The following is a 60,948-nucleotide window of genomic DNA, read 5'->3' as shown; positions in this document are numbered from 1 at the left end:
AACAGCCTGTATAATAAACTGGTAAACATAACTAAAGTGTTCCCGGAGTTCTGTGAGCTGCTCTAGCAAATTAATTGAACCCAAGGAGGGGGTTGTGGAAACCATAATTCGTAGCTGGCCAGAGGCACAGGTTGTGATTGGCATCTAAAGTGGGAGGGCATCTAAAGTCTTGCGATACTGACCTGTGGGGTCTGAGGCTATCTCCAGGTAGGCAGTGTCAGAATTGAATTAGAAGCCACCCAGCTGATGTCCACTGCAGAACAGTTTGCTTGGTTGTCAGTGAGGCAAGACCTCATGCAGCAGTAACACAGACACCTATTCTGTGACCCGGTAAATCCACTCTCAGGTATGAGAGTGGATGAGAAATGAAACCACACATTTACACAAAGATTCATGCAAGCAGCTTTATACATGGCAGACTGAAACAGTAAGCAACCCAAATGCCCATCATCAGGATAATGAATAAACACACTGTGGTATATCCACGCAATAGAATATTTCTCATCAGGACAAATGGACTAATGAGACAGACATGTAGGGCCATGGACAAATCTCAAAAAGCTGTAATGAAGAAAAGGAACCAGACTACAAACATCCCCTACCATATGGTTCCATTTATATGGAACTCAAGAATACACAAATATAGTCTGTGGTGACAGAACTCAAAAGAATGCAGAAACTTTCTGGGGTGACAGAAGTACCTATATCTTGATCCAGGTGGTCACATAGGTCTACACATGTGAACAGCCCACTTAAGCTTTGTGCATTTTACTGTATGTGATTTGTATATAAAGTATTATGAAAATTTAAAAATGAATATGGGTGGCCCCCTTTCAGGTTACAACGGTCCCTTTCAGTGAATGCTTACCTGTCCCAGGCCTGGCTCCCCAGGTCTGCCCTCTGGTTTCTGGGTGTGTAGGAGGATTGACTGTTTCTTCCTGGATGCTGGACCACCCAAGGTGGGGACACCTGTCACCTAGTCCCAGCTGGCCCTGATGGCCTGCTCTGTGAGGCCTGCAGCAGGTGAACATGGGGCATTCTTTCTCTCCACTATACAGGACCCATGGTTCCCTTATTGATTCAGCTGTTTCTTAGTCCTCACTGGCAAAGAATGGTATCATGTATTGTCTTAACTGGCATTTCTTGAATTAGTAGTGATAGTAGTGAAAATATGGTTACTGGACATCTTTATCTATTTATTCAGAGCCTGACTTTTTTTTTTTTTTTTTTTTTTGAGACAAGGTCTCACTCTGTTGCTCAGGCTGGAGTGCAGTGGTACATTCAGGGCTCACTGCAGCCTCAACCTCCCCAGCTCACTCAAGCAATCCTCCCACCTCAGCCTCCCAAGTAGCTGAAACTGCAGGTGCACACCACCACATCTGGGTAATTTTTTCTATTTTTGTAGAGATAGGGTGCCACTGTGCTTCCCCGGGCTGGTCTCAAACTCCTGGACTCAAGCAATCCTCCTGCCTTGACCTCCCAAAGTGCTGGGATTATAGGTGACAGCCACCATGCCTGGCCAGAGCCTGACATTTTCTAGGGCCTGGTTCCACATAATGGTTAACAGCGAAAAAGAAAGGAAAGATGTATTTTTGCCAAGCAAGCATTTCTAAAGGATATATATATATTTTGCAACAAGATTCTGTTCTTCTTTCTTCTGTGCCTTTCCCAGGAGGGAGTATCTTTTTGAGGGGTAATTTTTTGTGACAACAACGACAGTAACAATAAAAAATGAAACCATCTGCTCATCCAGACTCAGTAAAATTGGCTTGAATCCCTCAAATTTGACAACCCACAGCACTCCAAAGCTTTCCTCACAATCCTGTGCATTCTCTGGCGCAGAGGGTTCCATGGCCCCCTCTGCAGGTGTTCACCCCCTCCTTCCACGTTCACTCTACCCTGCCCACACCCACAACACACAAGCACCAAATATTTGTGAGTTTAGCAGACTGAAGATGGGCTGAGGTGGTGAGGAGATAGGAGGGCCTAGCAGGCTCACCTGGTTCAAGCCTATCTTCATCCTGCAGGCTCTTCTCTCTTCCCTCTCCCTCTTTTTTTTTTTTTTTTTTTTTGAGACAGGGTCTTGCTCTGTGTCCCAGGCTGGAGTGAGTGCAATGGTGCTATCTCGGCTCACTGCAACCTCCGCCTCCCGGGTTCAAGTGATTCTTCTACCTCAGCCTCCTGAGTAGCTGGGATTACAGGTGTGCACCACCACACCCAGCTAATTTTTGTATTGTTAGTAGAGACAGGGTTTCGCCAGGTTGGCCAAGCTGGTCTCGAACTCCTGACCTCAGGTGATCTGCCTGACTTGGCCTCCCAAAGTGCTGGAATTACAGGCATGAGCTACCACGCCCAGCCCTCTCTCCCTCCTTGCTTCTCATTTTTCTCCCTCTTGAGAGCCTAACAAATTCCTTTCCCGTGTCATGCCAGGAAGTTTTGCCATAATCTTTTAAGACCCTGGCCTTAGAATCTCAAATACCTTATCAATGTATTTTTTCCAAAGATAGTTCCCATTCTAAGAACAACTAAATGCCAGCTACTTAGATGCAGGTTTAAAAATGTGACTCCACCATCATCATAATAGAATTGCAGTGTTTTTCTGCTTCTGAACAGGTTTCAGGCTACTTCTCTCAACCTTCCAAGCTGGTGAACAGCACCGTGCTACTCTGACAGTGCAAACAGCGCTCTGAGGCCTTGGAGCCAAGAAGGGTAAACTGAGTTCAGACCATGGAAAAACTTCAGTGCCAGGGGAAGGATTTGGATTTGATTATTCTACTCAGGGATCCATCAAAGCTTCCAGAGCAGGTCTATGACTTCTGGAATGGAAGGAGAGTGACTGGAGAGGGCTAGGCAGAGGATGATGAGGGCCCACCTTAAAGCCAAGACAGGTCTGGGAGACTCTAAGGAACATCCACAAACTTTAATAATGGGGAAGGAGTGACAGAGGAGAGATGAGTTGTCTCCAGGCTGGAGCCTGAGTATCTGAAGATGAAGTCAACTTTCCTTCCTGGTCTGGAATAGTCTGTAATTTTCTAGGCACCATACTTAACACCGGCCATTACTGCTGAGATAGGACTGGCCAAGGCTGAGGAAAGATCTGAAAAAAATCATTAAGTGTAGCTTTTACTGGACACACACACAAGGCACCCTATAACAGTGGCGCTATTAAGGTAAGTGTCTCAGCCAAGTTCCCCTGAAGGTTTTTCAGCCTCCCACCCTATTGGGCTTTTTGTATTTCCAAATAGAATCCTTCTAGGCAGATGCATGTATAGAGCTCTTTGTATCACATAACAACAATGGCCAGTATTTATTGAACACTTTGCCAAGCACTGTCCAAGAGCTTTTCATCCTATAATTTATATACACGCTTGTGGGTGTGTATACACATACACACACACATAACCTTTTATATTCCTCACAACCCCATGAGGTAGGTATTTTTTTACACATAAGAAATTGAGGCAGAGAAGTTAAGTAACTTGCCCAAGGTCACGCAGCTAAGAAATGATGGAGCCAGTATCACAACTAAAGCGCTGATGGGTTTATTTTCTGGAAAAAAAAAACTAGGAGACAGCAAAATAGGTCTGTGGCCCCAGCTTAACTGCTGACCAATACAAACTTGAGCAGGCTTTTAAATGTATACTCTTTGGTGAGGACATTTTTGGGAGCAATAGATACGCTCATGTCTCGATTAAGATGGTGGTTTCATGGGTATATACATATATCGAAACTGATCAAGCAGTACACTTTAAATAGGTGCAATTCATTGTGTGTCAGCTGTTTTTATAAATTAAAAAAACTGATAGCAATTATACGATGGAATTAAAATATTTGTAACATTTCTACAGTAACTCTCAATTATCTTATGAGACTCCATTACAACATTGAAGCATGATATATAAAATCCATGGTTCATTTCTGAATCTAAGGATTGCTTTGAGGATTTTGCTATGCCTCAGAGGAGCAAAATGTCTCCAAATTGAAACTGAGAGCTACAATGACTCAAGAAACGTTTTATAATCTGGCATTACTGAAAACAGAACACAAAGTATGCAAAGATGTTATCTGTAACAACATAGAAATATTGCTGAAATAAAGTTACAAAAATAAAATTTATGAAATAAATATACAACAAAAGTTTTCAAGTACACCCCCCACCTTTGCTGCCCTAAGGATAAAATCCCACTCTGCCCTGAAGGCCATGCCCCCTCTCCATCACTGTTTCAGAAACACTGGTTCCTTTCTGGTTCTTCACACCTTGGGGCCTTCACACGTGCTGTTGCCTGTGCCTAGAACTCTCTAACACGAGTCCTGCATGCCTGGCTCCTTCTCAACCTCCAGGATTCATGTGAAGGTCATCTCCTCCTTCTGACCACCCAGAATTCAAAAGGACACTTTTCCTTTGCTCCTACAGTTAGAGCTTTATTTCTAGATTTGTTCTTGTCCTCTGTGTGGGGGAGACAGGATCTGTTCCCCGCTGTGCTCCAAAGCCTCTTGCAACACTGGACACAAAAGGCACTTTACAAATGTGTTGGAAGGATGGAGGGATGTCTTCTCTCTGGACTCTGGGACCTCAAAAGGTGGGTGCCCTGATGAGAAAACCTCAGAATTTTGTCTCTAAAGCCCAAATATGTGGCAGGATGACCACTCCCTCACTTTCTTAGTTTTTTTCTCCCCAAACAGAGGCAGCCCCAACCTCTGGTGGCAGCAGTTCTGGGTAAAGGCCAAGTTCCAGGAAGAAGTGACTTCTCAGAGACCAGGCCCTAACTCATAGGAATGTAGCCAGGGGCTCAGGTTTTATCTGTTCAAGCGAGGTGGCAATGGTTAACTATTTCAGTGTGAGTTCTTAGAAAATTCTATGGGTTGGAATGCTAGCAAAATCAGCCCGTGCTAGGGGTCACCCAAAGTGGTTGGAGTCAGGTGTTCAGGCACAGCTAGTCTCTGAGCTCCTCGAGGACAGGCATAACCTTAATCTAGTGGCTGTATTGTTGGTTCCCAGCACAGAGCCAGACACATAGCTGGTGTGCACAAATCCTGTTGTGATGAAATAAATAAGTTTCATTGTGAGAACACGTGCTTTCTGCACATGGTAAGCCCTTTACACATTGTCTCCATTCATCTGAACAAGAATTCTGTGAAGCAGATGTTCTTATCCCCATTTTGCAAAGGAGGAAATGGATGTTCAGAGAAAGGTAATTTGCCCGGGGTCACACAGCCAGTGAGAGGCAAGGCCTCTCCAAGTGGAAATCCCTCCCAATATTAAAACAATGGCCTGAAATGACAACTGCTGTTTCGGGGGCCAATAAATTAATGTCCTCCCCTTGAAGTACTGGTCCCCCCATTCCCAGCCTCTCTGCCACCCGGGCACTGTCTCCTCTACCCCTCACTGCTCTGGCCTTGCATGATTTTGGTCCTCTCCGCTTTCTGGGTTCTCCTCTTGCTTCTCCGATGGCTGTTGCTCCTTCCACTTCCTAAAGGTAAGTGCTCCCCAACACTTTTCCTTGGAGCTCTCTTTCTCCTTCTACGCCCTCTCTCTGGGCTTGCCTCTACAAACCTGCATGCCCAGCTTGGGCCTCTCCCAGGAGGTCCAGATCCACCCAGCCCCCAAGGTCTGCTGCTAGTTACTCCTCTCAGAACGCAGGTCCTGCTCTGAAACTTTCAATGGCTCCCCAGGGCCCAGCAGAGCAGTAAACTCCTCCTCAAGGCATTCAAGGCTCTAGCACACCTGTCCCTGCTTCCCTCCCAATTCAGAGCCTTCATCCATCTGCGCTCTCTGCCTTTATCCTGCTGTCCGTCCAGCATGGCTGCCCTCTCTTTCCCTGCTGCTAAAGGGAGCTCTAACTTCCTGGTCTACGGCACATGTCCCTCGTCCATCAAGTCCTTCCTGACCCCCCTCCCCAGGTAGGTGTGGCTTCTCCCTCTCAGGAGAAGGGACTCCTTGAAGACCCCATCCCAGCATTCCCTGGGTAAAACCTACTTCCGTGCTTGCTTTGACTCTCCTACACTGGGTCAGAAAGGAAGCCCCACACAACATCAGGGGACAATGGCTGTTCTGTATAATGTGGCTTCTTTGTCTAAGAGTCTCCCCAACTGCAGAATGAGATGGTGGAACTGGATCAGCATCTCCCAAATTTCTGTCATTCAAGTATCACCACTTTTGCTTTATTCTCGTACTACAGGTACTATCATACACTTACTATTTATCTACTCTTTTTTAAAAGAATATAAAAAGGAAACCTTACATTGCTTACTGTGAGTGGAAAGCCAGTGTCACTTTTAATAAAAGTTGCAGTAATGAAAAGGTCATCATGAAAATAAACACATAACTCACAAAATAAGAAATGTCTGTTGTAATGCCTCCAATCCTCCCAAGCATAATTCTGGGAAATAATCTACTAGATTGTCAGAGGCTTTGTCTAAGATAAACAAAGCTGAACACTAGTTAAAATTGTAAGGACAGAATTTAATCAGTCGTAACTATTGCAATAGGGAAAACAATCTAGTATGAACTGAGCTCAATATCGATTTGTACGAAAAGTAATTGGACATTTTGAAAAGAAGATGAGGGAATAGGGAGAAGGACAAGCAGCAGTTTAACAGAATCAGGGAAGTGAAAAATGACAAAGGGTTGGTCAGTGTAAGTGACATTAGGCCAGCTGTGTCTGCTAGCTGCCAATTAGCAAAGTTAGGATGCCGTCCTCCCAAAGAGACTGGGAGACAGACGCTCTATCCTCAGGTGTTGGATGAAACAAAAAAACAGTAAATATTTTGGCAGCCTTGAGTTTTCTCAGGCAGGCACTTTAAGAGAGGGTAGTGGGGCCAGGGTCACCTTAGGTAGGGGCCCCCAACTCCTAGGCTGCAGACAGGTACTGGTCTGTGGCCTGTCAGGAACCAAGCAGTGGCATTAGATTCTCATAGGAGCTTGAAATCTGCTGTGAACTGTACTTGTGGGGATCTAGGTTGCATGCTCCTTATAAGAATCTAATGTCTGATGATCTAAGGTGGAACAGTTTCATCCTCCATTTTTTTTCTTTTTTGAGATAGAGTCTTTCTCTGTTGCCCAGGCTGGCATGCAGTAGCACAGTCTCAGCTCACTGCAACCTCTGCCTCCCAGGTTTAAGCGATTCTCCTATTTCAGCTTCCTGAGTAGCTGGGATTACAGGCCCGTGCCACCACACCTGGCTAATTTTTGTATTTTTAGTAGAGGCGGAGTTTCACCATGTTGGCCAGGCTGGTCTCGAACTCTTGAGCTCAAGTGATCCGCCCACTTCGACCTCCCAAAATGCTGGGATTACAGGCCTGAGCCACCACACCTGGCCAAAAATATCTGATTTTACTAGACAATCCTATTGTTATTTATTTTTTATTTTTTGAGACAGAGTCTTGCTCTGTCACCTACGCTGGGGTGCAGTGGTGTGATCTCAGCTCACTGCAGCCTCCGCCTCCCGGGTTCAAGCGATTCTTGTGCCTCAGCCTCCTGAGTAGCTGGAATTACAGGCGAGCACCACCATGCCCGGCTAATTTTTGTATTTTTAGTAGAGATGGAGTTTCACCAAGTTGGCCAGGCTGGTCTTAACTCCTGGCCTCAAGTGATCTGCCCACCTCGGCCTCCCAAAGTGCTGGAATTACAGGTGTGAGCCACCACGCCAGGCCTTCATCATAGAATTATTGCCCACCCCCACCACCCTGTCCGTGACAAAATTGTCTTCCAGGAAACTGGTCTCTGGTGCCAAAAAGCCTGGGAACTGGTGATCTTAAGGATGTGACATTGAGTTATTGGAAACTGTGTTGCTGTCTGTTCAGTCTTTATAGGCCAAGACTGAAGCCTAGTTGAGAAGAGGGCTCACAGGAGCCTGGCTAAGTTCCATCAAGAAGAGAATCACTATTGGCTTCTTTACCTTAGCCCCTGCCCCCCCCCCCCCGCCAAAAAAAGCATCAATATTCTGACTATATACCAGGTGTTTCACGAAGTTATGAAGTAGTTATAATTAATATCCTCATTAAAAGGTTAAGAAAACTGAGGCTCAGAAAGGTTAAGTTGTCTGCCCAAGGTTCCACAGCCAGAAGTAGCAGTGCTGGGATTTGAACCTAGGTCTAAGTCTCACTGGTTCCAGAATTCACTGTCGTCCAAAGTGCACAGCTCCATTCTATGTTTCCAGGCTCTATCTTTAAGCCATCCCTCTCCTGCACATGCCCATTTTACGAATGCCACTGGTCCCAAATACTGAATCTGGACAAGTATGTGACCCTGGGCAGTGGATCTCGGCTCTGGCTGCACCACCTGGGGAGCTTTAAAAATACTGATGCCTGGGCCTCACCCCTAGAAGCTCTAAAGTAACAGGTGTGGAGTGCAACCCAGAGGGATTTTTAGAAGATTCCAGGTGATCTCTGTCAGGAGCCAGGTTTGAGACCCACTGTGCTAGGAGCCTTCACAGTTATCATCCCATTTGATCCTTACAAGAGCCCTCTGAGAAAGGCAGGCAAGTGGCAGTCCCCATGTCCTGCTAACGAAGAAAAGTGTTGAGAGGCTAAGGCTCAGATAGTAAGATCTGGACAGAAAGCAAAATTTCTGACCTCTAGCTCTCAGTTCTCTGCCTAAAGGTTCTGCTCTACAAGGCATAATTAAAAAAAAAAAAAAAAAAAGCAACATCTCCAACAAGAGCAGCTTAATTGCTCTTGTACAGTAAAAGTCATTTCTCACCCCCATTGAACACATGGAGGAGAGGTAGTGCCTGCTTCAGCCATAGTACCCAAAACAAGGCCAGGGCATCCCAGGGAGGTGAGCAGTGACTCCCTTCCTGACAAAGTGTTCCCCTGGCAGAAGCCAAGGGAGGGCTAGGGGACAGGGGCCTGCAATTCTGTGATAGCGTTGGGGCCTGCTTTCCACGCCCACTTTTCTGCAACGGTGTGTGATCTGGACTCCCTGAGCACCCGTCAGGAGCTGGTGGCAGCCTAGGGAAGTCGGGACCTATTCCTGCAGCCTTCCAGGCAAGCACCTAACCGTGTCAGGGTCCAGGCCACGGGACCCCCTGTGCATAACACTGGGCCCAACAGCCTCGTCCGGCCCTGATGTTTGCTCACTGATGATGTGCAGAGGGGAGGGGGCAGTTTCCCACCTCTGGGAGAAGAGAGAGCACTGTCTGCCCTTGGCAGACTTGGGGGGCGTCACTGCCTATATGTGGGGGACGTCACTGCTCACCCTTGAGGGACTTAAGGGTTCCCAGTGGTGGGCATTCGAGAGGATATTGTCCACATCTGGGGCCAGCAAAGGACCCCTGTACCTCAACTGGAAGGCCAGGGGTTCACCTCAGCCTTGCGGTCATGAGGCAGCAGAGGGCCCCTACCTACTCCAACCCCCTAAAAAAATGCAACAATCCCAGGCACACCTTAGGTCGCAGCCTGGCTGTGACCCAACAAACGGCGGCCACACCCCCAGGGAGAGGCCGGGTAGGGACCGCAGGGCGCAGCTCTCCCAGTCCCACGCTTCGGCACAGGGCTCCGGCCGACACAGCCCTCCAGGCCGCCTACTCTCCAGCCAGCCGGCTCCACGGACCCACGGAAGGGAAAAGGGGCGGCGTCGGGGCAGCGGGACAGTCGTCGGAGGGCGCCCTCCAGGCCCAAGCCGCCTTCTCCGGCCCCCGCCATGGCCCGGGGCGGCAGTCAGAGCTGGAGCTCTGGGGAGTCAGACGGGCAGCCAGAGGAGCAGGCGCCCGAGAAGCCCGGGTGAGCGGCTGGGCCGCGCCGGACGGGCGTCGGGGGTCTGGGCCGCGAACCCGCCGCGGCGCCGCCGGAACCTCCGCGAAGGTTCTAGGCCTTTGTGGCGTCACCGTCTGCTTGCGGAAGCTTCCGCCGGCGCCGAATAAAACCCGCCGCGGAGGAGCCGGTGGCTCTAGTGCGGTGGAGCCGGGCGTGGAAGTCGGTCCGGCGCGGGGGGCGGGCGGGAGCTACAAGCAGCGGCGGCGGTGGCGGCGGCGGCGACGACCGTGACCGTGACGCGCGGGCGGGCGGCGCGGGCCAGGGTCCTGGCAGGGGCGTCCGGGGCGCTCTGACCGGCCTCGCCCGCCCGCCCGCAGGGACAAGATGGTGAAGGAGACCCAGTACTATGACATCCTGGGCGTGAAGCCCAGCGCGTCCCCGGAGGAGATCAAGAAGGCCTATCGGAAGCTGGCGCTCAAGTACCACCCGGACAAGAACCCGGATGAGGGCGAGAAGGTGCGGGGAGGCGCGGGGCGCGGGCCGCGGGCCGCGGGCCACGGACCGGGCTCCCGAGGGGCCGAGGGTTATTAAGCCAGGAGCACTGAAGGCGACGGGAAACCTGAGCCGCGTTTGTTGGGGAGGCCGTCTCCCGGCGCCTCGGGGCCAGGCCGGGCAGAGGTGGCGCGAGACCCTGGGCGCCGTGCGGCGCGGTCGGTGGAGGGCGCTTCGCCCGCGGAGGAGGCATGTGGTGCGGGAGTTGGACCCCTCGCGAGTCCCTGCTGAGCCCATTCATTCCTCCATTCGCTCCACAAGTGTTTGGGTAGCCCCTGCCGTGCGCGCCGGACTCGGGCGTCGGGGAGGTGCCAGGTATGAACTCAGTTCTCATAGGGTGTGTTGGTTCCCTGTGGGAGAGGCGGCCTGGAAATCGGGAAACTGAGGTACACACAAACAGTTGTGTACTTGCTGGGAACGACTGGCTCATGTTCTCTGTTGATGCATAAACCCTAGGAATGAGTGTCTTTAATCTGAGCTGGTACCTTGGACAAACGCCGTGCCTCTCTTGAGAATGACTAGCTGGCTTTGTTCTGTGCACCTACTTCCTACCTGATAGAAACGTCAGATAGTGAATAATCCCATTTTCTTTATTAAACAGGGACATGGACATCTGCAACCTGACATCAGCTTGTACTCATATTCTGGGTTTTCGGTGACAGGTGACACACAGTTGATCATAAGTACCAATCATAGACTGAAAATGCTCTGCATTTTAGAGACAGAACTTAAAAGCTTTTCCATCCTGTTTACAGAAAGTTTGCTTTTTATCTCTAAAGAGGCTCATGACCCACCTGAACAGGTGAATTGAAGGGTGAGGCATTGCAAGGAAAGGCTGCTAGCCCTCCCGTTTCTCCTTTAACTTCTTGCCATTTTCTTATAAAACTTTGGTTGTCCCGCATGGGTCTTGAGAGGTGGGGCCGTTATAGTAGCTGATAGCAGTGTCACCTGGGCCACGTTTGAAACCACACTGATCACCCATGTAGCATTTAAGACCTGTGGAAACGACGCTGGAATCAAAATTTACCTGTCTGCATTAGTTGTTCCAAGCTGGAGAAAGCTACTTCAGGACGGTTGGCTGAATGGCAACAGTGATGGAATATTTATATTTAGCCACATGTGCTGAATGTGGCTGTCACAAGTTTAAAATGCTTTCCTGTAAGACCATTTGTCTGTTACTCACTTGCGTTCTTTCTCATCTATATTTAGATGGCTTACTGTAGCTTTTAAAGGCACTGGCGTTTTACATGGTGCTGGTGATTCATCCACCTGCTCCCTGCATTCATTGTAGTCTGCTTCTGACAGTCTCCTTTAAGGAGAGCTTCTAGGCTTCTAATTTCACATTTCAGCAGGCTGGCTAAAGACATGTGGGAAAGCCTGACCCTGGTTTCAGGTCAAATCTCAGCACTCACAAGAGTAAGTTCATGCCTCTGTGTATACAGTTAGAGCTGAATATGCTTTTGTTCTGAAGCTTTTATTTTTAAAAAATTAGACTTGACCTGTACTACATATGTGTAGGTTTCACCCTGTCTATACCTGTCTGGGCAGGTTGTTTGGTTTGTTTTAAACTAATATTTATTCATAGCCAGGCACTGAGTTAGTGTCACATAAATGAGGCCCTTGGCAGTGAGGTCTGGCAGGCCCATCAGCCTGGAGGGAGGGGTTCTGTGATGTGCCCATTGCCAGGAACACTTTCCTTCCTCTACCTTCATGGAAGGGGATAAAACTCTTTAGTTCTCAGCTAAAACATCTTCCAGGAGGCTGCCTCTGCCTCGTAGACCGAACCACAGGCCCAACATGCGTCCTACTTTAATGGTGATTACTTGTTTGATTAACTGTATTCCTTTAATGGTGATTACTTGTTTGATAACTGTATTCCCTGCCATAATGTAAGCAGGGCAGTGACTGTGCCCCCATGGCCACTTATGGGGTGAGTATCTAGCTGTGCAGGGTAGGTGCTAAAATGTTTGTTAGCTGGCTGAGTAAATGTACTTTAAAAAATTGTATGTAGGAGGAGAGGGCCCTATAAAGGCACAAATTGGAAGGGAAATTGCAGTGAAAGGGATATTGGGAGGAGAGTGGCAATTTAGATCGGAAATCAAAGAGGATGAGGAGACTGGGGACACAATTTATAGAAACTGCTGTAAAGTTCCCCCGAGAGAGATCATTCATTCATTCATTCAACAAATGCCTCCTCTTCTGGTCCCTACTGTGTGCTGGGTGCACTGTGCAGGCCTTTTGTGAGTGTGTATGTGAGTGTGTGTAGTTCTTTTCCACTTTATCACAGGTAGAACCTTTAAATTTTTTTTTCCTCCTAAGTTTGTCACTGTATTATTAATGTCTCTTCAAAAATAGACTATGCCAGTTCTTTACCCCTTGCCGGGAAAACTGAGAAGGCCGTTGGGATGTTGGTCTTTGTTTTTTGCCCTGTTGTCCCCTGTTGCTAAGCATTGGGGCACCTTGTGTTTGTCGGGCACTCTGTATGGAGTCTGTACTTATTTGTGGCTGTTTTTTTTTTTTTTTTTTTTTTTTTTTTTGCAAGATGCATGGGTGGTAGGTAGTGGGTCACCAAGATAGTCCCTTTCAGGGGCAATGATGTGGGGTATATTCTTGGCTATTACCCTCTTGAGATGAGTTTGGTCTTTTGGTCAGTTTCATTGTACCTTTTAGTTTGAATAATAGATTTTCAAGTTCAAAAATCAAAACAGCAAACCATGCAGAAAATTTTAGAACACAGAGGGAAACCTACCAAGTACACATTATCCTGACCACTCTGTGCTTCTTTCCAAGCTTTCCCCAGGATGATCATACATGGCCATCCTGATACGTAGACATTTTGTTTTCTTGTTTCCACTTAATATTTTATTGTAAGTACTTTTCCCAAGTTGTTACATAGTCTTCAAAGCCATTTTCCCCTCAGCTGTATAGTAATCCTGTTAAGGTCCTGTGGCAAATGATCATGGTCTGAAAGGCAAGCTGGTCATGGCACTCGTCTCCCACTGGGAGAAGGGGCTCCAGGCCGGGAGCTGAATTAGACTTTGGAGGGCTGGGACCCTGGAGGATGGACTCCCTACTGGTAGTTGGAACCGCCATCCCATGTGAGATCTGGCCTCTGACTGAATGTCCCAAGCAGCTGGGTACTCCTTTTCCATTCTTAGATCATTCTATTAAGTCTAAATGTCATGTGAGTATCCAGGGTATTTGGTGAGTGTTTCCAGTGGACATTCCCATGAAGCTTATTTACCTAGTCCTGACCTGCAGATAGACGCAGAAACTCTCTAGGGGCAGCCTGGCCTAGTTGCTTTCTGATCCGTACCAGGCACCCAATCCTTACACTGTACCTCAGGTTTTCTGCTGAGGAAAGGGGTAGTAGTGAATGGTACTTACTTCTTCGCAGAAATGATATGAGAATTAACATATCAAAAGATCTAGCTGCCTTATATATGCTGCTGATGTCTTTTTAAGACTTTTCTAAATTGTACAATTTTTTAGGTATTATTTATTAGCTATTATTATTATTGGTTACTTATTAGATTTCAATCAGGGATCTGTAGAACAAGGGAATTAATGCCTCAAATTCCCTTGTTCTCTCTCTCAAATTCCTTATTTCATGGCACTTTTATTCCCTGAATATTTTGTGGAGCCAGCTGCATTATAGGATCTGTATATCTATATATCCATATATGTGTCTCCGACTAAACTGTAGCCTCTGGAGGGCCAAGACCCTACCTCATTTATTTATTTCTGAGTTCCCAGAATTGAGCCATTCATCTAACAGATATTTACCAAGTGCCTTCTACATGCCAGGCAGGGTTCCAGGCTCAATTAGACAGCAGTGGACAAAACCCCCCATCTTCATGGAGCTTATGTTGCAATGGGGGCTACAGCATAAGCAGTAGATGATGCAGCTTGTTAGAGGGTGGTTCATGCTATGGAGAAATAGGCAGCAGGCGTGGGGGCTGGGAGGGTCTGAGGTGGGTTTGCAGTGTTAAAGCTGGATCACCGGGAGGCATCCCTGAGAAGGTGGTCTGTGAGCTAAGGCTGGAAAGAGGTGAGTGGGGAGGCCGCACCAGGCCGAGGTGCCTCTGAGGCCCAGGCTGCAGAGTTGAGGAACAGCAGGGAGCCTGGTGAAGCTGGCACAGATTTGGGGTGGGGATGCACAGGAGGAGAGGAAAGTAGAGGTGCCAAGTTGGGCTTATAGATGAAAGTTAGGACTGGCTTTTACTCCCAGTGATGTGGGCCGCCTTGTAGAGGTTTGAGCAGAGGATCAACCCGATTAGTGGGCTCAAATGGAGAACACACTGAAAGCTGGAGCGAGGAGGGAACATGGAAGACCAGGGAGGAGGCCACTGCAGTGGTCCAGGCCTGAGATGGTGCCTTCGGCCAGAGTGGATGTGGTGTGGTAAGAAGGAACACATCTTGCATGTTTTAGCATTCTGATTTTATTTTTAAAATGTCCATATACCTGCAGAAAACAGGAGTGGTACAATGAACACCTATGTATTCTTCACCTAGCTTTACCAGTTGTAAATAAGTTGTCAACATTTGTTTTGTCTATTATTATTATTATTACTGTTGGCTAAAGATTTTGGGAGGAAGCTACCTATAGCATAACCTTTCAGCCTTAAGTGCTGCATGTTTCTCTTAGGCACAGGGACATCCTTGTACATAACCATAGTGCAGTTATCAAATTCGAGAAGTTTAACATTGAGAACAAAGATTCACATTTTTCCCATTGTTCCAATAATGTCCTTTGTAACCATTTTTTTTTTTTTCCCAGTGCAGGATCTGATCCAGGATCACACATTGTATTCAGTTTTCTCTTTTAACTTTAGAGTATCTCTCAATTTGGGTTTTCTGATTCTTTTCGTACAATTGGGTTCCAGTGGTAACTTTTTGGCAGGAATGCTACACATGGGATATTGTGTCTGTCTTATGGTACTGGAGATGCAAATGTGAAGGTAGCGTCAGTGGGATTTGTTGACAGGTGAGATTGGCATTGCCAATAACTGTGATATGGGGAAGACTATGGGTGGGGCAGGGCTTTTGGGGGAGGATCAGGAGTATAGAGTTTGTATACAATGTCTGGCACGTGGTTAGGTGCTCACAGATGCCTGTAGTTGAATTTCATGCTAGTAAACTAGTGAAATGATAACCATGAGGAGGTGAGCCAGTGGTAACGCCCAGAGTCCTGGCTTTATCTGGTTAGAGATTCACCCCTGGCACTGTCTCATGGTATCCTAGCTGGTCTCGACTTCCTGTCTGGTGCAGCCAGATGAGTGAGAAACTTTCCCTCTCTACTGTCTTCTCTCCCTTATTCTTGTTGTGTCCCTACCACCAGTCCCTTAATATGTTTGTCCTGTGTTTCCCACTTTACCAAAGGAGTAAGTAGACAGGCAAGTCAGATTCCAGGTACAGAATGTATAGACTGGCTAGTTCAAGGGTTTGGGGACAGAATACCTCTATTACTTTGTATGTTTATATGGCGGGTTTGCTTAACAAAACAACTGAAACATCTCTAAAAATCTCTCTCTTTCTTTTAAAGTTTAAACTCATATCCCAGGCATATGAAGTGCTTTCAGATCCAAAGAAAAGGGATATTTATGACCAAGGCGGAGAGCAGGCAATTAAAGAAGGAGGCTCAGGCAGCCCCAGCTTCTCTTCACCCATGGACATCTTTGACATGTTCTTTGGTGGTGGTGGACGGATGGCTAGAGAGAGAAGAGGTAAATGCTTTTAAAGAAACATAAATAAGTTGTATGGTTTCCACAATTGTACGTGTTGTTGGAATCAGGATAGATCATGCTTTAAAAGGATATGATTGGGCCAGGTGCGGTGGTTCATGTCTGTAATCTCAGCACTTTGGGAGGCCAAGGTAGGAGAATTGTTTTAGGCCAGGATTTCGAGACCAACCGGGGCAACATAGTGAGACACCCCCATCTCAAAAAAATAAAAATAAAAAAATTAGCCAGGCATGGTGACTCATGCCTGTAGTCTCAGCTGCTTCTTGAGAGGCTGAGGCTGGAGGATGACTTGAGCCCAGGAAGTCGAGGCTGCAGTCAGCTCTCCAGCCTGCGCGACGCGGTGAGACCTTGTCTCAAAAAAAAAAAAAAAACAAAAACAAACAAGGTACAATTGCCATGTTTTGAGATCATTAACTTTAAAGAGTTTATCACTTGTCTAGTGCCTCAGGCTACCTGGAAACTCTTGGTACATTTAGTAATTATCTGACACCCTCCAATACCATATGAAGGAGCGAATGGAGTGGTGGATAGAAAAGAGGAAGGTCAGGTTCCTCGTGCCTTCTTTTCATCTGTTGGGGTCAGGCACCAGAGTATGCTGAGGGATGTAAATGACGCCTCATGTGGTTGTCAGTGATCCTTTACCAAGAGTGTTCCTCTCTCCTCTTGCCCACCCTCCCTTTGTGGCCCTCCATATTCCCTGACCTGGGCCTGGGCTGCAGGCTGTCTAATTCTAGGTGGGTACTCTTGCCATGTTCAGTATGGCCTCATTTCCCAGCCTGCTCAGGGGATTTTCTAGGCAACAAAATTTATCTCTTTATGTTTTGAAATCTTTGTAAATGACCTGCCTTTCTTTTCAGAATGCATTATGAGTTGTAGCAACTTCATCCCCAGGAGGTGAATCAGGAACTTAGCCCTTAGCTCAATGGCCCCAGGCCACTGTTTTGATTTTCGGGATTTGCTCTTCCTAATTTTTCTGCATCTCACCTTCTGCCAGGCTACGGGCTGTCACCACTGTTGTTAGTAGTTGCTAATGTTAGTGGTTGCTAATAGACTAGTTCCCGTTCCCCCTGTTTAGTTTACTGTTGTCAGGCTGCTTTGGATCTTGAAACCAGAAACATAACCAAGTGTATTACAATTATGGATAAAGTCAGAAGAAATGAGCTCTGCCTTGGGGTTTAAGAAGTGTGGTTTTGGTCAATAAGAGGCCCCTAGATAAATGAGGCAGCACTTGTTATCACATTGTAATTGACTTTGAGCTTTAAAAAGCTTGGGTGTCAATACTGTGAACATAGAGTGCTGAAAATCACAAAGTGTTTACTAGGAAAAAATCCTTCCCCTGTCCTTTCAGCATATTGCCTGCTCCTATAATTGATGGTGTGGACGTGATAAAACGCTGGGTACTTTGGGAGGCCGAGGTGGGTGGATCACGAGGTCAGGAGATCGAGACCATCCTGGCTAACACGGTGAAACCCCGTCTCTACTAAAAAATACAAAAAATTAGCCGGGCGCGGTGGCGGGCGCCTGTAGTCCCAGCTACTCGGGAGGCTGAGGCAGGAGAATGGCCTGAACCTGGGAGGCGGAGCTTGCAGTGAGCCGAGATCCCACCGCTGCACTCCAGCCTGGGCAACAGGGCGAGACTCCATCTCAAGAAAAACAAAAAACAAAACAAACAAACAAACACACACACACACAAAAAAAACCTTGGGTATTCTCTTGTCCAGCTCCCTCACTGTCTTGAGATGAAAAACTTCATGCCCTTAATTAAGTCATCTCTCAAAGTTGGCAGCCGGTAAACCAGGACAGCTCGTCTCAGTGACTGCAGGAGCTCCACAGGCAACAGGGAGGGTCTTGATGCTGTCAGTCTTGACAGGCTGGCAGGCGCTGGAGCACACCCTCACCCTGAGGACCAAACACCCACCGTCCTGAGTGCAGAAGCAAGATTTTGGCAGAGGAAAGAATTCCCATTTGGCCACCGGTTACAGAAGGGCTCAGAAAGTAAAATGCCCAAGGAAGAGTTTCAGTGAAAAATCCAGAGACTTTGGCTGTCAAACATTTATGTATAGGAAGGATTCCTTTCATGGGGAAACTTAACCAATTTTGTGGGTTAATACTGCCTTCGGTTTCTCAATTAGTGCTTTCCCTGTCCTCAGATTTGTTCTCAGAAAATAAAGGCGGAAAGTCTTTTTGTTGGCCTCTATAAATGATTGAACAATTAGCTCATAGCTAGAGAGGGTATTAGCTCTTGTTATTGGCTGAGGGCCAGAAGGATGGGCTGGGGTAATAGAAGCATTGCTTCCTGCAGGGAAGGGAGTGCATGACCCAGCCACAGTCTTGAGTCTCTGAAGACTTCATACAACTAAGGGTCATATGGGTGGTATTTAATACAGTGGTATATTTCATTCAACACCACTAATTTTTTTTCTCCCTTGCTAAGGCAAGAATGTTGTACACCAGTTATCTGTAACTCTTGAAGATTTATATAATGGAGTCACGAAGAAATTGGCCCTCCAGAAAAATGTAATTTGTGAGAAATGTGAAGGTAAAAATTAATTTTTGACTGAACCTCACAGTTCTGACCAATGCTTGTTTTATAGTTCAGGGAAAATAAGTTACCTTTTTTCAAATGCAAGGGTCAAGCAGAGATTACAAACAGGTGGCCCGAGGGCCACATCTCTTTGCCTGAATGAATGTTTTCTTTGGGCTGCACCTCTATTTGACATGTTGACAATTATTTTTTTATTTTTTTATTTTTATTTTTATTATACTCTAAGTTTTAGGGTATATGTGCACAACGTGCAGGTTTGTTACATATGTATACAGGCAATTATCTTAAAAAATTAAAAATCAGACACTTGACCTCATCTAGGGGTTGGCAGACCTTTTCTTTGAAGAGCCAGATTTTAGGCTTTCCGGGCCATGGAATCTTGTAACTAGTTCACTCTGCCATCGTAGTACATAAATGAATGGACATGCCTATGTTCCAGTAAAGCTTTATTTACAAAACCAAGCAGTCTGGCCATGGTTTCTTGACCCCAGACTTAAATGTATATATAATTATTGTAATTTTTAAAAAATCTGAGTTTTCAAGAAAAGCCATGTCTGGTGACCCCAGCCTCACATTGTCCCACAGAGAGAATTGGCTGAGCTGGGTGGCTGCCGCTATTGACAGAGCTTGTGTTCTCTAGATCTCCACAGCCCCAGCCTCCTCAATCATCTGTGGGCCTATGCGGGTTCCACCTGGGGTAGAAGAAAACACATTTGATGAAGCTAAAGTAATAAATTTGGATTGGTGCAGCCAAAATCACAAACGTTTGAGGTCAGATGTTAACATCTGGATGTTATCTGCTTGGCTGGACTCCTCCAGACTCTTCTGCGTTGTTTTTTATGATGGTAAATAGAATTCTAAGCCCAGTGTCCAATGTGAGGGTTCCCTACCCTTCTGCCATGGCGCCCAGCAGGGACACTGGTAAGGGAAGAGCATGGCCCTCATTCCTGCCTCCCCTGACCCTGCAGGTGTTGGTGGGAAGAAGGGATCGGTAGAGAAGTGCCCGCTGTGCAAGGGGCGGGGGATGCAGATCCACATCCAGCAGATCGGGCCGGGCATGGTACAGCAGATCCAGACCGTGTGCGTTGAGTGCAAGGGCCAGGGTGAGCGCATCAACCCCAAGGACCGCTGCGAGAGCTGCAGCGGTGCCAAGGTGATCCGCGAGAAGAAGATTATCGAGGTACATGTTGAAAAAGGTGAGGCTGCGCAGAGCTGGTGCTCCACACTGGCTGGAAATGCTGTCTGGGTGCTAATCGTGGGAAACACAGACTAGATGTCAGGGAAGTGAGCTGTATCACAACATGTATAGGGTGTGCCATGAATTGCTCTTGTTTCCTGGTCATCTTCTCTTCACCCTTCCTGGCCTTATTTCCATTCCATGTCACCTGTCAAAGTGTTCTTGCCGAGGTTTACTTCCTTGAGATCACAGACAGCCTCTTTATGAGGTTTTCTAATGCTCTGGAAGTCTTACCTGGCCTTGGTTTGGGTTAGTTGCTATCTCCTGACATTCTCAAGCCATTCCTCTAGAATCTTTCGGAGTGTCTTCCTGATCGCTTCTGATGCTCATTGGCCGTAAGGGCTTGTGTAAGTGTTTGTGGCTGCATGTTCCCTTTCTCCACATTTCCCCTTCTGCTGCATCAGATTCCCCCAAATACAGCACCTTCTCCTGCTATTCATTTTGCTTGATGCCATCATTTTAAGGCCTTTTTCCATTTTAGCTGTCCTCCAAGTATTCCCTGATGATTCTGTGGCTTTCCAATCCAGTGAATACATCCTAGATCAGAGATGAGATCAAAAGTAAAAGAATCAACAGCCAAACCGACACAGGTGTTATTAAAGGACTTACGGTTTAAACCCTGTGCCTTGAGTGTGCAAGCTGACTTAGAAAAGGACAGGGCTGGCTGACCTGTCCCTATCAGTCCCGAGTCATGCACCCTGTGCCCCGGGAAGTGGGTGGTGACCCCATGCTGGCAGTGTGGCATCACAGGCCTGGGACAGGGAGTGCTGTGTAAACCTGGGATGTAGAGCCACATTCCCCCTCTCCCTGTGCATGCTGGGCTTGGCCCCACATTATGCCAAGGGAAGCGGGACCTCTTTTCTCATTGGCCATCCTAGCCACCCCTCCCTGCCTTGTGCCTGCGTGAGGTTGGGAGACTTGATGAATAAAGAATCCCTGAAGGACTCTGTTCCTTCTTCAGAAGCTTTAAGGAAGCCTGGTTTGTATGAGAAATGGCTAATCAGAAAGGGATGATGTTTCATAGGTATGAAAGATGGGCAAAAGATACTATTTCATGGAGAAGGAGATCAGGAGCCTGAGCTGGAGCCTGGTGATGTCATAATTGTGCTTGATCAGAAGGATCATAGTGTCTTTCAGAGACGAGGCCATGACTTGATCATGAAAATGAAAATTCAGCTTTCTGAAGCTCTTTGTGGCTTCAAGAAGACGATAAAAACATTGGACAATCGAATTCTTGTTATTACATCCAAATCAGGTAATGTTTCAAATGTGTGTTTCCATTGATGTTCTCTATGTTTGGCATAATAATTCTGGCAAGTTAGCCTGATTTTTTTATTGCTACATAATATTTTACATATTGGTGGGGTGCATGTGATACTTTGTCGCTTGCATAAAATGGGTAATGATCAAGCCACGTGTTTAGGGCATCTGTCTCCTTGAGTATTTCTTATTTCTTTGTGTTGGGAATAGTTCGCCTGATTTCACATTTAAGGTCAAATTCTGTTACACAAATTAGTATGACGTGGTTTTCTCTAAATTTAAAACTATCCCTAATAACTCTGGATAATTTATAAAGTTCTTTTATATTCTCCTAGAAAAAATATTCAATTGGGGGGAAAAGTCTCAAATAAGAATCTTGGGGCTCTGAATTTTAGATGAATTCTGGCCATTAAAGTTAAGTTTTTAAAAATTTATTTTTTTATAAGAAAACAGCTTAATAGGTGATGTTTTTCTATCAAGTGGTGATTTGTGCTGATTCATCCACATGTTCCTGTAGCCTGTTGTTCATTACGTGAGTTACATTTTAAAATAGAATTTTCCTGTAAGGAAGACTTTGCCTATCAGTTTATCCTTGGAGGTTTCCACAGGAATTGCTGGTCTGCACACACCCATGGGAGCCAGAGGGAGATGCCTCTGGACTGAAAGGGTTCCTGAGGCCTGAGCTCAGCCCCCAACCGCCCTGTAGACACCAGGGCACTCATCTCCCAGGAGGGTTGGTGTGTTCACTGCAGTTGAGGGTCTGTGTGGGCACCAGAGCACCTGCCTAGAAGGGGCTGAGAAGGGAGAGAGGCCAGGCCAGGGACCTTGACTTGAAGCTGCTTCTGAATAGCACCAAGGTCAGCTGTGCATAGTAAAGAATATCTGGATGGGTGTGGTGGCGGCCCTACGCCACCGAAGCAGCCTGGGCCCCAGCACCAGCCATTTGCAGTGTTGCTGTAGTCCCCTCACTGGCCGTGGGGCTGGGATTACCTTTTCCTATGGTCATTTGAGGTTTGGTGCAAAAGGGGTAGGGTTCAGGGCAGGCAGGGAGGTAACCGCCAATAAGCCTGCCCCCAGGGCAGTGGCAGCTAGAGATAAGACTCAAGTCCGGTGGGGTGACTGAGGCCTGGGTTTCTGTTCCCTCCGTGTCCCTCTCCCCCTTCCCCTCCTTGCCTGCTTTCCTCTTACTAGCCTTGTGCTCCTTTTTCTCTTTCCCTTCTTGGATTCTTTCAGGTTCCTCCTTTCCCGGGGATAATAGGAAGCAGAATTATATATCCAAGCCTTGATCAGTTTGTGGAGTTTTAACGTAAACTTATTTGGAAACAATTTCAAGCTTACAAAAGTTGTAAATATAAAAATAGTCCGAGACCCATCCATATATGATTTGTCTGATGTTAACATTTTACCCCATTTGGTTTGTCATTTGCTCTGTGTTTTTATTTATTTTTAAAATTTGTTCATTTATTTTTTGAGACAGGGGTCTTGCTCTGTCACCCAGGCTGGAGTGCAGTGGCGTGATCTCAGCTCACTGTAACCTCCACCTCAGCCTCCCGAGTAGCTGGGACTACAGCCACATGCCACCATGCCCATCTAATGTTTGTATTTTTTGTAGAGACGGGGTTTCGCCATGTTGCCCAGACTTGTATGTGTTTTTATACATATACTTAATCAAGGATTGAGGGAAGCACTGCAGTATAATGCAAAATTTGCATGAAAGTTTAAAACAAAACACCTTCCCTTAGGCTTCCATAGACCTCCCAAAGCACCCATTTCCTCCCTCAAGGAGTTTGAGGATCACAGTTTACACGAAGCTCCAGACCACTGGCTGTGAGCTCAACACCCTGGCATTGTGTCCAAGACGCCCTTACGTGGTCACAGCCCAGATCCTAGCCCTCCTGAGCCGGGGCTGGGCAGCACCTGTGCGTAACTTCTCTGGGAAAGCCCGTCCTGTCCAGGGATGGACTGTTTGAGGTCTTGGGCCCTGCCAAGGGTCAGCGTTCCTTGCTGTCTCAGCTGACCCCAGCCTAGGGAACCGGGAGCCAAATGGAGTGAGGGTGGTGGAGAAAAAGCCCCAGAGGGAAGGAAGTGGCAAATCCCAAGAAATCCATTTCCTTCTTGATTATAAGGAAGGGTGGAGCATCCGGGAAACCTGCCGTTGGAGAGTTCTTTGGGGATTTGTTTGTCCTTTTTGTTTTGTTTTTGCTTTTACTTTGTTCTCTTTTGCACCCTCTCCTTCTTTCTTCACCCCTCTTTTGTGTTGGCTTATTTCCTGTTTCTCCATTTTCTCTTCTCCCTCTTCCTCCTCTCTTCTGCTGTTGAAATGCCTTCTTCCCCAGAGCCCTTTAGCGTGTTATGAGCATTGCTGAGGATTGGATTAATTAAAAAAGTGACTTTGGAGGCTCACAAGGGTGTGATGGCCCTGCCTGCAGGCAGGTATTTACCTGCCAGGAGAGCCTAACTCGTGGTCTTCTTCTCTTACCTGTAGTTTTCCACGCTTGGTCAGTTTCCCAGCTCCCAGCAAGCTAGAAGCAGAAGCATGGGGAGTAGGGCTTGAGAGCAGCAAGAAGCGACACCTGATAGGAATGGGGAGACAGAAAAACCAGTCATGTGTCACTTAACGATGGGGATATGTTCCGAGAAATGCATCGTTCGGCAATGTCGTCGTGGTGTGAACACCGTAGAATGTACTTACACAGACCTAGATAGCATAGCCTGCTACACCCTAGGCTGTGTGGCATAACCTGTTGCTCCTGGGCTAAAACCTGCATAGCAGGTTGCTGTACTGAATACTGTGGGCAGTTGTAATACCATGCTGAGTATGTGGGTATCTGAACATAGCAAAGGTGCAGTAAAAGTTTGGTGTAATCTTTGCAACCATCTAAATGTTGTCGACTGAAAGGTCACTATGCTGTGCATGACTGTATTTTTTTTTTGAGATGGAGTCTCGCTGTGTTGCCCAGGCTGGAGTGCAATGGCGTGATCTTGGCTCACTGTACACTTCGCTTCCGGGGTTCACGCCATTCTCCTGCCTCAGCCTCCCAAGTAGTAGCTGGGACTACAGGCACACACCACCATTCCCGGCTAGTTTTTCTATATATATATATATATGTATATATATATGTATGTATATATATATATGTATATATATATGTATGTATATATATATATGTATATGTGTATATATATGTATATGTATGTATATATGTATATGTATATATATATATATTTTTTTTTTTAGTAGAGACGGGGTTTCACTATGTTGGTCAGTCTGGTCTCGAACTCCTGACCTCGTGATCCACTCACCTCAGCCTCCCAAAGTGCTGGGATTACAGGCGTGAGCCACCGCGCCCGGCCACGACTGCATTTCAAAAAAAAAGAATAAACAGGAACACAAAAAGCCAGCAGCCTGGAGCAGTTTAGCTAAGGGGTTGCTGCCCTGTAGTCAGTAGGCTCTGAAGGCCATGTCTGAACCACAGCCCTGCCCGCGAATGAACCTCAAGGATAGTCATTGGCTTACTTTATTTATTTATTTATTTTTTTATTTTTTGAGACGGAGTCTCGCTCTGTTGCCCAGGCTGGAGTGCAATGGCGTGATCTCGGCTCACTGCAAACTCCGCCTCCCAGGTTCACGCCATTCTCCTGCCTAAGCCTCTCTGAGTAGCTGGGACTACAGGCGCCCGCCACCATGCCCGGCTAATTTTTTTTGTATTTGTAGTAGAGATGGGGTTTCACCGTGGTCTCGATCTCCTGACCTCGTGATCCGCCCGCCTCAGCCTCCCAAAGTGCTGGGATTACAAGCGTGAGCCATAACCACCTCTTTAAAGACTTCCTCTTGAAGAGAGAGCTCACTTTCTAGATAGTCCCGTATGGAAGTGGACTCTGCTGAAGAAATTAGTGTTTCCATTCGCCTCCACTGTCTCCCCCATTTTTTCCGAACATTTCTTTCTGTCTTCGTCCATTTTCATCGCTGAGCGGAAGAGCATGCTTTATCAGAAACCCTTTTGTCGCTTTCCTTTTCCATGCTTAGTGGGAAGTTTCTGACTTGGGAGAATGCCTCAGAGTTCTTGGGGTCTGAACTCCTCTGATGCCTTCCAAAGTCACGTAGCTGTAAGACCCAGCGGGTGCCAGCTGGGAGGGTGACTCCAGCTCGGAGGGTGACTCCAGCTCAGCAGCGTGTATGGAAGTGCATTGTGACCATGAAGGAGACTGCCAGTGGCCAAGCCACCTAGTGAGCTCCCTACCAAGGAACCTGGTGTCACCTGCAGGTGGCTGGGAGCCAGTTTTTATGCCAGGCAGGGGACTGGTTGGACTCTATTGAGGCTTCTTCCTGTCCATGAGGAGCACTCCTGTCCCCCTCATGGTAGGGATACCTGTCACCCCACGAAGCGGCAGGGTGACGGGTATTGGCCCCATTTTATGCAGACTTGGGTGTCATGACTTCTAGTTCACTTGTTTTAACCTACCTGTGATGGCAGCTGCAGCATGCTGCCCTCTTAACACACTGCTGGAGCCCAGAGCACGGGCCAGAGTCCCAGCCTTGAGCCCCTTCCCCAGGCAGTACCTGATAGGGATACCTGGGATTGGGTCCAGCTTTCCAGTCAGATGCCACGCTTCCTTTGCCCACTGCCACGGGGCACTAGGGCCTGCCTCAGGCTCCCCCGTGAGGGAGAACGACCTCTGCAGGCCCCTTTGCCTTCCTGCTTCCTAATTGACCCTTTCTCTGGCAGGTGAGGTGATAAAGCACGGGGACCTGAAATGCGTGTGCGATGAAGGAATGCCCATCTACAAAGCACCCCTGGAAAAAGGGATTCTGATCATACAATTTTTAGTAAGTTCACTATGTTTCATTGTCATGGACATATTATTAAATGCCTTAATTGGAAGGGGAAAAACCAGCCACCTTTCTCTCCCACCTTACCCTTTACAGGTAATCTTTCCTGAAAAACACTGGCTTTCACTGGAAAAGCTTCCTCAGCTGGAAGCTTTACTCCCTCCTCGACAGAAGGTGAGGATTACAGATGACATGGATCAGGTGGAGCTGCAGGAGTTTTGTCCCAATGAGCAGAACTGGCGTCAGCACAGGGAGGCCTATGAGGAGGACGAAGACGGGCCCCGGGCTGGAGTGCAGTGCCAGACGGCATGACATGGTGCGGGGCAGCGTGGCCCCACCAGACTAGCACATGATGAATGTAAAGTTGGCACAATGAAAATGGCATCGCTTTAATGGCCTCGTGTTTGGGATGTCCTGTGTATGTGTTCAGCATTCTTAATTGCTGAGTGTCTTTTTGGTTTTGCTTTTGGTTGTAACTTAAGTTATAGCTTAATTTATATTTAAATGTTTTAAGTGTAAATCACCTCTAGTCTGCATATGGAGTCTGTTCATTTCTATTTTCAGGATATACTTTTGAGATGTCAGTGATTGCACAACACTTTGTGCTTCTAGTGGCTTTGCCATAATTCAGTGTCACCAATAAAGCACAGCCCAGTTAGCAGCTTAGCCCCCTAGCAAACCCCAAGGCACAAAGTGGGCATACTGGCTCATCTCTAGGTCTGTGGTTTCTCCCCACTCCCTTGGCAGAGTTATTGAGGGCATGATCTCAGGGCCGCTAAGATAACATTTCTGAGGATTCTAGATGATCCTCTTAAAGAATAAAAGCACATCCGTGGATCGGACATGGCTGCATGTGCCTGCTTAACAGGGCCAACTTAGTTCCTACTGTTCTGTGCCCTTCAGTGGATGGAATGTGAGTGTGTCTGATCATCTCTCTTGGAAGTTTTCTGAACCTTCCAAGCTCTGTGGTGAGGACAAACCAGTGTTTTGAATCATATGCTGATAACTGTTTGCCTGTGACCCTCACACCTTGTTCTTCAGGGTTTTAATGATTTTCTGTTGACAACTTTTGCAATGCTTTCCCACCAAAGTGCTTACTTGTAAAGAAAACTAAATCCTTGCGTGTCCCCGGCAGCCTCAGTGCAGGAAGAGAAGCCAAGGGAGAATGCTGCTGGTTTGGCCATGGCACAGCCAGCTTCTCTGACCATAATTTGGGGTGACTTGAGGGTCTGCAAAGGCATAAAACTCCCCAGGGTTTTCCACCTCATTCTCCGAGATTGAGCTCCCTTCCAAAGGATCGTTCCTCTCATTGCACAGCCATATTACAAAGGGCTTCCTGCTCAAGTGATGTTTGGTAAGAACTTCTCTGAGTTCCACTGTGGATTACAGTTTGTATGGACTACTACTGTAAATTGTAGCTTGTTTGGAGGGATTATTAGTCATTATTTTATTCCTGACAGGTAGACTACAATTCGAACTTAGGGTTACCTCAGTCTTTGGCCATTACTGCTTATTTCTTGCCCCCAAGTCACAAAAAAACTTGTAAGCTGCTGGGTTAAAGCAGAGGCCACCTGTCAGATCTACCCTACCCTTATTTGGTTACATGGCACCTGAGAGTTTCACGCAGACCAGGGATCTTCCTTAGGAGGGTCAAAGGGCAGATCAGACCATGCAGGTAAGGTGAACCGGCTGCACGGACCAGGTTCCCGCAAAACATTGCCAGCTAGTGAGGCATAATTTCACGGACCAGGTTCCCGCAAAACATTGCCAGCTAGTGAGGCATAATTTGCTCAAAGTATAGAAACAGCCCACCTATGCCCACTTTGACCATTGGTCAGGATAGATACAAAATCACTTCTTCCAACGAAGCCTATGTGAAAATCTATTTATAAATGGACCACAACTCCGGGGTGTTGTTTTTGTGCTGTGACTTCCTAATTATTGCTAAAGAACTACTGTTTAGTTGGTGATGATGGAGTAAAATTACATTCAGCTCCTTCTTGTCACGTAAGAGGAATTTGGAGGGTGTTGCTTAAAATTTTATTCCACCTGTACATTTGTCACTTTAAAATTAAAATTGAGCTGGTATGAGAGACAAGTGGCTTTGCTTTTTCATTTTTTTGAGAGCTCAAATAAACAGTGTTAAGTGCCAGCTTGCCTCTCATTGGTTGATATAATGGAATGAAGTTTCCACCCTCATGGAGCTTTATTTTGGGGGTGGGTGTGAATGCAAACAAAAAGTAGTAACTGCTATGAAGAACAAGAGAAATGGGAATGAGTAGAAGGGAATGAGAAGAAGGCCTCTACCAGGAGCTGGCATCTGGGCAGAATCCTGGATGCAGTTGGGGAGCAGACGTCCAAAGGTCCGGAGGGAAAACATTCCAGGCAGAGGAATGGCAAGGATGATGTGGTTACAGGAGGGTGAGCAAGGCAAGCAGGAGGGAGAAGCGGGGGGCTATGACAAAGAGCATGAGCTTCATTCTGAGGGCCGTGAGTGGTTTGGGGAAAAGCACATGCCCTGACTCATGAACATACGAAGTTATGATCAATAAAAAGCAACACGCTTCCAAGTGTTTAGCTACTTACATCTTTCTCATTAATGTGAGTCTCAAGGGGGCTGATGAAGATGAAACTCTGAGGTACAGATACTCTGAAATAACTAAGGCAGGGCTACAGTTCTACGGCATGAGGCAGAGGCTTCAGCCTAGGCATTGTTAAGGCACAAGAATAGCAACCTGCCTTCCAATACCCACCTAGCGAGTTAGAGACCTCTCTGAAATTAATGAGGGGAAGGAGGGCTTGGCAGGGGACATCTTTAATACATCAAGTAGAAGGATGCCCAGATAGGAGTACATAATATTCCTATGCAGTCAAATATACTCTTTCCTTCAGGACTCCATTCTAAAATAGATTCTTTATCACAGTGCCAGGGAGCTCGCTGCTGTATCTCACTGCATGAGTCAATTCCCTGGAAGAGTCAGCCTGTATTTCTAAGCTGGAAAGTTAAAGAAGTGCCTGGATCTCTTGATGGCTAAGGCAGAGATTTGCTCTTAATGCCAATCCCTCTCACTGTTTCACTGGTAATGGGGTAACTGAAAAAAGAAGCATGTTCAAGGACACTGGTGTTTGCATTAAGAAAGCTTTATGTTAAAGTATGAACAGCATTTCCAATAAAACATGAAAAGATTTATATTGTATCTACAAAATTTAAGTCTTTGCCACAATAAATGCTATATTTCTTTTAAACAAGCCTAAAAAGGTAAGGAATGTCATGATCAATCCATACATTCTCTTTGCAGCATAAGCCTGGAGACTTTGATGTTTAAATTGGACAATCATAGATGTGAATTTCCTGGTCATCTCCAACAGACACAATTTTTGAACCATTTCCATTGTATTTTACTCCCCAGACCTGTAAATTAAAAAAAAAAAAAAAGTTCTACAAATGCCTTTATTCTTCATAATGTTTATGAAATGAACATCCTTATTTTCTCGTTATTCTGAATCTACCAGAACTGAGATGAGGATGTTCTTGTACTTTCTAAATCAGTGAGAATGGAGGCTTTAACCAAGCACCTTCCATTATTGCTATTTAATTAGCATTCCTGTCCCTTCCCATACTCCAAAAAAAAAAAAATCATTTTTAAATACAGTACTAATCAAGATTATCTACAACTCTTTCAAAGAATCAGAATCCTGAGGTGTAACCTAATGCCAGGAAGATGGAAGCTATAAGAGACCAACATTTATGCTTTCAGGAAGAAAGAGGCCCCACAACTACCCCGAGGTCACTGCCTATAGGGAAAATCACAAACCGCTCCTCAGCTGACCCCTTGTGTCCACCCCCCACGGTCAATAATTCTCACTCTCTTATTAGTGGCCTATGGAGCCTGCCTGTCCCCAGGAGCTAGACAACATGATATTGTGGACCATAGATTTTTATTTGCTATGTGTTAAATTAACTGATTCACACCTCCTTCCCAGACAGAATTGATGTGGTTGGAGTTTCTCTAATCAGGAATAACTTCCTGATTATTAGGAGGTGATTCTGGGTGGTAAGCCTGTCACCCTACTCTGATTTTAGTGTTGGGATTGGGCTGCATGATGGCCTTTCACTCCAACCTCTGAAACAGCACCGCAATGATCCATACATACAAGGAAACACAGCTAGCCAGGACTTACTCCCTGAGTAAGATGCTTAAATCCAGAAGTGGAATATCAAGATTCAACCTCCTCAATTTTGTTGGGAACAATTTAAGTTGAAAAGTAAAAAAGCATGAACAATGTTAGTTAACTTTAAGTTCCATTTCAAAGAGGAGAAATCTATAGGACCATCTAAAAATATTTAAAATATATTAAAAGCCAATTTTTATATTGCCATGGACATTTTATTTTTTATGCTTAGCTCCCCAAGACCTTACAGTGTGGTTAGGACCAGCAGCCTTGGCCTCACCTGGGAGCCTGTTAGAAATGCAGAATCCCAGGCCCTATGCCAGACCTAGTGAAGCAGCATCTGCATTTTAACCAGGTTCCCAGGGGATACAAGCACACAGGAAGACTCGGCAGTATTGCACTAGAACACCTTTACTATTTTGCATACTCACCTTGGCAAAGATAAAGATGCTTGTGAGAACAGTTTCCTTTTCAAGACTGAAAAGTTATCAATAACACTAAAGCCAAAAAACTTGTATGAATTTCCAGCTTCTACTATATTAAAAAAAAATCACATCTCTTCTTTGGACAGTTCCAAAAATGACAAGTGATGACTGTGTTTAAGCAATGGAATCTCCTGAAGAGGAAGGTCCTTGGTGAGCCTGCCATGGCCCAGCAGCCCCCAGGAGAGGGCCCCAGACACCAGCTGCAGCAATTTCCAAAGACGGCATTTAAAGGCTGTGGGGCTAACACCATGTTTTCCAGCCTGTGTGGGGATATGCCTCGTGAGTTGCTAGGCTGACAGCACATCTCAGGCTCTGCACCCCAGACTGTGCACAGGAAGTCTGGCTACATGGATGACTGAGCAGATAGAGCAGCTCAGGCCCAGGCATCTACTGGTATCCACAGCTCAAGCAACAAGGTTAGGAAAAGAAAACCTCTTTGGTACAGTGGTCAAACAACCCCAACTATCTAAAGATGAAATAATAATGCCATACCTGATCCTGGTGATCAAAGAAGGTGTGAACACAAGTCCTCGTTCCAACATCCCAAACTTTTACACTTTTGTCAGACGAACTATTTTAAAAAGTGAACATTAGTATCGGTTTGAAGTTGGAAGGACTTCGACCAAAAATCCTTTGACGACTTACATTCTTCTAACTTCAGACCCCCCAACCCCCACGCCTCGGTACAGGAAATGGCCAGGTGTCAGCATCATTGGGTGGCTTTCTCTCCTCACAGGGTAGCCGTTTTCCTGAAATTCTGATCTGCCTGACCCTCATATTAATTGTTCTCCAGGAGTCTCAGACACAGCTACCTATTTCCAGATGGGAGGGAGGCCTGTTAAAGCTTCAAAACCAAGGCTCGCAGGAGGCCTCTAAAGCACTGTGCAATGCCTTCAAGTTGTCCATCTCCTGCTTTCCAACTGTCTTGGCCATCCCAGGCCTGACCAACACTGGGATCTATAAACAACATTTTACAAACATTTACATATTTTAAGTTACCATTGGAACACAAGTCTACCTTAGAGTCGCTTTGGTAGAAGCCTCAATTTATAATGAAAAAACTAAGAGTTTAACTGTTTAAAAGGATTACTTGCTGACTTTTGTTCCAGCTAAGGTCAACTAACATCACTGAATAAAAATTTTAAGAACTGCAGAAAACAAAGACTAACTGAATAAAAAAAGGGTCAAACATCTTTAAATGTTAAGGCAATCTATACAGGAAGACTGCTCTCATCTCCCCAGCATTTTAGAAACTGCTAAGAATCATTAAGTACCTGGAAACAAAGTGAGTGTCATCAGGACAGAATGCAACGTTCAGCACCCAGGAGGCATGGCCGCTCAGCGTGCCAGCCAAATTGGCATGTTGTCTGAAATGGGAAAGGGTCAAACAAAATTGAGATGTTCATTTCTAGAGTATAATCACTGAAGTGGAAAGTATATTATTAACTCTACCAATAAGCTGGACCAAATCTGCTATCCTTATGATGACCACGAATACTAACTATATCAAAAATTCCACTTTCAACAAAGTAGCTTCACGCATTAGAGACAAATTTTAATAGCAGCATTAACCCATAATGTGTTGATGCACCAAGAGCCAAGAATAAAATCCTTAACAAGCAAAGAGCTGAAGCTCAAAATGAACAAAGAACCACACTATAGAGGCTGCGCAAGCCAACCCCTAAGATGAGGGAATTGAGAACCAATGGGGCAAAGAAGCCGTCTGAGGAGAAGGGCAGGTTCAGACTCCTGCCTGCACCAGCAGCCTTTCCGTATGGGGCCAGTGCTCCCAGTCCAAGGAAAGTGTCAAGATGTATTCATTATGACAGATGCAGCTTGGAGAGACCATTTAAAACCTAATCAAGAACAAGACGGGTCTAATTACAACAGCTATTTTCACTTTTTTAATAAAAATGAAACCCAACCACCTCTGGCAGGAGAACCACCATAAGACCTAACTGAGGTCAGCAATTTTACCCCTGAACACAGACCTCAGCAGAGTGGAGCAGACCTCAGTTAGGGGCCAGGGGGCAGGTGGGATACAGTGGGACCACTGGAGGGTAGGAAGTCCTGGGCCTTAGTAAAAAGATCAGTAGTTGCTAGGGGCTCAAGGCAGGAGGAAGGGATGATTTGGTAGAGCAGGGGATTTTTAGGGCAGTGAAACTATTCTGCGTGACACTGTAGTTAGTGGCGGCTATGCATCATTATATATTTGTCAAAACTCATAGAATGTACAACACAAAGAGTAAACCCTAATGTAAACTACGGACTTTAATTAATAATAATGCATCAATATTGGTTGAAAAAAACCAGTCTTGGGTCTTCATTCAGTACCACCTCCTTGGACAAATCAACCACCTCAGCTTGGGTTTCTCATGTGCAAAATGGGGACACTAATCTGTGCTGCTACCTCACTGGTTGCTGGGAGGATCAATAAAACAGTGGCAATAGAAATCATAAAGTCACAAATGTAAGGAACTGCTGCATTTATATTGCCTCTGCCACTAACAGGCAAGTATAACTCTACAGAGACATCTTCCCCTCTGGGCTATAGCACCCTCATTCAGTTTTAATTCCAAAACCTGCAGTTAGAATTCTATGTCTAGCTGATAACCTTTTGCCATAAAAAAACTGCATTTTAACCAGAAGTGGGCTAGAAGGAGCAGTGTTCCTACTGTGAGGTTTAAACTCCCAAGCAACTATCACAGGCCCCTGAAAGGACACACACGGATGGTCAGGGGTGCAGTACGTGCAGGTGGAGGAGGTCTTGGCACCCACGGCTAGGGTTGGAGTATGATATGTACATGCAATGGATTAGAATGCCATGTTCAGGAGCAATGAGCCAGAGGCACGCCTGGCAGGGAGAGCTGACCATAGCACCGAGTCATAGTATCAAGAACACAGATCCAACACATTACAGGGGATACCTCAGTGGGGAACAGGAGTGGGGACTAAAAATGATGGGGGAAAACAAGAAGACATGAGGGTCTGCGCAGATTTACAATGACGGCTGTGAATGAAAGACGATGATTAACTTGCTTCTATGCTCGCAGTCAAGGGCTGAGACCAAAAACGCTCCTATCTAGACCTGTAGCAGGGCAGCTTATAAACTGACTGCTCCCTAACTAGGGCAGAGGCATGTCTGCTAGAACAGCCCTACCCTTGAAAATGGATGCTCTAATTTTTTCCTGTCCCCAGGGGCCAGCTACAGCCCATGGATCCATTTCCTCATCTGTTTATTACTTACCTATCCCAAAGAATTTGAAATCAGTAAGCTCACAAAAATCAGGCTGCCTAAGAAAAAGTAGCAAGTATCTGATCCTACCAGGGAACCCATGCACGTCCTCCTCCAAGCAGCCCTTGAGGACACACACTAAAAATGGGCGCTGAATGGGGGAGGACCGCCTGGGAAGTCAAGGTGTCTGATGTGACTTGAGCACAGGTCTTTACTAAGGATCCTCCCTAGGGCTCCTTGTAACAATAAAGGGACAAGATGGGCATCAGTAGTAATGCCTTTAATCTCGACAGGTAACTTACACATCATAGATCTTGATGTAGCCATCATCTGAAGCAGTGACAAGGAGCTGGGAGTCCGGGGAAAAGGTCAAGGAGCGAATGGGCATGGCATGGCCTGAAATTCATAAAGGCCCTTGTTAATCTGGTGAACCACTGCCTCCTCACTCAGCTTCCCACTGACAATGCCCCTTTTAATGATTATGAGCCACTGAGTTGAAATGCTCAGGTGCTTCCGGCAGAAAAGCAAGAGTTCTGACTGGGCCTTTCCTCTTAATGTTCTCGAAAGATCCATATAACTCCAGTATCTCCTCCTGGAGCCATTTCTCCTTCGTTCCCTTCCCTGCCCTCAGCATACATTGCTTTAAAGAACTTTTCTACTACAAATATGGCCACACAAGTAAATATACATTGCTCCTAATTTGTAAGGTTGAACAAATTAAGATGTTATTTCTCTATCAAATCCTTTATTATAGTGTAAAGGATCAACTATAGCAATGTGAGGAGGTAATAAATTCACTTGATTAGAATTCAAAACAGCACAACAGTATGCATGATAAAGTCTCCCTCCAACCTACCCCTGTTCTTTAGCTACCCAGTCCTCCTTTCCAGAGGCCACCAGTGTGGATAGTGGGCACAATACTTTCATCCACCTTCAAATTATCAACAAAAAGTTGTTTCCAATCACAAAGTTCATCAGAATCCAAAATGACAGAAATGAGACATTCATACAGCAAATATATATTAACACACACATATAATGTGACAGATTATGATACAATAAATAAAAAGTAAGTCTGTTCACCCAAACAAGCGTTTAACACTGTTACAAGAACTAGTATGTCTAGGTTAAATCTACAGTGACAGGCCAGGTATGGTTGCTCATGTCTGTAATCCCAGCACTTTGGGAGGCCAAAGCGGGAAGAAATCTTGAAGCCAGGAGTTAGAGACCAGTCTGGGAAACACAGCAAAACCCCATCTCCTCAAAAAGTTTAAAAACTAGCCAGACATCGTGGTGTGCACCTGTAGTCCCAGCTACCCAGGAGGCTGAGGTGGGACGATCCCTTGAGCCCAGGAGTTCAAGGCTACAGTGAGCTATGATCACGCCACTGCACTCCAGCCTGGGAGCGAGACCCTGTCTCTAAAAGGAAAAAAAAAAAAAACTATAGTGACAAGACTAAAACCTGGAGGCATTTCAGTTTTCCAATTGAGATTGATACTTTGTAAATCTAATGCCCATTTGCCATTTAATGGCATTTTAATGAAAGAATAATTCTTCCTTTGTGATGTGATTACCCAGTTTGTAAAAATAAGATGATGTATACCTTCCAGGGTATGCAGAAGTTTTCCAGTTGCAATATCAAAAATATTGATGATTCCATCTATGGCTCCACTGGCTAGGTATTTCCCATCAGGACTCTGTTCAGAGAACATATGGAAAAATTAGCACTTTCAGATTCCATGTTGTTAAGCTATCCCTACCAAACACAAGCAAACCTCCTGCTGTCTACAGGTCTAACTGGCTACCTGGCAAACCACACCAGTGAGACAGCAGCTGCCTGACCAGACCAAGGCAGAATCTGTGGCAAGGACTGCAACAGGCTGGAAGAGTAAACTGAAAGAATCAGAAGGAGAAAAGAGAGCAATGTTTCCTTACATATGCAATACTAAGAATGAATTTTCCTCTCGTGTCCAAAGAATATTCCTTTTTCCCACTTTCCACACCAAAAATGTTCACTTTCCCGACATGAGTTCCTGTGGCCAGATACTGGGAATCAGGAGAAAAGGCCAAAGTCCAGGCATCCACTGAACAGAAAAAAGAAGGACAAAAATACAGTGTGAAAAGACTTGGCCTTAATTTTAAAAACTAAAGTTTTACCAAAAGACACATCTTTTTAAATTGGAGTAGCAGTGTCCTGATTCAGAAAATTATGTTGTAAAGATGCTAATTCTTATCGAGTTTAAATTTAGTTTAAGGGTTTCTTAAATTTTTAATAAAAATAGGACAATATCAAGTGTTAGCAAGGATGTGGAGAAACCAGAACCTTCATACACTGGTGGGAATGTAAAACGGCACAGCCACTTTGAAAACCAGTTTGACAGTTTCTTAAGTGAAAACACAAACACTTACCATAATACTCAGCAATTCTACTCCTAATGAAAACATATGTCCACACAAAGACTGGTACACTCATGGTCTTTGCTTCCTCCTACTTCCTCACCTCTCCACGATTGGGGATTGTCTCTCTTCTCTTTTTCTCTTCCTTTGTGGTGGTTCAGATTCTCCACGCATATTTTCAAGATAGGTAGAAACTAAGTGTCCATTTTCCCTACATTCATTAGACCCAAATTCATCCAAGGAGTTTTACCTTCAGATGAATTTAGCTGCTCTTTAGCTGTCAATAGCAATGCTTGCTTTTGTTACTGGACCAAGTAACTGTTGGCTGTTTAATGGCCTGGTCTAGTTTTATGCAGAGTCCTATCCAAAAAGAAAATAAATCCAACTCTCACACTCCATTCTTCCTTTTTTTGTTGAGATTGAGTCTTGCTCTGTCACCTAGGCTGGAGTACGGTGGCACAATCTCGAGTTCAAGCTATTCTCTTGCCTCAGCTTCCTGAGTAGCTGGGACTACAGGTGCACACGACCACGTCCAGCTAATTTTTTTATTTTTTAGTAGAGACGGGGTTTCACCATGTTGGTCAGGCTGATCTTGAATTCCTGACCTCAAGTGATCCACCTGCCTCAGCCCCACGAAGTGTTAGGATTACAGGCGTGAGCCACCACGCCTGGCCTCTTCTGTCTTTTTCTTTCATAACAGTAACCTTTAAAACCTTGCCACACATGGAGAATATCCAGTAAAAGGTACTGTTTATCAGGGAAAGTGAGCGGGATACATACGCCATCCTTTTACTTGGAACCAATCCAGCACTGATTTCTTCAGCTGCCTTGTGCCCAGGGCTACAGCCAGCATGGAATAACACCAGCATTATGAGCCCTGGGAAAGCTTGGGCGCCCAAGATGAAAAGGTAGAAACAGTTCTGCCTCTTCCTCTTTTCTTAAGACCATGCTTATATATAAGAGTCTTAATAGACTTTGCAGGATAGTTTGGGGACCCGAGTCCTCTGTAAGTAATGTAAGCAGGGTAAGGGTACATGTAAAGACAACCATCTGGGGAGTCAGGGTGCGCCTGGGTAGCTTTTTCCAAATACATAACCCATCCCATGTACTCTGAACACTATGATTCAGTGGATCCAAAATATGGACTAGGCATGCATATTCTTAAAAGAGCTCCAGTGGTAAGAATTACAGACAAGAAATATTGCTTCTGAGGGAAAATGCACTCAGTTTCCAGACAACCCAGCCTCTTTAAAAACTCTGGGACCATAATTCTTTCCAATACAGGAACAGCCTAGAGGGGCTACTGAGCATAACTGATGGGAGGCGAATCCATCCAGGGCACCAATCAAGGCAACTGTGTTCATGGAACACCTAAGCAGCTCTTCTACCATCAACCCACAAAGGGGTGTGCCAGAGAAATGCCAGGCTATCTGCACCCTCTAGCGGTTACCACCCATTCTGGCAGAGCAGGTTCTGCTGGGGAATGTTGTGCAGCCATTTATAAGTAAATGTGAAGCTCAAAAGAATCCTGAAATGTCCTCTGCTGCTCCACATTAGTCAGCCTATGACATCATTAATTTCCATCATCTCAGATGATGTTTACCAAGGCTGATGGACAAGATTATGCTGTTCTACAGTACTTAAAAAAATCGATGTTTCTTAAAAGTTTCATATGTATCACATACCAGGAATCATACCCTTTAATCAAAATTAGTAGAGATGACCATGATACAGATCTATAAGGACCCCATGCTTTAAATTCTAGGCTTCCATAAGGCAGTGAATGAATCAGTTCAGAATATGGCAAATAGAGCACCTCTGGAAAATACAAAATACAGGTCAACACCACCAAACCAGCAGTTTTGAAATCCAAAAAGCTCTGGAAACTACAAGCTTTTTCCACAGGTTTACTACCAAAATTCATTTGGCAGCAAAATCTAATCTGAAGTGACATAAGGCTATTTATAGCCTTTATTTATCTCACTTAGTGTAAACACTCATGTTTAGTTGCAGAGGTATTAGTGTTTCATTAGAGTGCTGTTTCCAGCCCCACTGAGGGTATTATGTGAAATACAGTTCATGCACCCATTATCACCCCTCTCAAATCCAAAAAATTCTGAGCTGTAAAACACATTCTATCCCTAAAGATTTTGGAAAAGAAATCATGAACCTCTATTATTTCCCCTACAAGTAAAACTCTTACCAGGTCCTGCATCTATGGACTTTATCTGTTTGCCATTTTCCAAGTCCCAAAGACGAATATGAGCATCAAGAGAGCTGGATGCAGCAATGGGCAGGGTGTGGCTGATGTCCACAGACACCACTCCCAGCTGATGTCCCTCCAGACTCCACTGTAGGTCCAGCCTCTCATCACGCCTTCAACAGGGGACAGAGAAATGGATTTCTTCACACAGAATACACTTTACCTGGCATCTCAAATTCTGGGTCCCTGTGACTATGCAATACCAATGGTCTATGAAATACAGAATCAGAGAAGAGTTAATGAGCTACAGAACATGAAATGCTGCCAGGTTTTAAATGTAGGACTTTTTTTAAGATTTTTTTTTTTTTAACTTTAGGGCTTTAATACACAGTAACAGGAAAACAAGTGGGAAAAATAAACTGCTGTCTTATACCACCATATTGCTATCGCTTTCTTGCCTAGAAAAAAGTATTTCCCGGACTGCAACTGGAGAGTTCAGAAGCAAAACCTCAGCCCCCAATTTTTCAAGGCTGTATGTTAGGGCAGAGGCACTCACCATTTCCAGACCTTCACCAGGTCATCTAGGGAGCCTGTGACCACTGTCTCAGAGTTTTCCTTCTTGTTTGTCCCCCAAGCAACTGACCAAATGGCATCATCATGGGCTAGAATGGAAAGTGCTTCATTTATAAAGTCTTCTTGCATACGACTTAATGAAGCTGAAATACTGTTCAACAATTGTGAGGTAACATTTATTTGTATTTGCTTTACTATTTTACAAAGTGCTTTCCTATATAGCTTTTATTGAAATTTTGGGGCCACATATGAAAACTGGAGGTTCTGAAGAAGCTACTTGCCCTAAATCTCATGTTTACCAGGTGGGAAGGTGGTACTTTGGACTCTAAATCCAGTGTCCTTTCTTTTAGCATGCTATCTGGTATACAGGAGTCTACAACGGCTATCACTTGGCTGAAACAAGTCAAACCAGTGGGGAAGACACCCTCCTACCAAGAAAAGACCTAAATCCGGTAACAGTTACTCCAAAAAGATCTTTGGAAACAAGCAGGCAGTTCAATTCTAAACAGTATAAATCCAAAAGAAAACACCTACGATAGTCTCCATATATTAAGTTGCCTTTCCCCACACGTATCTTTATTATGGCTAATGGGCCAATTATTACATTACAACAATCCTATGAAGTGGGTACTATTAACATCCTCCTTTTATAGACAAGGAATGAGAGGTGCTAGGATGCAAATCCAATCTCTATTAATTAAAGTCTACCTTAAGTCTAAGTCTGTAAGCTGCATATTTGGTAGGCCACACTGTTATATGTGCAGACCCAGTGTGGATGTAAAAACGTGACAAGTGCACATGGAGACTTTACCTCTGGCTGGCAACAATTCTCCAGCGATACCTTCCCAAAATATGAATATAAAGGCATTAAACTTAAAACAGCTGTGCACCACAGACAGAATTGTGGCTTCCATTTCAAACCTCACCTAACTCAAGCCTGCTAACTTGCCACCTGGATGACAATAGCTACATATAAGGTAGTTGACTGGCATGCCCAATTAGCCTACTAGTTACTTACACTAGCTAACCTGGATGATGCTTTTGGCTTAAACATCAAAGTACCTCCATGTCACCTACTTAGAGAGGAAGAGCTTTTATTAGGCATTCCACAAATTCCTTAGGCCTTCTCAAACTCATCGAGGCTATAGTGAAGAAATGAGATGGGTGAGTAGCCCATGCACAAACATGGCTCCTTTTTGGGTACAAAGCTCTGTACCACTGGTCAGCTACAATCCTAGCCCACTCTGACCTGCTGCCTGCTCTCCCATCCCTGCCACTACCACTGCTGCACAGCTCCCAGCCCTCCCCATGCACTCAATGGCCTCAAGAGAAACTCATTTCACTATTGTAGGCTTCTCTTTCAAGGGCCAAAGCAAGTTCTGACTTCAGAAAAAGGCTCACGTTCGCCTCCCCAGATGAGCTGGCATTAACAGAGTTTTGAGGCTCAAAGCATTTCCCTCTTCCACCTCAGCAGCTGGGAAGCTCGGTCATGTCTTCCTCAGGTGGGAAAATTTTCCTCAGCCTGGAATTCTCCAACCTATCATGATGACTGCTTTTTTTTTTTAGTTGGTTGTTCAGGTTTTTGTTGTTGTTGTTGCTTGTTTTTTAAGAGTATTTGTTTTCAGCTTCCAATTCTTCTGCAAAGTGAGTATACTTGAAAACTGCATGTCTGGTCAGCATGACAAAAGTCTTAAAGAAACCAAGGACAACACAGTTTTTTTCACAGATGAATTGCTTCAACAGGCAGGCTTCTTACCTTGCTCTTGTTTGAAGAGAATACCGTACTAAAAAAGAACAGAAGCCACATTAAACCCATGGTCAGATTTCAGATGTCTCACATTGCCTCCAGAAAGCACTCCTCCCCAAGTAGAGAGAGTCACTAGTGTTAGTTACTTCCTCTGCTGTCAACCTGGCCATCCTGCAAGCTCGATTCCCATTCATGCAAGATTTGTACAGTCATATCAGAAAAAAATTCTTAAAGAAACTGACACTCTCCCCCTCTTCCTACTACCCACGTTCACCCAACAAGAGACTAATAAATTATGTTTTCTTTTTCTGTTCTGATCACCAAGGAAGCTCAGAGTCCAGTTTGTAGCTTAAATTTTGCAGCTGCATAAGAACACACAGCCTGCCTAACAGTCTAATAACTTTGTCCCTAATCTTATCACAAAGATATGTTTCTCCTGTTCTATCTCCTATTCTGATCTTGTTTTTTTTTTTTCTTTTTTGTACATCTTTTAAGCTTCTTCTATTACTCACTAAATTGTGGTAAAGACTTGGATGAACCAATCCTCCTCTCAGTATTTGCATTTCACTAGTCCCACCTAACACTGTGGTGACTAGGTACCCAGGGTCACCCAGCTCTTTAGGAGCAGGGCAAGAATGAGATGGTAGTTTCTTCGCTACACATCCATAAAACCTACTGGACTTGAACTTGGCAAAGAGACCAAATGATGTTCTTCCCTTCAACAAAGGCCTTACCTGGTTGGTCATTTCCTTAACCAAGGATCAGGGACAAAAGGCCAGACAGCTCTGTGGAAACAACACCAGGATTTCAGTGAGGGGGTGTCATCAGGATAGAAGGCACACAGGAAGTTCCCCTTGACCAAGAAAATAAGGCAACTCTTTATTATGAAGTTGTTCTGACACCCTTCTATGGATCAGTCCCTGGAACCCCCGTCACACTCCCTACCAGGTGGTATGGTCTTCTTTCTTCCTCTGAACCTAGGGACTCAACTAACAGCTAATTCTATCCCATGGTTTCTTCACCTCAAGTGTGACTGCAGAGAGTGACTAGTCTCTGTCCTTTCCTGCTCTTTAGAGAGAAAAAAACCATAGCTCCTTTTAATATTAAATATTATTTATTAAAAACAAACAAACATGGGGGAATCCAAAGATGGCAAAGTTCTTATTTTACATGCAAAGGTCTCAACCAAAAATGCCTTTAAGAGCCAATAGGCAGGTAAATAAGGGCAGAGGCTGGAGGGAGACACGTGTCAAGAGATTGAGAACATCCTGGCCGACAGGGTGAAACCGCATCTCTACTAAAAATACAAAAATTAGCTGGGTGTAGCGGCACACACCTGTAGTCCCAGCTACTCAGGAGGCTGAGGCAGGAGAATCACTTGAACCTAGGCAGCTGAGGTTGCAGTGAGCTGAGATCGTGCCACTGCACTCCAGCCTGGGTGACAGAGCGAGACTCCATCTCAAAAAAAAAAAAAAAAAAAAAAGGATAGATCTAATTTCTCAGGCTACATTAAGGGCTAATGGTTCTTATTTCTTTGTGTGTGCCAAAGACCCCCTTTAGAGGAATTTTTTTTTCGAGATAGGGTCTTGCTCGGTCACCCAGACTTGAGTGCAGTGGCACAATCATGGCTCAATGCAGCTTCAACCTCCCAGGCCAAGTCTTCCTCCCACCTCAGCCTCCGAGTGGCTGGGACTACAGGTGCATGCCAATATGTCTGGATATTTTAATTTTTTGTAGAGATGGGGTCTCCCTATGTCGCCTAGGCCGGTCTTGAACCCCTGCGCTCAAGCAATCCTCCTGTCTTGGCCTCCCAAAGTGCTCGGATTACAGGTATGAGCCACCAGACTCAGGCTCAGGATGTCTTTACAGAAAATACACAGGTTTAGAAATGAAACCAATTACAGTAGGTTCTCATCATTCACAACAATGACGTTCTATGAAGTCGCTACAGACACTAAATTATCCGATAGAGAACCACTGTTCCTCGGGGAAACAGGTTCCTGAAAGCCTCTGGGCACATTCTTGTCAACCAATCAATACATAATCATGTTTTATGTGTGTTTATGTTTAAAGGCACTTACTGAATATACATTAGTAATTCATTAATATTGAACCCATGCCTAAACAAAGCTTATCTAACACACGTATTTTCTCCATAAGACAAATCACAGTCTTCTTGCATTTAGAAGCACTTCAGCACTATGCTTGGGGGCTATCTCAAACAGTGGAATCACCGACAAAAAGCACAAAGATGAGAAAAACGTAGCACCAAAGACTGCAAAAATGACATTTGCTTACAATATGAGAGTTGACAAGAAGGCAGTGTCACCTTGTTTGACTTCAATTGAGAAAATGTGCATCAGGCGACTAAAATTTTTCACATGTGAAAAAATGTCATGTCTTCCAAAGACCACAAAAGCGCTGTAAGTATTAATGTGAGGGCTACAGATAAATTTTAGTGAGTAGCTGAATTCATAAATACAGAATCCACAAATAATGAGGATAGACTGTATGCTAAAATTTTATCAATATAAAAACATATGTGCTTCTTTACTGACACATTATATATGTGATCTAGAAGCAAATTTAATAACTATCATAATTTCAAAGTTGTAATGAGCTTACACAATATCATGACATGAAAATATCTATAATTTATATTCATAACAAAGTCACACTGCTAATAATGTGATTTGTTGCCTACATTCACAGTGGAAGAAAATGATAAATTTCATTTGGAGGTTAGGAAACATAAAGATGCAATTTTTCCTCTCATCCAAGTTCACGGCCCTCGCAATTCTACCCATTGGCAGTTTAAGGGACCACACAGTTAAGGCATCCAGGTTCAGGTAACTTTCTTTAAATCTGCCAGCCCAAAAAGCTGCCAAAGGTTTTCCAATAACAGGAAATGAAACAAGCAATTTATAACTAATCCTTGCCTATGAAGATCTCAAATTGGTAGTGTTTTGTTTTGGTTTTGTAAAGACAAGTTCTCATTATGTTGCCCAGGCTGGTATTGAACTCCTGGCCTCAAACAATCCTCTTGTCTTGGCCTTCCAAAGTGCTGGGATTACAGACAGGTTGGTAGTGTTTTATTCATTTGTGACCCATGAACGGAGTTCTTTCTGCCTAGCGTAGCAAAGACAGGAAAGCGCTCAAGCCAGTTTGGCTAATGGGAATGGTATTCAACCTCTGCTTCAGCACAGCCTTCCACCTGCTGAAGCACAGGCTTGTCCTCTTCCCTGTCATTCTGGGCCTCACATTTGGCAATGGATAGAAACAAAAAAAGGAGAAAGGCTTGCAGTAAGCCAACTTCCAAAATCCCGGGCTCCAAAAGACAAGGGTGTGATTCTATCAATGAGTGCACATTTGAGGATGTACAATGAATCTGGTCCTATTTTAAGTAATACACAAAGATTAGCTCACTGAAACCTCATAACCCCCTTACTAGGTACAGTAGTTCTTTAGCTGAGGTTTTGATTTCCACAGTTCCAGAGGTCAACCGTAGTCCAAAAATAGGTGAGTAGAGTGCAGTAAGATATTTTGAGAGAGACCACATTCACATACATTTTATTACACTGTTATAATTCTATTTTATTATTATTGTTGTTATTTTCTGACTGTGCCTAATTTACGAATTAAACTAAGTAATCATAGGTATGTATGTGTAACCTGTATGAGAAAAAACACAGTATAGATGCTCCTCAACTTACAACGGGGTTACTTCCCAATAAACCTATGTAAAGTTGAAAAATTGTAAGTCAAACCACGGTAAGTCAGTCAGGGTCCTTCACTATCCAAGATTTCAGACATCCACTGGAACGTACACCCCGGAGATAAGGGGGGAACTACTATTTTCTTATTATCAGTTCCACTTTTCTAGTAAGAAAATGGAGGCTTAGAAGCAGTTAAGGAAGCCTCCCCAAGGGACACTAGAAGGTGGATACAAGCTATAGTATAGGCTACCAAGATACACTACCTCTTACTTCAGGGTCTTATGAAGGTCAGAGCTAAGAGACTTTAGACCTTAGCCCTCTCTTGCCATCTTCCCTCTTTGGGAAACTTTTCCCTAAATTTCAGAGGCAGAATTCATCACTGACTCAGTGTTTCCAAGGAACACTACAGATGCCTCTACGAAACTACTCAGGCAAGTCAACAGCCCACAGTATTGCACAGTACTTGGCGTAAAGCGAACCCAGCCTCTGTTTGTACCCGTCCAGTGATGTCTGTATCTGTCCAGCACGCTACCTAAGACAGCGTGGCCCACTACTGGAAAACTTCGGTTAATACAGTCCTCCCACCTACGGATAAATGATCTCCTCCGCAGAGAAACCAGCCCTAATCTCAGTACTGCCCAGAACATTCTCAGGACGCAAAAGGAGGCCACCCACGGGCCTCCCCCTCCTCCCTCAGGCACCGTACACCGAGGGACAGCCAGGGCAAATGGAGTCATGGAAGCCACCCTTAGGCCCCAGGGCCTGGAGCATCCCTGAACGGACCTGCTTACAGGCAGCCTCGGGCCCAACCTCGCTCACCCGCCCTGTGGCCTGGACCGTAAACGGCCCTAAAGACCACCATCCCCAACAGCCCTGCGCTCCAACTCACCACCGCACTGCCAGGATGCACGTAGGAAGCCGGGCTCCGCGAGACTGCGACGCACAAAAATGAGCTAACGAAGGGGCGGGGCATCGCGCCGGCCCCGCCCTCACGGCGCGGAGCACTCCGCAGCGCCCCCTGCCGTCGCTATGCCGGGCGCGGGAGAGACACCGAGGGGGGGTGGGCGGAGAGAGGAGGGAGGAAGTCACGCCCTGCTTCCAGAGGCGTGGTAGTTGGAAATTTGCTTCCGGAAGCGCAGACGTTTAGCTTCCGGCAGCTGCGGGTTTGGGGGTTTGTGTTGCAATTTCATTTTGTACTTTTGAGATTGGACTAAAGCTAATAACTTCTGTTGCTAAAATAAATTCAGTGAAATCGAGCTTTGTCTTTCACACTGCTAGTCATGACCCATTAGCGTGACACATACCAGTTTAATAGGTTGTAATTGACATTTTTGTTTTTGCTTTTTTATTTGAGGGCCAGGCAGAGTGGCTCACGCCTGTAATCCCAGCACTTTGGGAGCCGAGGTGAGAGGATCGCTTGAGCTCAGGCTTTCCAGACCAGCTTGGGCAACATAGCGAGAGATCTCGTGTCTACTAAAAATAAAAAAAATTAGCACATGCCTGTAGTTCCAGTTACTTAGGAGGCTGAGGCAGGAGGATCGCTTAAGCCCTGGAGGTTGAGGCTACATTGAGCCGTGATGACACCACTGCACTCCAGCCTGGGGGCAGAGCTAGACCCCGTCTCAAAAAAAAAAAAAAAAGAGATGGGGCTGGGTGTGGTGTCTTATGCCTGTAATCCCAGCATTTTGGGAGTCGGAGGTGGGTGGATCACTTGAGGTCAGGAATTTGAAATCAACCTGGCCAACATGGTGAAACCCCGTCTCAAGTAAAAAAAAAAAAAAAAAAAGAAAAACAGAAACAAAAACAAAATTAGCCGGGTGTAGTGGCATGTGCCTGTAATCCCAGCTACTTGGGAGGCTGAGGCAGGAGAATTGCTTGAACCCGGGAGGCAGAAGTTGCAGTGAGCCTAGATCACACCACTGCACTCCAGCCTGGGCAACAGAGTGAGACTGTCTCGAATAACAACAACAACAAAAAAGATGGGAAGAGGCTTATGCCCCATTATGGAGGCCGCCCTGTGGCTCAGATGTGGTGGCTCACTCCTGTAATCCCAGCACTTTGGGAGGCCAAGGTGGGAGGATTGCTTCTGTAGCCGTGATTTCAAGACCAGTATGGGCAACATGGTGAGACCCAATCTCTACAAAAAATTTTAAAGTTACAGACGCAGTGGTGTGCACGTGTAGACCCAGCTACTCAGGAGGCAGAAGTGAGGATCACTTGAGCCCAGGAGTTTGAGGCTGCGGTGAGCTATGATTGGGCCACTGCACTCTAGCCTGGGTGACGGAGTGAGACCCCGGCTCTAAAAAATATTTTTCGAAAACACTTGTTTTGAAGTTCAAATATATATATATATATATATATTGAGACGGAGGACTATTAGACCACTTACAACTAGGTGAAGTTCATCTTTGGGGGCTTTTTTTCTTTTGAGACGGAGTCTTGCTGTGTCACCCAGGCTGAGGTGCAGTGGCGCAATCTCGGCTCACTACAACCTCTGCCTCCTGGATTCAAGTGATTCTCCTGCCTCAGCCTCCCCAGTAGCTGGGACTACAGACGCCTGCGACCACACCCGGCTAATTTTTTTGTATTTTTTTTTAGTAGAGATGGGGTTTCACCATGTTGGCCAGGCTGCCCTCAAACTCCTGACCTCAGGTGCTCCACCCACCTCTGCCTCCCAAGTTTCTGGGATTACAGGCATAAGACACTGCACCTGGCCATCTTTGGGGGCTTTTTGAGGAGGCTATGTGTGGCCAGAAATTGACAAATACACCCACATCTCCCAGGACCTATTCTCTTGTCCTCAGTAATCTCACATTAACAGAAAAGAGAAGACATCCTGCAGCTCTTCTGCTGCACGCATGACTTTCCTGCATGCCAGCATCCTTAACCCTAAAGTTCACGTTTCAGAGTGATATGACTAATTTTTCTCACTCACATTGACGGGAGAGCTATTTCTCTCCTTCCCAGCTCTGTGACATCTCTGTCCATAGAAATTTCATCCAGCCCAAGTGGACCCTCTGCATGTCACTGGCTTAAAAAGTTTGGGTCAAAGTGAGCAGACTTCAAGACTGAATTGTCAAAATTCTTATGTGGCATCTCCTGTAAGTCAAGATATCCCTGTAACCATTCTGGATCTATTGGACCGGGGGCAGGCATGTGCCCCTGAAGCTAAGGAAGAATGTACAAATTATATCATGAAGCCAGTGAACTGATTTTCAAACTGGAGGGAATCCTCTTTAGATTGACTTAAGTGCTGACTGGTGTTTGGGCACATTCCACAGAGCTAAATAAACAGAAACTGACCCTGCAATGGCTGGTATGTGGGTTCCTGAAGTGCGGAAAGGAATTAACATTAGTACTACAAAGCAATGGCTTTTAGCAGTTAAATGAGTGACCTGCTGCCTTCCTGTATAACCAGTTGCCTTAGTTTTGGCCAATCTGCTGCTTTGTTTTTGTTGGTGACATTTACGGGTTTTTGTGGGTTTTGGAAATAGATTATTATGTAACCTCTCCCACACCGAGATAATTGGGCCATCTTCACTGTAACTTTTAGCTTTTGAATATGAAGAAGTATTTTTGAAAGACTCCTACTTTAAGAATGGTGAAATTTTGGCTGTCAAAAGGGCTCACAACCGTATAACTAAGTGAATTTTAATTTGTGTGATCTGGGGTTATGTAAGGTTTTTTTCTTTTCTACACATTAAATACCCCACCTTCAAATTATTCTAAAAGCACACTGATCACATTTATGCCGTTTAACTTAAAATTTAATTAAAATTTAAAATTAAAAAAGCATAAATGTGATCAGTGTGCTTTTAGAATAATTAAGCCAAATACTAAGGCTTTCCATTTCTGTTTACTTGCTCCAAATCTGCTACTAATAATTTTCAATTGAAGCAAGTTGTTTTGGATAAAAATTCAATTAATCATCTCAAAAAAGAGAAATGGAATACGTTAAGAAAGAAGTAGAATAGAAAATATAAGAGTGCATCATACATGGTAAAGTTAGATCATGTTTTATAAAAACTGTTTCACCCATGCGGTTACTGGGTCACAAATGAATATCCATTTCTTGCTATGAGTCATGGCCAAACACTTTGAAAATCATTGTAATAAAGACTTTCTAAAGACTTTCCAGCTTTATAATTCTATAATTATGACAAGAACTCCAAACTATTCATTCAAAAAGGATGTATTAAGTACCTACTTTCACCCCATCCCCCCAAGAGGGCCAGGCATATGGGATCATTGGCATGACCTTAGCATTGGGACTATAAAGCTAGAATAATTGGCCTTTTTTACACTGGATGTCTCAGGCACCTGATGAAACCTATGAATCCTGTCTCAGAACAATGGGGGTTTTTTGGAAGAAAAAATTTTAATTGCTGTTGCAAAAAAACATCCGTATGGAGTAGAAATTGGTTTAGATAGCATTATTAGAGAATATATTCTAGAAAGTGGAGGTAACTGGATGTAAGATTCTGGCAGCAGTTTAACAGATAACGGTCCCAGATGTTTAGGTTGAGGTCAGCACCTAATTAGGGTGAACGGTTTGTGAGTGTGTAATTTTGGACAATATCTGGAGAAACGTTACACTGTGCACAAACCAAATTTAATTTTTTTCACGAGTGTTGTAAAGTTTCATGTAGTAAAAGTTTTTGCTGCATGCACTTCATTTTCACATTAAGAGTGTTTAGAATACTTAAACACAAAAGACAGCATCCATTCAAGATATGCTACTCCTTGATATAATAATGCATACAGTTCAAAATGTTTACACTTTTGTTTGTTTGTTTGTTTGTTTTGAGACAGAGTCTCGCTTTGTCGCCCAGGCTGGAGTGCAATGATGCGATCTCGGCTCACTGCAAGCTCCGCCTCCCGGGTTCACGCCATTCTCCTGCCTCAGCCTGCCGAGTAGCTGGGACTACAGGCGCCCGCGACCACGCCCGGCTAATTTTGTTTTGTTTTGTTTTGTTTTGTTTTAGTAGAGACGGAGTTTTGCCATGTTAGCCAGGATGGTCTGGATCTCCTGACCTCCTGATCCACCCGCCTCGGCCTCCCAGAGTGCTCGGATTACAGGCGTGAGCCACCGCGCCCGGCCAATATTTACACTATTGATGCAGTAGCTGCTGCCATCACCGGGCTGCGGCAGGGAGGCACAGCTGGGGCTGCATGCCGGTGGATGCCTCGCCCCTTCTGAGTTGGGGAGAGCTCCCCGGGTGCTTCTGCAGCCACCAAACCGCAGTTGCAGACCCAGGCCTCCTGCTTTACGGAGCAGGCAGGGTGCCCACCCTCCTGGGCGGGGCTACAACTGCCCAAACTGCGGCTGTGGATCCGAGCCTCCCGGTGCTCTTGGAGGGGGCTGGGAGCAGACAAGATCTGCCCTCCTAGGTGCACGACCCAGAGGGTCTCTGCAGCCTGCACCCTCGTGGACCCCAGAAAGGACCCCACTGCCCCCCGTCGCTCGGGGGTGTCTGTTCCTGCTGCCTGGCCCCTCTCTGCTGCCACCCCTCCTCTGATCTTGGAGCAGGGCTTGGGGCCAAGCCCCAGGGGCCGTGAATGACAGTAGGAGGCGGATTGATTCCTGGGCAGAAGGGGGTGGGTCTCCAGTAAGGCCCCACCTTCAGGTCAGGGAGGGACTGAAGACTGGGGGCCAGGCTGCCAGTCCCACAGATCTGAGTGGGAGCTTGTGGTGCCTCCTCCAGGCTCGCCCATGGCCGCCCATGGGCCAATCAGCACACACTTCCTCCCTTCTGAGGTCCATAAAAGTCCTGGGCTCAGCCAAACTGCAGGAGAGGACGGAGAGACAGCGGGAAGAGTAGCTGTAGAAAGGAGCTACCGTCTCTGCCAGAGCTGCAGACACCTGCAGAGACTTTCCAAGGACCTGCGGAGAGGAGGCCTCCCTCCTCCTGTAGAGACTTCCAAATGACCTGAGGAGAGGATCCCCCAGAACAGCCTCCTTCTCCAGGAGCACCCCCCGCCAGGATCCCCTAGAGCAGCCTTCCTCTCCAAGATGGGGTCTTCTCTCTGCTGAGAGCAGCTCCCCTCTCCACGGTTGGGTCTTCTTTCTGCTGAGAGCAGCAGGTGGCAGGATAACCAGTGGGCAGAGGGGAGCTACCCTCTCCAGGCCTCCTGTCTGCTGAGAGCTGAACACTCCATGGGATGACTTGCTCAGAGGAGCTACCCACTGTGGGTCTTCTCTGAGCTGCTTAACACTCAGTAAGTTCTTCAAGTACCTCATTATTTCTGGACACAGGACAAGAACTCAGGCAAAGGCACTCCCAGGAAGAAAATCAATACCCCCCATACCCGTCCAAAGATCCCATAACACTAGCATTACATCTGAGGCTTTCTGCAACTACAAGGGAGTGGTGGAAAGCCTGGCCCTCAGTATCAACATCAAGAAAGCAGCTACCACCGTCTATGCCTATTCTCTTTTTGCATTTTTTTCTTTCATTTTTCTTAAACACCTCTGCTATTGCTGCTGCTTAGCAAAACTGGTAAAAACAAAATTGTAATCACTGATGCATCACCCAGATAATCCCCAAATTCCTGCCAGGGAATCCTCTCAGATTCTCTCCAGCGTGCTGTAAAAACCATCGAAGTCATTTGGGCCAGTGCTGGCAGCAGCCCTCCTGAGTCTGAGTTCCCACTCAAAAGTCATGAGATCACAGAACAGCCAGGTGGGGCAGAATAATGTTTTCAAGTACATAAGATCAAACCACATAGGATTACAAAGGAAACCAATTATATCAAAGTAGTTATCAAAATATTTGTGAAACAGTAGTATATGTGCTTGATTAATGCAGCATGTCTAATATCTTCTGTTATTTTATTTTTGAGACAGGGTCTCACTTTGTCTCTCAGGCTGGAGTGCAGTGGCGCAGTCACTGCAGCCTCAATCTTCCAGGCTTAAGCGATCCTCCCATTTCAGCCTCCCAAATAGCTGAGACTACAGGCGTGTGCCACCATGCCCGGCTAATTTTTGTAATTTTTTTTTTTTTTTGGTTTTGCCATGTTGCCCAGGCTAGTCTCAAACTCCAGGGCTCAGGTGATCTGCCCACTTCAGTCTCCCAAAGTGCTGGGATTACAGGCATGAGCCATGGCTCCCAGCCTGTTCTGTAATTTTAAAGTAGCAGTGAGTGTAAACAATATTTAGAATTATTTGCAACAGCTGCAATGTGATACGAAAATATTTGTGATTTGCATTGGTGACAAAGTCACAGGTACTACTAATACTCCTGGATTTATTGCATACATTTATAATTAAAGAAGATATTAAATTCCAGTTAGAGGTTAAGGGAAATAAAGATATAATTATTTTCCTATCAAAGTTCACAGATCCGCGGAATGCCCATTGTAAAGCGAATCTGGAGAGACTGGCCACTCTATATGCCATTTAAACATCTTTAAGAAGAGTTGTGGTCTTGCAGGTCAGGAGGAAATGAAAAGATTTTAGAATAAGAGGTAAACATCCAGGCTAATGGTGAAGTAGCTCCAAGATGTAAGGCCTGCCCTGAAAAGCTCTACAATTCATAAAGAGGCCAAGGTTGGGAGACCCCCTCTAAGGCTGCAGTCCCCCAGGGACATAGTTGTTTCCTGAGAGTTATTCACTGCTTTTCCAACTAGCACTGCATAGAGCAAACCCACAGAGAGGCTCAAGCAGGCAGAATGATACTAGGCCACAGTGTCCCAGGACTTACCCCTATACTTCTCCTCTCCACTCAGAGTCACAGGTCCAAGCATTTCTGAACGAAGAAGAACCTCACAGATCTATCTCATACCTCCCTCCCTCTATACAACCCCACCATGAGATCATCCAGCCTCTGTTTGAATACCTCCAGGGACAGGGAGCTCACTACCTCTTTGGGAGGAAGAGCTGCCTCCGCCTCAGTTCCGGGAAGCCTCACTTGACTTCCCCGGAAAGACATGAATCAGCAGGTCTGGAGTGGGGTGCAGGCAAAAGTCCTGCTCTCTGCTCAGCACAGGGAGAAGGAGAGGGAGGTCCATGGGCCACATTTGCCCTATGTAGAGCTCTCAAGGTTCTCCTCAGAACCCCAGCTGACAGAGTCTGATGTCAGGGACCCTACCTGCCCTTTCTGATGTTTATCCCAGGTTTCCTCTCTGGCCCTCACAGCTGACATCCGACTTGCCTTCTTCCTGGTCTCCCTCTTCCCTCCCCTCCTGTGGGCCACAGTGTCTCATGTGGTGCCCCTCTCCTTCTACAGATGCCACCCTCACTCTGCCCCACAAGCTTCCCCGCTTTCATCAAGCAGCACCTCCTTCTCTCCTCCATGCCCCACCAGACAGGCCCCAGGCCATTTTTGTTTCCAGTTTTGGCACAAAGGGGTTAAACAACTTGGCCTCTAGAGCCAGAATGCCTGGGCTCAATCTTGGCTGCTCCACCCAAGGCTCTGGTAAATTATGTAACCCCACTGGGATATCACTAAAATGGGGACAATACTAGAACTTTCCTTTTAGAGCTGATATGAGGATTAATAGAGTTAAAATATGTAAAATGCTTACATCAGTGCCTGGCACAAGGAAAACACCCAATAAATGCCAGCTAAGATTACTCTTACAATTGCCATTCTGGGATGTCTCAAACATACAGCCCACTGTTAGTGAAGGCTCTGAAAGCCCCCAGGTCTCTTTTCCTCACTAGCTTGCCAGATGGCTAAGGGTATTTACATCTCTGAAGCTTATAACCAAGGCAACTTCCAGACTTCACCCAGCAATCAGCCATTCTGAGCATTTCCTCACAAGGAAACTTCTCGAAAGTTATGCCTCCTCTTTTCTAAAGCAGTGACCGCATGTACCTGTTATTAAAAATTTATTACTGGCTGGGCACAGTGGCTCATGCCTGTAATGCCAGCACTTTGGGAGGCTGAAGCAGATGGATCACTTGAGCTCATAAGTCTGAGACTAGCCTGGGCAACATGATGAAACCCCTTTCTACAAAAAAGTACAAAAAGTTTAAGTAGGTGTGGTGGCACATGCCTGTGGTCCCAGCCACTCAGCAGGCTAAGGTAGGAGGATCTATTAAGCCGGGAGGCAGAGGCTGCAGTGAGCTGAGATCGTGCCACTGCATTCCAGCCTGGGTGACAGAGCAAGATCCTGTCTCACACACAAAAAAATTAATTAATTAATTAAAAATAAAAGATTATCACTGTGAATTCTCCTATGTGTACATTATTTATAAATATATATGTATTTGTACTACTACAATATTTATGTACATTATAAAACAAATATAAAAATAGAAGAGGGGCAAGATAAAAATAAATGTCAGAAGATCTAATATTTTCTTCCCATACTCCAGACGGTCTTGCTCACTGTCTGGGGTATACACATTCCACTTTGCAGACACTAATGTCTTCAAATTTTAATTTTGATTTCAAATACTGGGAGAGCTGCAATGGTGGATGTATGGACTGGGCCACGCCCTGAGAAATAACTATCGCAAGTGCTACAGAGGAGGGAGTCACCCTGTTTCACACAGAGAAGGATACTGACCCTGAGAAAGGAGAGTGGCTTCTGCAGGGTCATTCAGCCAGCAAGGCAGAGTAAGGATGGAAACCCATGCTGAATTGGGTGTAGCTGATTTTTTTTGTTCATAATTCCACAGTCTTAGGGAGAGAAAGCGGGGAAACAGGAGCTCACAGGAAGGAAAGGGGTATGGAGAGGGTGAGGGCAGGACAATTATGGGGCCAGAGGCGGGAGTCTGGATTCAAATCCAAACCCACAGGGACACATCACTCCTTTCTTCAGCTGGTCCATGGATACTGAATCAGGGAACCTCCTGGAACTGGCTTCCGACCCTGCAATCAGGGTCCCTTGACAGTCCCCAGTCGGGAACACAGACCACCGCAGTGGAGCCACTAGCCAGGGGCTTTACCACGGCTGGCCAGAGGGTGGCAGTCACTGCCTACGCATGGCCACTTGGTTGGCGCCTGCTGGTGAAGTAGCAAGTACCTGCCCTCCTGGGCTCCTCCAGACTCCTGAGGCAGTGAATTCCTGCTCTTGAATCATTATGGGACCCCTAGTAAAGGCATCTTAGACCTCAACTTCCTCACCTTGAAAACAAAATTCTTAACACCACGGCCTCAATCTCTAGTGGTTTTCAAAAGTGTGGTTTCCAGACCACAGTTGTAGGTTCTGGAAGTGAGATCCCCAAGGGAGTTACAGCAGAAGGAAGAAGCCGGGGAGAGAGCGTCCTGCCCAGGAGCAGCTGAGGCTTCCCATCCTCTGCACATACCTGACTGAGGGGCTGCATCCTGCGAGCATGGTCTGGGGGACTAAGTTATTTGCACCCAGCGACTGTTCAGGGTGGGGTTTCAATTCTTTTCACCAGCTGCTGACCAGCGGTTGGTGGTCACCTTCAGTCCTTGGCTATCCTGCCAGCATCCACCAACTGGACCTTTATGGGGCCAGGCTGGGGATACTCAAAGGAGTTAGATGAAATCCCTGCCCTCAAGGAGCTCACAGTGACTCTTTCTCACCAGGACTCTAAGCCATCTTCAACCAAGATCGACTTTCCAGCAGAAAAGCCCTAGCTCCTCTGCTTCTCCCTACATAAGAGGTCTAGGAATTATGTATCCTCATTTTATAGAAAAGTTGGCACAGAGAGAGCACGTGGTGAATCCAGAGCACCTGGTAAAGCTGTGGTGGAGTAGGGAGCAGAACTCAGACCCCTTGAGTCCTCATGCAGCCTGACTTATTGCTCTGAGCAGGCTGTGGGCATGGCCCAGAGACAGGATGGGCCAATCCAGGGCCTGAGCCCCTCTGCTGTGCCCACATCCTTCAAAACTGGGCAGGAACCAGGAGTAGACTCACCCCACACTTGGGGGAGTGAGTCATACCTCTCGGGGACTCAAAGTGCAGCCGAAGGGAATCAGGTCCTATGTGTGGAGAGGGGACAGGGACCGTGAAGCCCGGCTGTGTATGAAATTCTGCTGTAGTTGGGGTTCGTACCATCACTTTCTGGACATCGTTGGCATTTACCTATTCACATAGGAGGCAGCAAAGTCAGGCCGAGAAAGATGGCTGCCAAGGCACTTGAGAGTGTAGGAGGGTGAGCCAAGGAGGCCGGGGTGGTGGGCCTGCCAGGAGGAGGCTGTAAGCCTCTGAAGGGTGGCAGGAATTGGGTATGGAAGCTGTGAGCTAGTGCCACTGTCTGCAATGAATGAAATAGAAGAGATTGGTAGGTGAGCATGATGACGAAGGAAAAGGAGGTGGGGTCTTAGTCTGTTTTGTGCTGCTGTAACAGAATATCTGAGACTGGGTAATTTCTTATTATTATTATTATTATTTATTCTGTCTCCTAGGCTGGAGTGCAGTGATATGATCTCAGCTCACTGCAACCTCAGCCTCCCGGGTTCAAGTGATTCTCCTGCCTCAGCTTCCCCAGTAGCTGGAATTACAGGTGTGGGACGTCATGCCCTGCTAATTTTTTGTATTTTTAGTAGAGATGGGGTTTCACCACGTTGGCCAGGTTGGTCTTGAACTCCTGACCTCAGATGATCTGCCCACCTCGGCCTCCCAAAGTGCTGGGATTATGGGCGTAAGCCACCGTGCCTGGCCAAGACTGGGTAATTTAGAAAGAAAAAAAATTTCTTTTCTCACAGTTCTGAAGTCTGGGAAGTCCAAGATCAAGGTACTGGTGTCTTGTAAGGACCTTCTTACTGTGTCATTCCATGGCAGAAGGCAGAAGGGCAAGGGAGGCAGAGGGAGAGACAGGGTGGTGGGGAAAGGCGAGGAGAGACAGAGAGAGAGAGTGCAAGAGGGGCTGAACTTGTCCTTTTATAAGGAACCCACTCCCACTGTAACAGCACGAATCCACTCATGAGGGTGGAGTCCTCACGGCCTAATCAGCTCTTAAAAGTTCCACCTCTAACACTGTCACTTTGGGGATTAAGTTTCCAACACATGAACTTTAGGGGACACATTCAAACTATAGCTGGGGGTCTACCTGGATGGTGACAGTCTCAAAGAGGCAGAAGGAGGAGAATCAGGGGTTCATGGTGTGCTGGTAAGTGTTTAACAACAGGCTCTTCAGTGAAAAACCCTAAACCAGGCTTATAGCATTTGCTGATTTCCATAGTGTAAATACAGCTCCCAAAGGCTATTTCTTTTATTTTTGAAATGGAGTCTCACTCTGTTGCCCAGGCCCAGTCTGGAATGCAGTGGAGCTATCTTGGCTCACTGCAACTTCCGCCTCCTAGGTTCAAGTGATTCTCCTGCCTCAGCCTCCTGAGTAGCTGGGATTACAGGCACCCGCCACCATGCCCCATGGGTTATTTCAAGCCACGGACAGGAAGTTGCTGACCGATACGTACGATCTGCTCTGGTAAGCTGGTATGTACCAGCTCCAGCATCCCCTTGAGTGGTTGTGTTACGTTGCTGGGGGTGTCACTCTCGATCCAGGTGTGCACACCTGCAGTGTCCCCTCCAGAGGCTGCCAGGAAGTGCTGTCCTCTACAGAGAGCTAGCTGTGGTGACAGCAGGGTTGGAATAAGGGACCATGAAAGAGCTGAAAACATACGGATTTTTATTTACAAAGTTGATGGGGTGGGGGTCAAAGGATTGAGAGCCGGGTGGGAAAGGCCAGACTGCAGGGAAGTGCTGACCCAGAGGGGCCTGCACTTGAGAGGCAAGAGGGCAAAAGGAGCTCTAGGAAGAGAACTCACCGCCGTGAGGTTTCCAACAGAACCTGGAAATCCCTTCCTGCCACAGCTTAAGCCCAGGGTATCCTGCCAGGGTGAACAGGTGCTGGCCCCAAGCTGGAAAGCTTGGGAAAGTCCCAGGAGTCCTGTATCGAATGCACTTCTGAAGAACAAAGGGAATTCAGGAAGCCAAAGGTAGCTTTAGAACAGCCTCACCACAAAGCTCCTTCCACACACAGCCCTTAACTCAGAGAGGGAGCTGAGGTCCAGGTCCCCCATTAGATGTGAGTCTCCAGCGCATCCTGGTGCCAGAGCTGGCATCTCCAGCTGAAAGCACTGCTTTTACTCCTTGACTGCCATTGCACTAAAATTAATAGCAGAAGAATGAAAGCATGTGGAGACCTTGCTGTGCAGTTACGCCCAAAGTGCCCCTGGAGGCCGAGGGGCTTAGCCGCCAGAACACGGAACCTCACATCAGGAGCCATTATTATTATTGTCACTGTTGTTATCATTCCTATTTTTGATCACTAAGTGTGTGCTAGGCATGAAGCTGGCAAGTCACCCAGATGGCCTCAGGAACCATCCCTGGCTCTGAAAGGGAGACCCTCTAGCCTGCCTCTGCCTGAACCCTTTCTGGATCTCAGTTTCCCCAGCTGTCTGTCCCGTGAGTCCATTGGCTCTGGGACTCCTTCAGTTTTGTTTTGAGACTACAGGTGTGCACCACTATGCCTGGCTAATTTATTTTATTTTATTTTTGTAGAGATAGGGTCTCCCTGTGTTGCCCAGGCTTGTCTCAAACTCCTGACCTCAAGTGATCCTCCCGCCTCGGCCTCCCAAAGTGCTGGGATTACAGGCGTGAGACACCACACCCAGCCTCCTTCCAGTTTTGACCTTCTGATCCACTTCAGCTGTTCTTGACCACGGTGTCCTTCCCACTGGCTTGTCACATTAGCTGTGAGCTGCCTGTGTCACACGCGATGAAGCTGACTACTGCATAGGACACTTTATGTGCATCACGTCACATCTTCTCAGCCTCTTCTCTCTTAGTGCAGCCACTACCCTGGGATCCGTTCTGCACAAGTCTCAACCAGCTCTGCCCAAGCATGAGCTGACAGCACCTCCCCTCCCCCAGTCTCCACCTCTATCTTCCTGCCCTGGGAACCACTCCACATTCACCCAGAAGAATTCTTGCCTGTGGGACATCCTTGACCAATGGGAGAGTGAAGCTGATGAGTAAATATTTCCCCCTTTGGCCCCTGAGGGACAGTTCTGAGATGCTTGACACAGGCCCTTCGGCGCTGGTGGCCAACTCAGCAGTGCATCCTTGATCTGGCTTTTGCTTCTTCCTTTGTTTCGCCCCTGCCCCTCAGTCCTGCTCCCTGCCTGGGACTGAATTCCTAAGACAGCTCCCTGCCTGGGGTCTTTGTCTCAGGCTCTGCTTTAGGGAGAATCCAGGCTGAGACAGTTTCTAAGCACCCATGATTGCAAATAATCTACTGTTTTGATAAATTTGTCCAATTTTTTTTTTTTTGGCGTGCAAATAAAGTTCTCACTCCGTTGCCTTCAGAGATGATTTCTTGAGGGGTGAGAAGGGGTGTGGAATAGGGACACCCCAAAGAGCCTTTTGCAGCCCTGGGGAGAAGGCCAGGAACCAGGGGACCTGTTGGAGGCTGGGAGGTCAGTGAGGGGCCTGTGCTGGGTGGGCTGGCGTGTCTGTGGGAACTCATCACATTGGTGCAGGGCGTAGCTGCTATTGGGGGTGTCTTGTGCCTGAAGAACTGAGTTATTCTCTGAACAAAGCTCTAGATATAAAGAAACTGACCCAGATCCTCCACAGACTTCAATTCCAGCCTCCTGCCGCATCAGTGGGGAACGGGAAACCAAGTAATAGAGGCCCCTAGACTGCCGAATATCCTCTTTGAGCACTCAGTCAGGAGGACGGGGATCCTGCCGAACTGAGGTCCTAGAGGAGAGGCAGTGTTTCGGGGGGATGAGGAGGTCATACTCCATGGAATGGCTGAAAAATAACAGCATCCTTGGCCTGCAGAGACCTGGGAGGCGGAGGCGGGGTGGGTGCTGGGCCTGCTGGGCAGAACTTAGTCAGGCTATGCTGGTCTGAGGGAGTGCATACAGTCTCTGACCTCGAACGGGGCCAGGCTCTAGGGACAGGCCACAGAGAAGCACCTGGACTCACAGGAAGAAGGGTCTTTCTCACAGGCTGAACCATCCCACAGGGGTAGGGGCTGCCTTGGAGGTATAAGCCTCCAGTCCCAGGGGATGTACAAGCCACAGCTGGACAGCCAAACGCAGGGCTGGCAGAGTGGGCCCCAGCAGCACAGTGTGGTGCCCCAGTCACCCCTCACCACCAGCCTGTTCCTGTTGCTGAGCTGTGGTCGGGAGGACTGCAAAAGACTGAAGGAATCTTCGAACCCGGACAGCTCCAATGCTGGACTCCTTCACCGTCCAGTATCTACCCAATCCACACCAGGATCTCCGCCCTGTACCTCTCCCCTCTCAGCAACCAGATCTTGGGGGCTTCTGCTGTGCACAGCTGTAAGATCCAGGCAGCGTCCCATGGGCTTTTGAGGACTGCGGGTTGGAGTGAGGCCCTCCTCTCTGGCCTCAATGCTCACACTCGTTATGATCTGGCTCCTCTCCCATCAAACAATGTCCCTCCTTTGTGAATCTCCAAATCCAGGTGGCCATCCAATGCCCTGGGAATCCTTCTCCGAGGCCCCAGCCCTCAGCCATCTCAGTCCCGGGTTCTTCACGGGCTCTTTCTGTGCTCCTCCTGCCGGGTCCTGGAGGGGGAGCCTCAGGATTAGATGCACTCAGGTGATAGACTAGCGGGGTCTCTAGATGCTGAAGGGAGGTGACCCAGCCCCACGACCTAGCTCCAGGACATGTGACTAGAAAGGGTCTCTGGGGAGCAGGGCAGAGCAGGCTGGGATCTGGGCCCAGGGCTGTTGAAATTTCCATGACCACCAGATTAAGGCCACCTGGGTGAGGCTACTCCTATAGGAGGGGCCAAAGGGACCCAGTTGTGGGAGGGGTTGGAGGTAGAGATTCAGATGGGGAATGGAGGGTCTTCAGCAAGACCTGCTGGGAGGTGGGCTGTTTCCCTCTGTGCTGTGCCTCTCTCCAGGGGCCAAGGGGCCTGGTGGCTAATGGGCCTCCCGACTCAGGACCCACTTTGACCTGCCCTTTCTGGCTGAACCTGGGCCTCTGGAATTCTCTGTCTGTTCTCTGGTCCCCTCTTATCCTTGTCCCTAAGCCAGTAGCATGCCCAGAGGTTGGGTTCTAACCTGGGCTCAGCCACTTGTAAGAAAAGTAACTTTAGCTATTGAAACTCAGTTTTCTTATCTGTATTTTTAAAAATTTTATTTTTTATTTATTTTGTAGAGACAGGGTTTCACTGTGTTGCCCAGGCTGGTCTTGGACTTCTGGCCTAAAGCGATCCTCCCACCTCGACTTTCCAAAGTGCTAGGGTTACAGGTGTGAGCCACGTGCCCAGTCTCACCTGTAAAACGAAGACAATTTCTTCTTGGGGCTGTTATGAAGATTAATAAGATGAGGGCTCAGCAGCACTTAGTGCAGTGCTTGGCTCCCAGAGAGTGCTTGATAAACGGGAGCGAATAGTGATAGGATCATTGCTTCCTGTTTTGAGTCTTTCATTCTGCTGAAAGGTACGGTCTCAGGGAAGGACATGGCTGACTTAAGATTCCCCAGAGGGCCAGGGCAGAGTGGGGATGTGAGCCTAGTCCCCAGATGCCCACTCCCATCCACAGCCTTCTGTGTCTCTAGTACTGTGCTCCGGCTTTCCATGAGTGGCCAGCTATGGCTTCCTGGCTGCTGGCACTCCCTCCATCCTTTCTGCCACTCTTCCTGC

The 60,948-nt window shown here is 46.3% G+C and overlaps 2 protein-coding genes and 2 long non-coding RNA genes across 13 annotated transcripts; 1 reads left to right on the top strand and 3 right to left on the bottom strand.

The window, feature by feature from the left end:
• Nucleotides 1-2,905: 2,905 nt before the first annotated feature.
• On the bottom strand, nt 2,906-9,517 carry LOC129482192 (uncharacterized). Its single transcript, XR_010120668.1, has 2 exons — nt 9,387-9,517; nt 2,906-3,097 (listed from the first exon to the last, which is right to left on the bottom strand). It is a non-coding gene; the product is annotated as an uncharacterized lncRNA (long non-coding RNA).
• Nucleotides 9,419-28,017, top strand: DNAJA4 (DnaJ heat shock protein family (Hsp40) member A4). Of its 5 annotated transcripts, XM_063638653.1 has the most exons (9): nt 9,419-9,723; nt 10,074-10,212; nt 10,850-10,903; nt 15,794-15,974; nt 18,427-18,531; nt 19,506-19,733; nt 20,799-21,029; nt 25,762-25,862; nt 25,962-28,017. In XM_063638653.1, exons 1-9 carry the CDS (start codon nt 9,644-9,646, stop codon nt 26,175-26,177), a joined length of 1,335 nt encoding a protein of 444 aa, XP_063494723.1. In that variant the 5' UTR covers nt 9,419-9,643; the 3' UTR covers nt 26,178-28,017. The 5 variants fall into 5 exon arrangements, with proteins under 5 accessions (XP_063494723.1, XP_063494724.1, XP_063494726.1 ...); XM_063638654.1 differs by lacking the exon at nt 10,850-10,903 and having other exon boundaries at nt 9,428-9,723; XM_063638656.1 differs by lacking the exons at nt 10,850-10,903; nt 20,799-21,029 and having other exon boundaries at nt 9,440-9,723.
• LOC134736589 (uncharacterized) lies at nt 18,969-23,609 on the bottom strand. The gene is made up of 2 exons (XR_010120669.1): nt 23,514-23,609; nt 18,969-20,311 (listed from the first exon to the last, which is right to left on the bottom strand). It is a non-coding gene; the product is annotated as an uncharacterized lncRNA (long non-coding RNA).
• A 973-nt stretch (nt 28,018-28,990) lies between the features above and the next one.
• On the bottom strand, nt 28,991-45,431 carry SKIC8 (SKI8 subunit of superkiller complex). 6 transcript variants are annotated; one of them, XM_055277577.2, is made up of 11 exons: nt 45,284-45,424; nt 41,413-41,463; nt 40,688-40,715; nt 38,915-39,020; nt 38,359-38,531; nt 35,694-35,842; nt 35,362-35,455; nt 34,061-34,154; nt 31,798-31,890; nt 31,016-31,094; nt 28,991-29,277 (listed from the first exon to the last, which is right to left on the bottom strand). In XM_055277577.2, the coding sequence occupies exons 2-11, from the start codon at nt 41,422-41,424 to the stop codon at nt 29,188-29,190; spliced, it is 918 nt and encodes a 305-aa protein (XP_055133552.1). In that variant the 5' UTR covers nt 41,425-41,463; nt 45,284-45,424; the 3' UTR covers nt 28,991-29,187. The 6 variants fall into 6 exon arrangements, with proteins under 6 accessions (XP_055133552.1, XP_063494732.1, XP_063494733.1 ...); XM_063638662.1 differs by having other exon boundaries at nt 41,413-41,531; nt 45,284-45,414; XM_063638663.1 differs by having other exon boundaries at nt 45,178-45,331.
• Nucleotides 45,432-60,948: the final 15,517 nt, after the last annotated feature.

Source organism: Symphalangus syndactylus, chromosome 5 (assembly GCF_028878055.3).
Source record: "Symphalangus syndactylus isolate Jambi chromosome 5, NHGRI_mSymSyn1-v2.1_pri, whole genome shotgun sequence".
In the NCBI taxonomy this organism is placed as follows: Eukaryota; Metazoa; Chordata; class Mammalia; order Primates; family Hylobatidae; genus Symphalangus; species Symphalangus syndactylus.
This window is presented reverse-complemented; position numbering and strand designations above follow the sequence as displayed.

Bases quoted from the DNA above. Each gene is read 5' to 3' on its own strand.
- DNAJA4 (XM_063638653.1), top strand. From the start codon at position 9,644: ATGGCCCGGGGCGGCAGTCAGAGCTGGAGCTCTGGGGAGTCAGACGGG. The intron at 10,213-10,849 runs GTGCGGGGAGGC...TTTATTAAACAG, and splicing joins ACCCGGATGAGGGCGAGAAG to GGACATGGACATCTGCAACC. The intron at 21,030-25,761 runs GTAATGTTTCAA...TTTCTCTGGCAG, and splicing joins TGTTATTACATCCAAATCAG to GTGAGGTGATAAAGCACGGG.
- SKIC8 (XM_055277577.2), bottom strand. The intron at 34,155-35,361 runs GTATACATCATC...TATGAATTTCAG, and splicing joins ACTTCTGCATACCCTGGAAG to GCCATGCCATGCCCATTCGC. The intron at 29,278-31,015 runs GTATGGCATTAT...TTTAATTTACAG, and splicing joins TCTTTGATCACCAGGATCAG to GTCTGGGGAGTAAAATACAA.